The sequence below is a fragment of the Gossypium hirsutum genome, chromosome D09 (genome assembly GCF_007990345.1).
Source record: "Gossypium hirsutum isolate 1008001.06 chromosome D09, Gossypium_hirsutum_v2.1, whole genome shotgun sequence".
In the NCBI taxonomy this organism is placed as follows: Eukaryota; Viridiplantae; Streptophyta; class Magnoliopsida; order Malvales; family Malvaceae; genus Gossypium; species Gossypium hirsutum.
This window is the reverse complement of record NC_053445.1, coordinates 35190572-35262660: the sequence shown is the minus strand read 5'-3', so window position 1 is coordinate 35262660 and position 72089 is coordinate 35190572. Positions and strand designations below refer to the sequence as shown.

At 31.0% G+C, this 72089-nt stretch overlaps 2 protein-coding genes and 2 non-coding genes across 4 annotated transcripts; 2 read left to right on the top strand and 2 right to left on the bottom strand.

Annotated features, from left to right (window-relative positions):
- Positions 1–4451: 4451 nt before the first annotated feature.
- TRNAS-GCU (transfer RNA serine (anticodon GCU)) lies at positions 4452–4533 on the bottom strand. The gene has a single exon. It is a non-coding gene; the product is annotated as a tRNA-Ser (tRNA).
- A 2322-nt stretch (positions 4534–6855) lies between these two features.
- TRNAS-GCU (transfer RNA serine (anticodon GCU)) lies at positions 6856–6937 on the bottom strand. The gene has a single exon. It is a non-coding gene; the product is annotated as a tRNA-Ser (tRNA).
- Positions 6938–27842: 20905 nt separating this feature from the next.
- Positions 27843–36780, top strand: LOC107891728 (inter alpha-trypsin inhibitor, heavy chain 4). Its single transcript, XM_016816602.2, has 13 exons — positions 27843–28377; positions 29329–29490; positions 30367–30579; positions 30649–30738; positions 30863–30979; positions 31510–31782; positions 31912–32068; positions 32758–32835; positions 33298–33398; positions 33761–33931; positions 34558–34632; positions 35305–35412; positions 36285–36780. Exons 1-13 carry the CDS (start codon positions 27970–27972, stop codon positions 36621–36623), a joined length of 2292 nt encoding a protein of 763 aa, XP_016672091.1. The 5' UTR covers positions 27843–27969; the 3' UTR covers positions 36624–36780.
- Positions 36781–40210: 3430 nt separating this feature from the next.
- On the top strand, positions 40211–53729 carry LOC107891730 (nuclear pore complex protein NUP107). Its single transcript, XM_041100461.1, has 24 exons — positions 40211–40519; positions 41143–41522; positions 42089–42158; positions 42622–42737; positions 42985–43016; positions 43153–43278; positions 43814–43972; positions 44243–44335; positions 44423–44590; positions 44925–45020; positions 45180–45415; positions 45519–45576; positions 46037–46125; positions 47236–47364; positions 48136–48258; positions 49252–49350; positions 49441–49629; positions 49810–49981; positions 50078–50234; positions 50344–50546; positions 51706–51847; positions 52079–52239; positions 52694–52810; positions 53269–53729. Exons 1-24 carry the CDS (start codon positions 40440–40442, stop codon positions 53335–53337), a joined length of 3264 nt encoding a protein of 1087 aa, XP_040956395.1. The 5' UTR covers positions 40211–40439; the 3' UTR covers positions 53338–53729.
- The last annotated feature ends 18360 nt before the right edge of the window (positions 53730–72089 follow it).

Below are 72089 nucleotides of genomic sequence, written 5' to 3'. Positions count from 1 at the left end.
GACACCTAGGCCTCGATGTTACAACACCCTAGACAGTACCAAACTCATGGTTGTGGGGGGTCTCAGTGTCGCGCAATCCTACCCCTGGTGTCATGACATCACTAGTGTTAGCTCCAATTTCTTCATTTTAACACCTCCAAGTATATCATGACTTCCGAGGCTCGGTATCACGACATCCTACCCTCAGTCATCGATGCTGTGACCCTCTTGACAATAGGCTCTAAACAAATTCCGTGTTGAAGTTTTGCATCCTCAAGGTGAAAGGGTTCGGTGTCACGACATCCATATCATCAGTATTGCAACACCCACTCTGAATAATGTTTTCCTCGAGGTTGGGCAATTATCGTCGTCCTACACCAACTCGAACACCTTGTTAAGTTCCCCATGGCACCGTGTTGCCAATTTGGGTCTTATTAGGGACAAAAACTCAACTAAAAACGTTTATTAATGGTGAAAGTTAAAACTCGAAAAAAGTAAAAAAAATACACTTAAATTGCTTGAGAATAAGTTTCTCAAATGTATTGGAGAGTCTAATTTGATGTATCAAATTACGAAATATCATTGACCAATTAGGAAAGGTTGCGATAGCATATGACTACCGTGGGATGGTGTCCTCGAGGTAAATTAGAATTGGGATTGTGTCCTCATGTCCTTAAAGACTATGAATTCTCAAAAAGTACTTGGAGATCTTTAGTGACACACTACCTGCAGATGATGTTTTTCTCAATGTCGTTGTGACAATGGCTGCTTTGGAACCTTAATATAATACATATTTGAAAAGTATAAAGAAAAATTTGTTTGCCTTTGATCTTTGATCTTTACTACTTTTTTCTAACATTCATTTTGGTGGGTAATTTGTTAAATTACTTTTTATTACTATTCTAGGGAGAATATTTACACACTTTGGCATTTGAACTACTAGTACATTTGAATTTGTACTTTATGTTAATATTTGAATTTTGGAATATTTCATTTTTTGTTGTTCAAGGTTGTTAGGGTTGATTTAAACAATCTTATGTTGTTATTTTTTTTCTTTAAATTTTAGTTTCAAAATATAAATTATTGCACACTAAACTAATAAAAATTAGGGAAGAAACTAATAATAAAAATACAAAAAAAATCTACAAATTTGCGACGTTTGTTGTAATAAATGCCAAAAAACTTTGAAAATTATATTTGTCATATAGTGGCTTCTAAAAGACATCGCAAAATATAGAAACACTAGTGGCGTTTGTACAAAAAAGCCGCTAAAAGCATTACTACAATCTGACGCCTCTACAGGTACCACATGTAATGGTGCTAGGTATAAAAACGCCGCAAAAAGTATAGAATTTAGTGGTGTTTTTTCGTACAAATGTCGCTAAATACGTTGTACTTTTGCAACATTTGTGTTTATAGCAGGCAACAATTACTTTTACAAGCATTTTTTTGTGACACTTTCATTTTTGCCGCTATTTTTTTAACATTTATCAACTCCATTATAAGATTTTGTTATAGTTTTAATAGATTGAATGACTACCATTGATTAAATGCTAAAATTACATATTTTATGTAATTAAATTGGTTAATTTATGAGAGTGCACCACTGATTTTTCTATGTTGATATTGAATTTTGTGCAGGGGTGCAATTTGGGGCTAAATAGAAGAAAAATGAAACAATTGGGCTAGATTGAACTAAGGAGCAAAGAAGGCGGGCCAAAGAAGAATTTTTCCAAGATGCAATTAGCTGAAATTCTATGTTGACTTAGTGGGAGATTATGTAGGGATTTTTTGTATCATGGAATATTTTATTTCCTTGATTTTCTATGGTTAGTGGCTCTTAATTTGGCAAAGCCACTAGTATAAATAGGGGCTACTATGTTCATTCATTCATCAAGTTTTCAATCAAGCCATAAACCAAGCTTTCATCTTTGAATGCAATCTCTTCTTCATTCTCACGAAGCTATTTTTTTTGTTTTTGGTTACTTTTTCTTTCAATTTATTAATTTCTAGTTTGTCACCAACTTAAATCATTTACAATTTCTTTTTCAAACTTCCTTTTCTTTTCCAGTAGCTAAACCATCCCACTCTAATACACTACCAAAATTCCAGTCCCCATACTTAATCACGCCACCCATTATTTTTACCGATTTTAACCTTATTTAATTTATCTAACTCCAATATGCCCCAAACCTTAGTTAACTAAATTCATTTTCAGCTTTAGGTCGGAATTAGCCTAGTCAAGACCCATGAGTTATGAACCCGAGCAATTAAACTCCTAAACTCCAGTACTTATTATTTATCCGGATTAAGAGTATGATTTTGTCAACTCACAAAGTCAAATCAACACTAAGTCAGAAAAGACGTCGTTTGAGTTAGTGTGGTTAGACGTACAGTTGGAACTCCAAAAGGATCGATTGTCTAATCGGTTTTCTGTGAAAACATTGGCATGCCAAGTGGGGATTGCTGTTTGGTTCCGCCAAGGGAAGTAGTAACCAGATTTAAATGTCCCACACGGTTGAGGGCATTGATTCGAGCTAGAACGCAAAGCTGCCGGAGTTCTAAATCATGAACGTTTCGTTGGTTGTTCGATCGGTAAGAGTTAGTTATAGGACATTCCATAACTAATCTACACAAGGAAGAGTTGGTGTCCGAGGCGTCCTTGGTAGCTATAACTAGCTTATTGGAAAAGAGGAGTTCATCTAATTTCGAGGATCGGTTCAAAAACGAGAAAAACATGTGCCTAAAGCTGAGCTTATTTTAATTAATTTTTCTTCAGATTTATTTAACTTTTTTATTATTTTCAGCTTTTACTTTTCACGCATATTTTCCCTGTTTATTTCAGGTTCCAGGTTTTCAATTTTATCCTCCCCCAAATTTCTTAGGCACGACAACTGCCCAGACACAAATTTGGTCGAGAAAGAGAAACAATTTGCAGTAAACCCAGTCTCTGAGGGATCGACCCTACTCCCTATACTGCTTAAATTGCAAATTAAGCGTAAGTTTATATTGGTGGACTCGGCACCCATCAACCATTTTAACTCATGATTGAAATTCCAAATTACAAAAAGCATAGAGATTAAAAATGATCAACTTAGAGAAGAAAGAATAAATCCACAACTTATATGTAGTATAAAACTAATATCAGTAACTATTTAAATTATGAATAAAATTCCAAGATTCTAAAAATTCAAGAATTAAAATCGTATAATTGATTAAATCTACATCTTCCTTTTCTTTTACACTTGTTTTTAATCAACAATTCTTTTCAAACACTAGTGATTAACGTGGTAATGTATTGTCTTATTTATTATCTTGAAATTCTAATGAAGTTTGCGAGTGGAATTATGAATATAATAATAAATAACTAAAATCAAATCAATATAAATTATTTAAAAAATGATACCTTTGTGATTAAAGCTTCTATTTGCTACCTAAATCAATCAATATTTATGAGGAATTAAATTATATTTTTTTAAAGGTTAATAAAATTTAAAAATAAATATTTATATTTTTTGTGAATAAATAAACATTATATTTAAAACAGTAAAAAATTAAATTTCTATATAAAATTATCTTAAAATTTATTTGTGAAAAAGAGTTTTAAACTTTATGAATGGATGAAAATTAATATAAAACAAAAGTTTAAACCCGAAAATGGGAACAATTTGAATAATAAAATGAGATATTTGATGTAATATATATTATTTACAATCAAACTCTAAAATGAAATATAAAAGACTATCCGATATCTTGAAGTCTTTAATAAATATTAGATTATAACACGTGAGTGAAAATATGATATCAAAATTTATTTATTAAAAGTTTATTAAAAATTTAAATGAAGCTTTTGCTAAAATGGTAAATTCAATGGTTTAAAATTAATGATTCTACACGTTCAGATTTTATTATGTGTTATTTTTAATTATTTTAAATAAAATGAAAAATATAAAAGCATTCTCGTAATAATATAATTCGGTAAAAATCATTATTTTTAATTATTTTTTAACTGCGTTTGTACCTAGTTGACTTGTGACATCAACTTAATTAAAAACTTGAATAATAGGGACAAACCTCAAAATTGTATATGAACTTTGATTCAACGTGCAATTATATACTCGATATTTTTATTTTGATTTAGTTATACGCATTTGAACGAATAAATGCATCTAATTATTTTTCTATTGAATAAATATAAATGTTTGTATATATAATATATAAACATAAAAGATATTATATCAATACTTGTGTTAATAATTTGAGAAAATAGGAGCAAATCAAAATTTCATGTAATATTATGGATATGGATTCATATTTAGTAATTAAAATATTAAATAATTTTTATTTAAATATTAGAATTTCGCATCAACCCAAGGGTACGTAGTAGTAAATTCTCCGAAAGAGTGGGGACATTTTTGGTTTACTACTTGCTGAAAAGTAACAAAACGAGGCAGCAATAAATAAAATTAAAACGACGCCTGAGAGATTCGAACTCTCGCGGGGAAACCCCATGTACTTAGCAGGCACACGCCTTAACCACTCGGCCAAAGCGTCAATTTCTGAAGGCTTTAAATACACAACTTTTAATATTTTTATTTTAATTTCGAGATTCAACTTAAACTGTTTTTCTTCCTTCCCATTTGGGAACATTGATTTCTATAGAGTTGACAAAACAAGCCCAAACTCGAAAGTCCATCGTGCAATCCAATCTTGGAAAAATGCAAGCCTGATAGAACTCGAGTTTGAGATCGATCTAGCCTTAAAAAGCCCAATTTTATAACTGAACAATCATAATAGACATTAATAATTAATATAATTTTATGATATTACTTAAAATATAAATAAATGATAATTCTTTGTTTTTTTTAAATGTATTCATATGCCTTGCGTGTTTATATTAAAATTTTATTAAGAGTAAAAGTAATTAATAATAATTTTTTATGTTAAAGTATAAAGTGAGATAATTTTTTTAAAACACTAATTTAATATAAAATATTTTTAATACTATAATTATATATGTATAATAAATATATAAAATTAATTAATTATTAAAATCTATAAAATTAAACTTTAATGATAATATAATAATATATTATATAACTATTATCGAAACCGATTACCTAACTTGACATTAAACCGTTATACTAAATTAGAATATTACTATTGCATAAAATAATATTATAATATATAACTATTACTAAAAATATTAATACATACATAACTATTATTATAATATAGATCATAATAAATGATATAGTGTTACCTGATATTGTAATGTTTAGTCATCGATGCATATATGTAAACTATTAATATATATTATATGATATGATATAGTAGGAGGGCTAAGTTTTAAATGTACGGAAACTATAGGGACTTAAAGCATATTTCAATTAGTATAATAATAAACAATAATATATAATAAGTAATATATAATGTACTACTATTATTTGTAACTATTATTATAATATAGATTATAATAAATGAGATAGTATTACATGCTATTATAATATTTAATAATTTATGCGTATATATATAAACTATTAATATATGATATGATATAGCATTATATAATATAGTAGGAGGGTTAAATTTCAAATGTTCCAATAGTATAGGGACTTAGAGCATATTTCAACCAGTATAATAATAAACAATAATATATAATATATAATAATATGTAATATGTAATATATAATATATAATGTACTACTATTATATATAACTATTATTATATTATATATTATAATAAAAGATATAATATATTATATACTATATGATATGATATAGCATTATATAATATAGTAGGAGGGTTAACTTTCAAATGTACGAAAAATATAGGGACTTAAAACATATTTCAACTAATATAATAATAATTAATATATAATGTACTACTATTATATATAACTATTATTATATTATAGATTACAATAAAATATATAGTATTACATGATATTATAATGTTAATATTTGATGCATATATAAACTATTAATACATTATATAGCATTATATAATATAGTAGAAGTGCTAACTTTCAAATGTATGAAAAGTATAGGGATTTAGAGCATATTTCAACAAGTATAATAATAATTAATATATAATGTACTACTATTATTATATTATAGTTTATAATAAAAATATATAGTATTATATGATATTGTACGTTTAATCATTGATGCATATATATAAACTATTAATATATTATACATTATGTGATATGCTATAGCATTATATATATTAGGAGGGCTGAGTTTCAAATTTAGGAAAAATATAGGGACTTAGAACATATTTCAACTAGTATAATATATCATAATAATTAATATTTTATGTATTAATCTACTATTATAGTATGTGATATAGTATTAATGAAATAATACATTTTATAAGTATTAATATAATAAGTATTATTATATTATAGATTATAATAAAAGATATAGCATCAATAGTTACGTGTAATTTAGCAAATAAAGAATACATGTTTATAATTATAACCAACAATTCATGAAATATTATTAACACCTCTCCCTTAAACCATGTAGATCGTACCTTTACCCTCCATCAATTGAGACACTTTCGACTTTGTAAAGCAAGCCTCTTTAAATACTAACTCGATAACTTAAATAATAGTTTAATTATAGATTAATTATTTAATAATAAAAATATTTTTAAATAAATTATTAGAAAAATTGTAAATATGAAAATTTAGTGATATTTTACAATATTAGAATTTCGCATCAGCCCAACCCAAACATAAATATAGAAATAAAGAAAATTTAGGCTCAGGCCCAAGGGTACCTCCCCGTTAATTCTCCAAAAGAGCGGGGACATTTTTGGTTTATGATTTCAGGAAAACAAAACGGGGCGGAAATAAAATAAGATAACGACGCCTGAGAGATTCGAACTCTCGCGGGGAAACCCCATGTACTTAGCAGGCACACGCCTTAACCACTCGGCCAAAGCGTCGAATTTAATTTAATTTCAATAAAGTACGTACATATTTCTATTATTTAGGACTGTGTTATTAATTTCCCACTTTTGAGATTTAATTCAATGAATGTATTTGAAAGGTCTCTCTATTATATGGATTGGATCAAATGAGTCCCTCTACTATTAAATGGATCAATTTAGACTTTGTACTTTTTTTGTTGTTGAAACTAAGGTATTCACCTTTGTGTATGCTCTCCAAAGAGGTAATCAGCTGACCCTGAAATGTGCTCCATTCCCATGAGCAGGAATCAAACTCTCAGCCACATGGTTAAGGGATGAGATGAGTAACCACCACATCACACCTCACAGTTAGTCCTTAACTATTAAAAAAACAAATAATGTAAAAATGGAATAGAGTTAACACTTACTGTTTAAAAAAATGTCCTCACGATTTTCATTTATTGTCCAACAAAGTCAATATTTTTAGAGTTTTTTTATTTCTTGAAATGAAATTTTTTGTTTGGAATTGAACTGCAATTGAAGAAAAAAATTCAAGACATTTTTTATGCAGCAAATGTTAACTATGCTACAATTTGGACTTATTTGATCATTTTTAGTAGTATAAGGACTAGATTGGCCCATTTAATAATAGATGGACTAATTTGATCTAGTTCCTACAATATAAGGACCTCCAAGGTACTTTAACCCATCATTTCTTCATTAGCCATTTAACTGTTGATGACCAAAAAAGATAAAATCAAGTAGTTAAGTGATCATTTGTAACTTTTTTATAATTAGGTGACTACCATTATAGTTTACCTTATTTTTTATGTCGTGTCCAATAAAGATTTAAAAATTGGAAATTGGATTCATTTGGATATATAATTTTTATAAATAATTTAGTTGAATTTCAATATAATATATATTTAAAAATTATTAAAAAAATATGAATTTTTAAAATTCTAATGAGTTTACAAAATTGACAAACTCATTGTTGAATAGGCATTATACAAATCTCAAAATTTTAAAAATGATAATGAGTGTTACATTTGTTGGCATTTTGTGATTTAATTCGTATTGTTTTTAAAAGGTTTGTAAGAAAAATAGGTGCTCAAATTCTGCAACTTTTATAGTGTAGGTAAAAGTGTTTTTTTTGTCAAAGCACGTACCTAAAGTTTTATTCCTTACTACTTTAGGTATCAACTCTTAACTCCGATGAAAAAGAAAAACTCTGAACGGGACTTAACATTTTAAATATTTTTAATTGAATTTGATATTTTAAATATTTAATTAAAATTGACATGTGTCACAATTTGATTGGTTCAAAGATTTTTTTAAATTGAAGCTAATGGGTGATAGCTTAAGTGGTAATGAAATAAAATTAGGTACATACTTTGATAAATAAATAAAAAAACTCTAGATACCTAAATGATAAAAGTTGCACAGTTTGAGTATCTATTTTACATATAAACCTTTTTAAAATTAAAATAAGGTCTAATTATGAAATTTCATGGCTTCAAAGTTAGTCGCCCAACTTTAATTTATTAGAATTTGATTATTGTATTTTATGAAAATTTAAGAAATTGCTCTAATTGGTTAATAGTATTAAACAATCCTTCAACCTTATTTTCAGTGCAATGAAATAGCAAAAACCAACAAACCAACACTTTATATGCAACAAATTAACAATAAACAACAATTAAGTGCACGCATTTTACCAGCAACTAAACTAATTTCTTAATTTTCATAAAGTACACAAATCAAATTCTGATAAACTAAAGTAGAGAGACTAACTTTTCAATCATCATAAAATAGAGGGATGGAATTCAGAATTAAAAATTATAAATGTAAGTCGAAATCACCAATTACGCCACTAATTCAATGGTAACACTTATACGAGTTTCAAGTTATTGGCATAAGATCTAAGATTTGATCCTCGTGTTTGTAACCCCCTTTCTTTCTTTTTTCTGATGTAATATAATTGTTTACTTGTATTAACAAATTAACGTGTTTCGACTTTTTAAGAAAAATATATATATATATATAGTTAAAAACTCATAATCCGAAATTGATATATTCTGAATAAAATAAAATAAAAATCAACATATTTTTACAATAATTTTTAAAAAATGATAAATGACAAAACAAATTTTAATATATTTCTATTAAAAGGGCCTACAAAAGAATGTGAACCCACATGATGAAACAAAAGGCAGACAAAAAGCTACCCAACAAAAATCAAATTGAAAAAGTAATGTCTTAAATGGTAGCAATTGAAGGGTCAAAACTATTCATAAATGTGAAAAAGTAATATTTTCTATCATTACATTAATAGAATAAGATTTGTCCAAATTAAATAATAATAATTTGTTTGTTTAATTTTAAATTATCACTAAAAATATTATTTTAATTATGAGTAAACTACTAACATAGTCATTTTTATTTACCTCAGGTTATATTTTAGTCACTTATGTTTGAAATGTTACGTTTTAGTCACTTACGTTATCACATTGTAACATTTTAGTCACTGAGCCGTTAATTGTCGTTAATGGTGTAACGGTAAGCTAACGTGACACGTTAAATCATCATTTCAAACAAAAAATTTAGGTTAATTTATACAATCGGTCCCCATATTTTTTCATTTTGAGCATTTTAATTTTTTTTATGTTCTTTTAACTTTTCTTCTTCTTTTCCTCTCTTTATTTTCCATTCTCTTTCGCTTCTCCCTCTGTTTTCCTCCATTCTCCATTACTTTTAATGTAGTTTTTCTATGTTTTTCATTTGTTAAAACTAGTCCTTATACTTTTATTTTTTTAAAACAATTTAATTTTTTTGAGTGAGGCGAGCTTGTAGACTAGTTTTAACAAATGAAAAACGTAGAAAAACTATGTTAAAATAAATGAAAAATGGAGGAAAACAAAGGGAGAAGCAAAAGATAATTGAAAATAAAGAGAAAAAAAAAAGAAGAATAAAAGTTAAAAGAATATAAAAGAAAAAAATTAAATTGCTCAAAATGAAATAATATAAGGACCAATTGTAGAATTTAACCTAAAATTTTCGTTTGAAATGATGATTTAACGTGCCGCGACAGCATACCGTTACACTGTTAATGGTAATTAACGGCTCGGTGACTAAAATGTTACAATATGATAATGTAAGTGATTAAAATGTAATATTTCAAACATAAGTGACTAAAATGTAACATGGGGCAAACAAAAGTAATTATTTTAATAGTTTACCCTTTAATTATTAAATAATATTTTATGAATATGAAATACAAATAATCCAATCTTTAAACAAATTATATCAAAATCTTGAATAGCTCAAACTCATCCTTTCTATTAAAACCTTATCCCACTTTTTTGTACCCTATATATGTATATGGGTCAAATTGTGTTATTAGTCATTGTATCATGCGTAAATTATTGATTTAATCATTTTACTATGATTTAGTTTTTTTTTTAATTTCAATCTTAACTCAAATAGAAGTAGTTAAATTTGTTAAGCTAAATTTTGATATTTCCAAAATCTTATATGACAAACATATTATCACATGTGTAAAGTTATATATATTCACATAGTACTAAAAAAGTTACGTTATTCTAGTTAACGGATTTAACAACTACCATTTGAATCAAGATTAAACTTCAAAATTTGAAAAGTACAAAGACTGAAAATGATCAAATTGGAGAACATAAAACTAAATCCACAACTTCCACGTAGTACAAAACTAATAACATAAATTGAGTTAAAGTATGCTATTTGTCCTTGTACCATTCCCCAATTCGGAATTTAATCACTATACTTTTATTTTCAATAAATTTGTCCCTTTACTTCCAGATATCAAAATTCAAGTTTAATAGTTAATATAATTAAAATTTTCCGTTAAATTTGTTGGTGTGACATTTTGAAAAAAAAATACTCACTTGGTAGCTATGTAATTAAAAGAATAATGTTGTAATGAACCTAAATTTAACAAAATAATTTTAACTGTATTAACAATTGAACCTAAATTTTGATATATGAAAAGTATAGGAATTAGGGACTGAATTCCTAGAAATAAAAGTATAATGACTAAATTTTAAATTTACGAAGAGTATAGGAACTTATGGCATGTTTTAACCCATAATTTGGCGTAACATATTTAATTTCTCCTATTTGTGTCTGGACTAATTTTTCAAAAATTGAAAAACACTTGAATTAAAATTAATGAAAGTAGAGTATAATGACAAAATCCACAACTTATACATAATATAAAGATTAATAGCAAAATTTGACCATGTCGTTGTGTCAACTTCCTTCTATATTGCACATGTTCTTTTAGGGATAAAGTAATTTTTAATCCCTAAACTTTGTAACTTTTCTCAACTTGGTCCCTATTTTTTTTTGTCCACATTAGCCATGGATCTTGATAATTTTTCCCTATTTGGTTCTTGTGCTTAGATTCCATTGAGGTGTGATGATATAATGCTACGCGATTACACTTTGTGATCACTTAAAATTATAAAACTATATAATCTAAAAAATGCAAAGAGAAAAAAATAAATTCTAAAAATTTTCAAGTGGTGACGTGACACACTCTTAGAGTGTCATATTATCATACTTTAGTGGAAACCAAAATTATAGACCAAATTGGAAAAAGTTGTCAAGTTCAAGGATTAATGTTGACAAAAAAATTAGAGACCAATGTGGGAAAAGTTATCAAGTTCAAAAACTAATGATTGTTTTATCCATTTTCTTTATTCTATAATTATTTTCAATAGTAAACTACATAATCGGTCACTCAACTTTTATAAATTTCTATTTTGGGTATTAAAAATAAAAATTGCAAATTAAGCACTATTGTTAAAAATAGTTTTCATTTTTGTCATCTAACTTCAATAAGTTTTCATTTTGGTCACCCGTTATTAATTCAATGTTATTGTACACTCATTTTAGTCACCCAACTTTAATAAGTTACTATTTTGGTAACTCATTTTATCTTTTCAAAAAATAAATTTACTTTTTTATAATTAATTTTAATTTTTCAAAAAGGAAACTTGAATTTTTATACGAAAACTCATTTTATCTTTTTGATTCCCTTTATATTTTTAGAATTAATTTTTGTTTTTTTAGTAAAAGGGAGAATTTCACATTGAATTATCTGGGTTTTTATAAGAAAAATTAATTTAACTCTTTAATTTCATTTATTTTGTCTTTTCAATATTATTAATTTTAGTTTTTACCAAGGAAAAACATTATGTTTTTCGAGGGAAAAATCAATTTATCCTTTTTAATTTATTTTATTTCTATCATTTTATCCTTTTTAATTTCTTTTATTTTTATCATTTTTAAAATTGCTTTTAGTCTCTTCTAATGATAAGGGGAAACCTTGGGTTTATTCGGGGAAACCTTGGGTTTTCTTGGGGAAAAATTAACTTGGATTTTTACAAAAGTGTTTCATATTTGCATTCATATTTCATTTGACCAATCAGATTTATTGATTCGTTTCGTAACATCATTAACCCAAAAGCCTTGTGATACTCAATTTGCATGGTGTTTCACATGCTATTGTTCATCATGTATACATTTGCATTCAATTAATCAAACCAACATTATTTATCCATTTTCATATCAATTAACATAATCAATCACATATTTAGTGGTTTGTGGCCTTTATTAACTGGACACAAACTCAAGACCAGGTACACAGATTAAAACCCTAACACTCTAATATAGTTGTACTCAGTGCTCATTTGTACATCCGAAGTCATATGTGCTCAACACTCACCAATGTTTCACTGAAGTAGCATGTCATTCGTGCCTCATCGGAACGTGACCGAATTAATATACGTCTGGTTTTTAGTTACAAGAAAAAACTTAGTTTCGTCTCCATAGTTGAATAACTCAATTTCTTGTAAAAATCCATTTATTTTGAAAAAATAATTCTAAAAAGTAAATGAGTGACCAACATAAATACTTATTAAAGATGGATGACAATATTAGTGTGCAATAACATTGAATTTACAGGGTAATTGAAAGAAAATTTACTAAAATTTAGCGACTAAAATGAAAAGGGCTATTAATAACAATGCCAAATTTATAATTTTTTTTATTTTTTGTACCTGAAATGAAAACTTACGAAAAACAAATGACGAATTGAACAATTTACCCTACTTTCAAATACTAATGACGGAAGTGATAAAATATTATTTTAAAATTTTTAAAGAATTTATGAGCACCTACAAACTTTTAAAGAAGGGATTAATCATTACCGTCCACGGTTTCTACTTCGACTTTAAAAATTATTTAAAAACATTAAAATAGGAATATTTTAAAGATTATTTTGGCACTTATACAAATAAGATTCTTGATTCATCAACACTTCTGTAAACATCATGGTTACTGTTTTTTAATTAAATAAATGAGATAATCTACTTTTATTTCACAGTAGAAAACAAAACGTTGATGTCACTCAATTTTATTTTGACATGTTGAAAAAAGTCGTGTCCACATGAATAACTTCACATTAAACACATTTCGTTCCATCCAAAGCAAAACTGATTTCCTCTTTCCGGTTTTGCTTTCAATCCTATCATCAAAGCCAAATCTTAGGATTTTTATTTATTTATATGGTACTTATAATTTTTATAAGTATATTTAAAATATTTTATATTTATTTTAAGTTTTAATATGCTGATATTTATATTATGTAAGATGGTAATAAATTCGGGGATAATTCAGTTTAATTCAATTTTATTTATTTTAATAAAATGGATTTTATATCATGACTTTGGACGGTGTTTGGTAAAGTTTCAAGATTAGGACAGCTGTTAATTTAGTTTATTTTGGAGTTTTGGTTATTTACATTTCATTTTTAAATCAAACTTTATCCTATTTGAATTCATGTTGATTGGATCAAATTTTTTAGTTGGAATAAAAAAAAGGTAATGTATATTTTAGCACTTGAATTTGGGACTTGTATATATTCGATATCTAAACTTAGATTCTATAAGCTAAATTAGTATCTTTTATTGATACTTAACTAACACGGCTAGTTTTTTGCTTAACAACCAACAGAATGTTAGCACGTGCATAACATATTTAAAAATATATATTTTTGAAATTTTAAAATTTAAAATTTTAAAAAAATTGTTTTTTATTTATTAATTTTCCACGCAAAATGAACTTGGACAATCCTTATTAGACCTGTTCATGGGTCAATCCTTGTTAGCCCGTTTAAAAAATGATTTGGGCCTCGGGTAATGTATTTTTGGCCCGAACTAGCCTGAATTCACTAAATGACAAAAAAATCTATTTTTTTAAATATTATTTTCTTGTTGTTTTCTCCATATTTTGCTACCATTTTACTATTATGTTGCTACTATTTTGTTGTTATTGTTTGTATATTGTATAAAACTTGTCGAAACCGTTTTTTGAAAAAAAAACAAAATTTTTAAGTTTTCAACTTTTAAAATTGAAAATTGGGAGTCGCCACCAATCTTTTATTAAGGTGTGATTGGGTCACCTAAAACGACTTTGGTCTACGAATTTTAGAAAAACGGGTCCGGGAGTCGGTTACGTATGAGGAAGGATTAGCACCCCCATTACGCCCGAAAATTGGTACCTAGTTAATTAATTAATGTCTTAAGGTCGAAAATTTTAAAAATTTAATCTTTAAAAACTTAAAACGTTGCATATTAAGACCCTTTTCAATTCAGAGAAACAAAAAATGCCACACCCAATACGTTAGGGCACAACATTCTAATTTCCCCCAAAATGAATTAGGTCAGAATATTTTTGCAATAAAACTTTAAAAGAACATCCACTCATCCAAGATTTAAGAAATCACACCCAATACGTTAGGGCACGATCCCTTTAGAATCCCAAACTCGGAATATTTCCTTTACTTTAAAAGAACATCCACTTATCCAAGATTTAAGAAATCACACCCAATACGTTAGGGCACAATTCCTTTAGAATCTCAAACTCAGAATATTTCCTTTATGATTTTAAAAAATCTTCATTTTGAGAAATCAATGCGCCACATCCAATACGTTAGGATACAACGTGTTGAATTCCCAATAATGAGCTTTTATTTTAATTAAAAGAATGTCCATTTTGAAAAAGTTTGATTTTAAAAATCGAGTAAAAAAATGTAATGTGATGCTACATTAAATATATAATGCAATAATACTACGATAGCATAGAAATAATACAAATATATGAACAAATAAATAAAATAATGGCCTGCAAAATATTAAATAAACGGACAAGATATAAATATGTAAACCTAAATTAATAAACAGATGATTGAAATAAACAAAAAATATACATGTACCCAAGAAAATATATAAATTTAAAATAATTAAATAGTATCAAAATTAATAAAACATGTATTAAAAATATACAAGAAATATTAATTTTTAAGGTATAAATACATACGAAAGAAACATTTATATATATACATATAATAATAACAATAATTTCATAAAAAATATTAGAAATACTGATTTTAAGAAAAATATGAAAAATGACTAAATTGGGTAGTAGGTAAAAAAATAGGGGTGAATCAGCAAATAAATAAAGTCTGGAGGACCAAATTGAACGCGCGGATTACATAGAGGGGCTGGAAGGGCAATTTTCCCTTCTCCTCTAAAACGGTGTCGTTCAAGAAGGGTCAAGTTGAAATTTAAAATAAATTACAGGGCAAATTTAAAAAAAAATAAAAAAACTAATTATAAAGACATTTAAAGGCGGAGGGGCTAAAAGTGCAATTTTCCCTCCGCGCAAAAACACGTGGATCCTGGGTCCGGGTCGGGTCGACGCGCGAATCCTCCCCCTCCAAAACGGCGCCGTTTTCAATTGGCTATTTAAGCCAAAATTAAAGCCCAACTTTCATTTCAAACTCGTTTTTAAAACAAAAAATCTTTCAACAAAAAAACCTCTCAGCCCTTCAGCCCTCCGACCATCGGTCGGTCATCGGACCTCCGCCAGCCACCGCGCCGGCCACCGTTCTTCGGCGTCGGAACCGCCGTATGCGGTGGCCGAAAAATAAAAAAATTTGCAATCGGTCCCTCTGACCCTTTTTAAACCCCGATTTGAGTTTGAAATTTCTTGAAAACCCTCAGAAAACGCGAATGAAACACGAAACCCTTCGGTTTCTGACTGCCGATCCTCGGAGTCAATCCTCCTACGGCGTCGCTTTTAAGCAAACAGGTTGTTTCCTTCCTTTTTACTTTTCATTATTTCATAAATAAAAAAAATAAAATAGATATAGCAGAAAATAAGAATAGAAGTGCAAATATCAACCTTTAATAGACTATACTCTCTGTATTGCGAAAGTGAAAGCCTTGATTTTATTTCAATTTTTCGATCTTGTTACAGTGTATTTGATGTCCTTTTATAGTCGAATGAAAACAAATCAAAGAAAGAATAAATCTGGATATATCTCTGATTCTCAAATTTATGATTTTTTCCATATGTTGTTTGATTTCTTTCCTTGTTTTGCAGGTGAAAATCGGGGAGATTCGGCCTTGGCTCGGTTGCGGCGGGAGGCTCCCTCAGAAACCCTAGGGTTTCTGACATTGCTTTGGGCCTGGGTCTAATTTTGGGCCTCTGTTTGTTTTATTATTTGGGCCATATAGGCTTATCTGTAATGTGGATTTTTTTAAAACCCGGGCAAAATATGGTATGTACAGCTGCCCCTCTTTGTTCATTATCGTGTAACGAGAACGGAGCAAAGACTTTAAAAATGACAAATTTTGCTCGGTCGTGTTGGGTTTTGGTATTCCTTCCTACTGCATCTTCAGAGGTATAGGAACTAGTGTTTCAATCTACTTCTCTGCAACTTCAGGAAGATAAGACTTGTAGCTTCAGCTTGATCTACCAATCTGCTCTACTGCAACTTCAGGGAAATAAGTTTTGAGGTTTTAACCCGCTCCACTGTTGGCTTTAATCTGCTCCACTGCAACTTCAGGGAGATAAGATTTGCCATCTTCAGTCTGCCTCACTGCAACTTCAGGAGGATAGGACTTGCTTTGCTTAGTCTGCTCCACTGCAACTTCAGGGAGATAAGACTAGATGTGTTCTGCTCTCTACAACTTCAGAGAGGTAAGATCCAAGGTTTTAATCCGCTCCACTGCAACTTCAAGGAGATAAGATTATCGGCTTTAACCTGCTCCACTGCAACTTCAGGGAGATAAGACTTGCCAATTTCAAAATCTTGCTTTATAATCTCCAACTCAGAAGGAATGACTCGCAAATGCTCTTCTATTGACTGGCTTTCTTCCTGATTTAACTTAGGTGTATTATCATTAATCCTTCTAGCCCACCATTGATGATACTCAGGAGTTGTCATTAGACCCACAGCTAGCCTCTTCATTCGGCGAGTTTGTTTCCACGCACTAGCCATCTCTTGAATATTCTTTCTATAACTATCATCCTTGTACGAAAATTCACAATCAGCTATCCCTTGGGTCGCAGGTATAAATTGCCTTGACCTATATTGCCTTAGTACCAATAATGGGGCATATCCAGTAGCTCCCCAAACCCCTAGCAAAGGAACCCAATCAAAACTACCACACCTATACAGGATCTCATTTGGAAGTAACTAAGGAGCTCTCCACTCAATGTCCTCTTCTCGAAAATTTTGAAGAATTGCTATCCACTTCTCATTCGAAATGTTGTCTCTCCTGGGCGTAGCGACTATCTCCTTTAGTGGCGAATAATTTTCAGAGAAAACCCGATACGACACTTTATCCACCTTCCAAAAGTGACTGTGAAACCACGCAAGTAGAAGCTGTGCACATCTAATAAATCTACCTTCACCTGCCCTCCGGCATGCACTCAATGACCTGAAAGTTTCTGCCAAAATTGCTGGAATCGGTGTAACTTTCTTATCGAGCCGGTCGAATAAATCGGTGACCGTTTCATCCACATACCCCAAGGCTTTAGGGAAAACAACCAAGCCATATATACTTAAAGCAAAAACATCTAACCTTTTCCTGACATCTGGGTGTGTGAGGATTGCATCTTTCAAGCCTCTCCAAGGAACACACTTACTGTCCCCCTTTTGCTTAATTCGTGCGACAACCCATTGCTCACTCATTCCTGTTACACTCATCAACTTCTTGGAAAAGGTTGGCACATTCACCGCTCTCGAATAGACCCTGTCCCCTTGAAACTTTGAACAACAAAGTAAAGCCATATATTCCTCTATCGTAGGCACTAAATTGACCTTCTCGAACGTAAATCAACTGTAAGCAGGATTTCAGAATTGGGCGAGGACTTGAAACAAATGCTTGTCTACCTTCACATCAAGCAAATAAGGCAAATCCCCGTAATTATCATAAAAGAGTTGTCTAACCTCATCACTCCACTGACCCCAAATTTCCTTCAATTCTTGCAGATTGTTCTGAGTTGCACTGATATGCGTAAAGTCCCATAACTCTGATACATGCCCATCAGCCAAACAATCACCCTTTTCTTGCTGCGTTGTTTCAGACCAAGTTCGAACAGCCGCATTGTCCTCCATTTTATCAAGAAACCCGCTTTCCATGTTAAGCCTTCTATCTAGCAACTGAATTTGAATTGACACCTTTTATGATGAAATGAAATGTCATGTCATGCAAATAAAACACCAAAAGTCAGTATAACATAGAAACACAAGATATAATCAAGAAATAATAAAGATCCCTAATTGGATATCTACTAAGGTTTAATATGATTCTACTTAAGGTGGATTCCTAAGGTTCACTATATGTGGTTTGACTTCTAGAGTAAAGGTACCCGAACCAGCAGATTCCTCAATCATCACCCATTATAGGCTCATATGGACCGAGTTCAGTTCAGGGGAATACATTTCCCTATGGCTGCACGGAGATGAAAAATCTCACGAAGACATAGGTATGGATGTATCCCGAAAGCAACCCACTACCCTACACGGAGGTAAAAACCTCACGAAAGCATAGTTTCTCACTCCCACTTAAAAGGGTAACATTGTTCAACTAATGAAATGTATAATGCAAACAATGTTTGAACAAGAAGATAATGAATGCAAAAGGATGTCATGAGTTTTTTTTTTTTAAAATTTCTCGACCATAAGACAAAAATTAATCAACTTTACGGCTCGACTCTCCTTTTTAAAAAAATGTCCCCAGCGGAGTCGCCAAGCTGTCGAAACAGTTTTTTGAAAAAAAACAAAATTTTTAAGTTTTCGACTTTTAAAATTGAAAATTGGGAGTCGCCACCAATCTTTTATTAAGGTGTGATTGGGTCACCTAAAACGACTTTGGTCTACGAATTTTAGAAAAATGGGTCCGGGAGTCGGTTACGTATGAGGAATGATTAGCACCCCCATTACGCCCGAAAATTGGTACCTAGTTATTAATTAATGTCTTAAGGTCGAAAATTTTAAAAATTTAATCTTTAAAAACTTAAAACGTTGCATATTAAGACCCTTTTCAATTCAGAGAAACAAAAAATGCCATACCCAATACGTTAGGGCACAACATTCTAATTTCCCCCAAAATGAATTAGGTCAGAATATTTTTGCAATAAAACTTTAAAAGAACATCCACTCATCCAAGATTTAAGAAATCACACCCAATACGTTAGGGCACGATCCCTTTAGAATCCCAAACTCGAAATATTTCCTTTACTTTAAAAGAACATCCACTTATCCAAGATTTAAGAAATCACACCCAATACGTTAGGGCACAATTCCTTTAGAATCTCAAACTCGGAATATTTCCTTTATGATTTTAAAAAATCTTCATTTCGATAAATCAATGCGCCACATCCAATACGTTAGGACACAACGTGTTGAATTCCCAATAATGAGCTTTTATTTTAATTAAAAGAATATCCATTTTGAAAAAGTTTGATTTTAAAAATAGAGTAAAAAAATGTAATGTTATGCTACATTAAATATATAATGCAACAATACTACGATAGCATAGAAATAATACAAATATATGAACAAATAAATAAAATAATGGCCTGCAAAATATTAAATAAACGAACAAGATATAAATATGTAAACCTAAATTAATAAACAGATGATTGAAATAAACAAAAAATATACATGTACCCAAGAAAATATATAAATTTAAAATAATTAAATAGTATCAAAATTAATAAAACATGTATTAAAAATATACAAGAAATATTAATTTTTAAGGTATAAATACATACGAAAGAAACATTTATATATATACATATAATAATAACAATAATTTCATAAAAAAATATTAGAAATACTGATTTTAAGAAAAATATGAAAAATGACTAAATTGGGTAGTAGGTAAAAAAAATAGGGGTGAATCAGCAAATAAATAAAGTCTGGAGGACCAAATTGAACGCGCGGGTTACATAGAGGGGCTGGAAGGGCAATTTTCCCTTCTCCTCTAAAACGGTGTCGTTCAAGAAGGGTCAAATTGAAATTTAAAATAAATTACAGGGCGAATTTAAAAAAATAAAAAAACTAATTATAAAGACATTTAAAGGCGGAGGGGCTAAAAGTGCAATTTTCCCTCCACGCAAAACACGCGGATCCTGGGTCCGGGTCGGGTCGGCGCGCGGATCCTCCCCCTCCAAAACGGCACCGTTTTCAATTGGCTATTTAAGCCAAAATTAAAGCCCAACTTTCATTTCAAACTCGTTTAAAAAAAAACAAATCTTTCAACAAAAAAACCTCTCAGCCCTTCAGCCCTTCAGCCCTCCGACCATCGGTCGGTCATCGGACCTCCGCCGGCCACCGCGCCGGCCACCGTTCTCCGGCGCCGGCACCGCCGTATGCGATGGCCGAAAAATAAAAAAATTCGCAATCGGTCCCTCTGACCCTTTTTAAACCCCGATTTGAGTTTGAAATTTCTTGAAAACCCTCAGAAAACGCGAATGAAACACGAAACCCTTCGGTTTCTGACTGCCGATCCTCGGAGTCAATCCTCCTACGGTGTCACTTTTAAGCAAACAGGTTGTTTCCTTCCTTTTTACTTTTCATTATTTCATAAATAAAAAAAATAAAATAGATATAGCAGAAAATAAAAATAGAAGTGCAAATATCAACCTTTAATAGACCATACTCTCTGTATTGCGAAAGTGAAAGCCTTGATTTTATTTCAATCTTTCGATCTTGTTTACAGTGTATTTGATGTCCTTTTATAGTCGAATGAAAACAAATCAAAGAAAGAATAAATCTGGATATATCTCTGATTCTCAAATCTATGATTTTTTCCATATGTTGTTTGATTTCTTTCCTTGTTTTGCAGGTGAAGATCGGGGAGATTCGGCCTTGGCTCGGTTACGGCGGGAGGCTCCCTCAAAAACCCTAGGGTTTCTGACATTGCTTTGGGCCTGGGTCTAATTTTGGGCCTCTGTTTGTTTTATTATTTGGGCCATATAGGCCTATCTGTAATGTGGGTTTTTTTAAAACCCAGGCAAAATATGGCATGTACAAAATTTATTTTATTGTTAATTTTGTTATTATTTTAAAGACATTTGTTAACTTTGTTATTATTTTAGAGACATTTGCTTGTTAAGTTGTATCTATCTTAGTGTTATTTAAGTATACATATTTTTTAAAATTTATTTTCAATTTGTTGGGAAATATTTATTTTGATGTTTTTAGTATTTTTGATGTATTATATATATTTTTAAAATTATATAAAAAATAATATAAAAATTAATATGGGCAGGCCAGGTTAGGCTCGGATTTAAGCATTTTTATCCGGGTTAGGCTTGGGCAAAATTTTAGGCCCATTTTTTGGGCTAGACCCGAGCCTAGCAAACGGGCCTAAATTTTTATTTGAGCCCGACTCGGCCCATGCACACCTCTAAATCATTGTCCATGTTTATTCTAAATGTTCTTTTTAGTAATTTTATATTTTTTACAATTTAAAAAATAAAATATATATTTTTAAAAACAAGAAAAATTCTTAAAATGTAAAAATAAAAATTGAAAATTTCATAAAAATTGAAATTTATTTAAAAATATATTTTAATTTTGAAATTATAAAAAATATAAAATTTCTAAAATTTTAATTTGGACAACTTTTTGTCTAAGTTGATTATGCTAAAAAAATCCTAATCTTTTAATTTTTTTTTTAAATTTCAAAAAATATTTTTTATTTTTATGCCACATGTCAGCATTATATTGGTTGTTAGGCCTAAAACTAATGGTATTGGTCAAGTACCAATAAAAAGTATCAACTTGGCGTATGGAATCCAAGTTTAGGTATCAATCAGGTTCAAAAAAAAGTTTATGTACCATGTAGATACAAGTTGCCAAGTTCAGGGGCTAAAGCATACATTAACCCTAAAAAATGGCATACCCTATCTTCAATATTGTGTAGGGATAAAACAACATTTAGTCCGTTAACTTAGTATTTTTTTTAATTTGAGCCCTAAACTTTGTTGCTTCACATTAATCCCGAATCTTAGCAACTTTTCCTAATTTTTTCTCAAAACTTAGGTTCTTTTTTTTTTGGTACAAAGAGAAGGATTAAACCATAACTTAAACTATTTGTGGCCAAGTCACTCCGGAATAATCATCACGTATTGATTGTAAGACTTCATCGGCAGTTGCATGAAAAAATACTTATCCACCGATTTTAAGAATGTCATTGATGCTAACTTATCAGATATCTTGTTACCCTCTCTGAAGGTATGAGTAACTTCAACCATCTAAAGAAATTGCAACATGTTACTCTAAAATTGTATCACGTTATCATCTGAGAATTTAAAAAGTTTTATATAAAATTTAAAAGGATGAAAAAAAAAGATAAAAATAATATATATTTTAAATTTGTTAAAAAATTCAAGTAAGATAAGACACAATCTCATAGCATAATATTATTGTTCCGTTAACAAAATTTAAATGTAGAGTTCAAATTTAGAAAAATTATAAAAAAAAAATCACATTGCTAATAAGTTCTTATCTGAATATCACTCCTCACTCGATAAAGACTAAGCTCATTGTTTAGACCCTCAATTCAATCAAAGACTAATGATAAGTTTAGATAGACAATTGAGTGCGGTGCAGTGCAGTGTGTTTAGCCTACTTTTTATCTTACTTTACAGTATTGTTACAATATCTAATTTCATCTAAATTCACTCTAAATTTCGTAAAACGAAATGATTATATATATTTCTCGTCCTCTAAAAAAACGACAATAAAAAAGTCAAAACTAATCAATCACGCCGGGGTATTATTTGTGGGGTCCACCCACAGAGTCCTTGTGATTCAAATCACGATGATGATCTGACGGTTGAAATCATGGGTAGTAACATTGGACCACAATTGAAAGTGTTCTGTGGTCCAGCGTGTAGCAGATTTTCTACGTTTGTTGATTTCCTATTTTGCTGTATAATATTTATTAGATTGACCAAAAAAGCTGGGCGGTGCCAGTGATTTTGCTGTTTCACTTTTATGTCATCCTTTCGAAATCATAATTTTATAATTTTATAATAATATTATTAATTAATTCAAATAATTATTAATATTAACTATTTTAATTAAAATATTAAAATATTAAAATAATAAAAAAACACACTTTCAACACAATAAAAGTCATTGATGAGTTGGTAAATAAAAATGTCCATGAGCCAAGTAGCACACTCGATCCGCTAACTTGATTAGGGTTAAGTTTAGATAAAGATTTTTCAAACTTAAATTTGATCTAATTTGATTTTAAATTAAATTAAATTTTAAAATATCTTTATCTTAAATTTAATTATAAGATAGATAAACATTAATGTAAAAAAGTTATTCTTAATATTTATTACTTTTAAATAGCGGTATGAAAATTTTAAATCGGTCGAATCAGGTTTGAAAGTTTTTAAAATTTGAGGCTTAACTCGACTTGACTCGACAAATAGATAGTTTTTGTTTTTAAGAAAATTTTAAGTCAGTATTTAACTGAAATAATTAATTATATTAATTATTTAAACTGACTAATAATATTTTAAAAATAGATTGATTAAATTATGTTAAAATAAGTATATGAATTATGAACTAAATAAAAGATTTAAGCATAATGAAGGGACCAAAACCAAATTTGACTCTTTTAGAACTATGGTGTCAGGCGTCATTCTTGGGAAAAATCTCATGTGTATGATCTCATTCTATTCTCATGGGCCTTTTTTTTATTGAATTTGGATAATAATTGAATATTTTTATTCAATTATTCATTCACCAAAAAAAGAAGAAGCAATTATTCTTTACCAAAAAATGTAATCATTTAAATTGAATTAAATGTGTCAAATTAGTTAAAATTTTAAAATACTCTATAAAAATATTTTTATTAAAATTTTCAAATAAAATTTTTATTAAATTTTTTTATTCCAGAAATAGTTTTAAAAAATTGTCACATGTTTTTTTTTTTAAATATTTATATTTTTAATATTTTACCATACTCCTATAAAACATTAATTACCCTTTGACCTTACTTGTGGAGTCTAAAAGCTCCATTAGCAATATAACAAATATTATTTTTTGTTAAAATAGTTACTCGTATACTTTTACATATTTTTTATCAACAATTATTCTATACATGGTTAGTTTAATAAAGGAAAAATATTTGGTTTACTACTAGTAGAGTTTTTAGACTCTACAAGCAATATTAAGGGATTGACAATTGTTCTATAGGGTATAGTAAAATATTAAAAATAAATAAATATTTTAAGAAAAAGAGACGTGATAATTTTTTAATGTTGCTTGTGGAATAAATATATATATATATTGTCAATATACTAAATATTAACCCTTTAATAAAAAGCATCCACAAATAGATTTAAAATAATGTCACGTATCTTTATAAAAAAAAACATAAGTGATCATGACAATCGTCTAAATCTGAAATTTTTTATTTCTTTTAACTTATATAGAGCAATGGCTAAAACTTTTGTCACACACACGTTTTTACGCATTCGAATTATTACCTCCATCCTTACCCCCAATATGAAAAAAAATGATTTTATATTTTCAACTTATAATCTTTTTTTTATTTCAAAATAAATATAATATATGTTAAAATATACTCCAAATCTCTATACTTCTCATACATTTTGAATTTAATCCTTCTAATTTTATTTCTAGAAATTTAATCCCTATATTTTTTAGATTTCAAATTTTAGGTCTAATTCTTAATATCATAAAAATTCTTCTGTAAAATTTGTGGTTGTGACATTTCGAAATAAAAAAAAATACTTACTTGATAGTCATGTAACAAAAAAAAAACGTTGTAATGAACTTAAATTTAACAGAAGAATTTTAACAATGTTAACAATTAGACTTGTATTTTAAATCTGAAAAGTAGAGGAATTAAAATCGTTGAATAAATATAAATGGACTAAATTCCAAATATATGAAGTGTATAAGGACTTGAAGTATTTTAATGATATAATATATTTGGATAAACTACATTGTTAGTCACCTAACTATTAGTAAATTTCTTTTTTGGTCACCCAACTAATCCAGTTTGCCTTTTTTTTTGTCACCAACCATTAAATGGTTAACACGTAGATGATCTGGTAGTTCTTAAAATTAGCATAATAGCAACTTTAACACTAACAAATTACATATTGTGTCAATTTAATATTGATTTTAAAAATTTTAACCCTCAACATTGACACATTGTGTAATTTATTATTTTTTGCAGTTTTTTTGGTGACCCCTCATTTAAAAAGCTAAAAAAACATAATTATCAATTAATTTCAATCGAAAGTATACCAAAAATAGGAACACCCAAAAATCCTAGATAATAATTTTCATATTTTCTCATTCTTTTAAAAATTAACCCTCAATTTTATATATAAAAAAAGTAAGATTGCAAAAAGATCATATTACACAATGTATAAATATTAAGGGCTAAAGTTGCTATCAAGTCAATTTTAAAAACTGCCAAATTATCTTTCTATTAATAATTTAACGGTTGGTAACTAAAAAAGAAAAAATAAAATAATTAAATAACTATTTTATAACTTTATATAATTGAACGATAAAAAAAACAATAGTTAAGAGACTACCAATATAATTAATCCAATTTATTTAGACCCATTTTTTCCGCAATCATAGGAAAAATAAGAAGTTTAGAGTGGACAAATTAGCTAAGAAAATGAATGAGCAATGCCGCAATGCCCCCCCCCCCCCCCATAAATTATACTTGTACAATAAATTTTTTTCAATATTTTGTCCTTTTATAGCATTAAGAAATATATTGTATATTGTATCAATGTTCATTGGTCATAATGGTAATTCACATAGATTTTAATTACCAATTATCAATAATTTATCATTTAAAATTTTTAAAATATTTTTCATATTATTATTTATATATTTTTATAAAATTAAATAATAATATTTTATTAGTTTAATATTGATTCAATTTTTTATTTTAAAATTTGGTACTGGACAATGTATAATAAGAGATACTCATGAGTCGGGTTGGGATGAGTTTGGGTTGATCTTAAGCATGATATTAATATATTTTATGATTATCTAATCCCGGTTCAGCCCGAATTTTGAGCCTGAAATTTTGTCCAAATTCGTTCATATTTATAAAAAACTAACCCAAATTCATTTTAGGCTCTCCCATATTATTTTTTAAATTTTTAAAAATATTTATATTATATTATTATTAAATAATTGTGTACATTTTTTATTTATTGAAATTTTTTTATATAGTCATCTTAACATTATTTTGATGTTTACATTAGAGTAATATTATGTATATTTAATGTGTTCTAAATTACAAAATATAAAGTATTATAAACTTAAAACAGGTATGGTAGATAAGACTCGGGCCCTGAATGTTCAAGTCTAAGCCTGACTCATATTTTAAATGGGCCTTATTTTTTGCCTAAACTCATTTTTCGTGCTTAATATTTTTGTCCAAACCCTTTTAAAATTTGGGTGGACCTTCGAGCTTAGACAAGTAACCTAACTCATGAACAAATCTAATAATAATATACGGAAAAAATATTTAACGTTAGATTTGATGTAATTTTAATAATTTAATAAGCACGAGCAATTAATAGACCTAAATAATAATTAAATAAAAGGTCAAAGTTAGTAGAAAATAAACAATGGTCAATTAGAATGATTACAATTAATTTAACCCAATCTTTACGCATAGACAGAGCAAATGTAATTATTTGGACCGACTGTTGTATAAACTATGATTAATAAAATTGATTAAATTAAAAGTTGATTATTCTTATTTTTTAAAAATAATTAATTTATCGAATATTAGTTAAATTGTTATCCTTATTGTAAGGATATTTTTTGAAGTTGCGAGTTGAAGCTGATAATGCAGTTTTAATATATATTTTTTAAATTCTAATTAAATAAATTGAAAGATAAGCTTAAGGTTTTTTCGGTTTTTGAATTGCTTAAATAATAGCTATTCTTACTAAGTAATAGAGATGAAACAAAATTTAGTCTTTAAATTTAGTGATTTTTTTAATTTGATCTTTAATTTTTTATTAAAATTAGTCTCGAAATTCGGTAACTTTAATAAAATATTAACTTGAAAAAAATAAAAAAATATTAAAAAAATACAGAAAATATTAATAAAACATTTTTAAAGAAGTTAAAAAATTATAAAGTGATGATGTGGTGCAATATCAAAGTCTTACATCATCATACCTTAACATAATCCAAGTTTAGGGACTAAATTGAGAAAATTTATCAAATTTCAACACTAATGTGAACTAAAAGAATTAAAGGACCAAAGTAGAAAAGATGCCAAATTCAGGGGCTAAAATGTTACTTTATCCCTAGCTAATATTCAATAGATAATGTTTCTGGGATTGAGTTTTAAGAACCAAAAATAAAATTAATCCACCCTTACGTGGCACGACGTTATTGGGTTTTATAAAAACTTAGAGTACTTCTTACTGTAGAGGTGCATTACTACACCTCATAAACAGCCCGCCACTTCCCACGTGGCAATATATACTTAGGTTCCATAAAGCTCCTTCTTCCATCTTCACTTCTTCTATCTTCACTTCTTATAATAAATAACTGCATTTCAAAAAAAAAAAAAATCTGTTACTGAACTAGCATATTCATTTCATTCACTATAATGGCCGAAAAAAGCGCAATCGCCGACGAGTTCTCGTCGTCGGTGTCATGCGGACTTATGCTATCAAAGCGAATATACTACGGCAAAGGAGCTTCGCCGACGCCGGCGTTAATGTCGAGGTCTTTATCGTCGACGGAGAGTTGTTATCTTCCGACAGCGGTTATGGCGTATGCGGTGGTTTCCGAGCCTTCTGTGGTGGACAATCCGGACGTACCTAGCTACCAGCCGTACGTGCACGGTAGGTGCGAACCGCCGGCGTTAATTCCGTTACACATGCACGAGGTTTCCATGGAGGTGGACTGTTGGATGGATACTGCGTTCGTTACAGCTAGCGGCGCGTGGCGCGTGCACTGTATAATGGCCGGTCGGAGATGTGATTGCCGAGTTGCTGTTCCAATGGGAGAGCAGGTAGCTAAGCTAATTAGTACTTTTTTCAAAAAAAAAAGAAAATAAATAATTTAGTTCAATTCAAATAAATTGTCTCCTTCACCGTGACCGGAGTTTTTAAGTTCTTCAGGATCAAAAAAAGAACATATAGTAGCAATTCTTTAAGCCACTTGAATTTTTTTAATTATAAAAAGGAGCTGTTTTCTTTTTGAAGGAAAACGAGCTGATTATTAGTAATATTTTGAATAGTAACAAAAAAAGTTTTTAGCGTGAAATGGTGAGATTAGACAATGATATAAAAGAAGAATTAAAGTTGAACAATGTGATTTTTGCTTTTGAATAGCTTAATATTTATGTTTACAAGTGGAGAGTTTGTTAGGGGAAAAATATTAAAAAAGCAAAAGCAAAAAGTATAATCTTTCATTTTAATTATTTTTATACAAAAAATTATTGTTTCGAATTTGAGATTTATATTAAAGATCGTATTATTTAATTAAATAAGTATTTTATTAAGTATTTAGTTTATTATTTATTTATTATTTAAATGTTTTAGTGCAATTGATCGGTTGAACCCTTTTTAATTTGACATCGGATCCCATTTTTTAAAAATATTTTAATATTTGTTTAGTATTAAAAAATGTTTATTAGTTGTCAATTGTAAAAGGAATGGCAAAACTGAAAATTCAACTATTTTTTAACACTAAATTCAACTTTTTTATTCTTCATGTGGACCGATTTAGGATTTTATTATCTACTTTTAAAGCAATTGCCTTTTTAACTATTCACAGATCTTTCATGTCTACAAATTATATGATGACTGAAGATTCATGCATTTTCTACAGGGGACCATGAGATATTAGATAATGCCAAATTTGGGGTTCTTGCTTTTCTTTTTCTTTTAATTTCTTTTTTAATTTGATATAACATTTCACCGTTTCTTGGTTCTCAAGATAAACATGATGTGGCTAACAGGGTTCGATTCTAGGTGTTGAGGTTGACATCTCGGAGACTGAGAAGTCGTCCTATAATTCAAAATGGGTCACATTAGCTGATTCTAAAGATATGGAAAAAGTTGCCAAATCTGGAGATGGTTTCTTCTTGACCCCTCATATATATACTTTCAGAATTCCACAAGTAATTACTCTCTTTTTTTGTTCTCGTTATTTTTCTTATTAGTATTTATCATGTTAGCTAAAGTTGTTTTTAACATATTCAGGTATAAGAATATGGTATGATCATTTAATTATATGAAAAAATTTGAAAAAGAAAATTATACTCATACAGTATATATTAAGGTTATGCAACACTTTGGATCTTCAATCCAAAAAATAGAAAATCGATTACCAAAGCAAAATTAACTGAGACCGATCTTGGCTTCATAACCAACTATTTCGGTTAATTGGTTGAGTGAGCATGGGTAATTGGGTATTGTGTTGGTCTAGGCTAATGAGCTTATTAAATTTATTGTGTAATGAGTGGGGGTTGGTTTAATTGGGTAGTTAAATAATTGGGTTAGGTTTGGATAGGAATATTTATATATTTATTATAATTATATATTTGAAAATGAGGTGAGAAACACTTTATATAGGTGTAAAATTCAAGTAATTTTATACACCTTGATAAATTTTTTTGTATGATTAATATTTTAACCTTCCAGTTGTCATATTCCATTCATGTAAATCATATATGTCAAGTTTTGAGTAAAATAAAAATGTCTAACTATTTGTTTTTTATATTGTTAAATATATTAATAAAGACATTATTATGGATCGATATGATAAGGATATACATGACATATAATTATATTGATAAATTTAATAGACAGATAACCAATTCGGTTTAACTCATCAACATGAGTTTTGTAAATTAAGTTACAACCTACTGCACGAGCACGGTCCTAGTACATATATATTTGTATGATTGTATCCTATATTCATCTGAATCTGGGTGATATAGCGTATCTATTATCATTATCTTCACAAACAGTTATACGTTTTAAATATGTGTTAGGTTGAGGGAGGATCTTATTTTTCAATTAAAGTCTGTTGGTCACAAAAGTTACCCTACAAGGATGGTCAGTTTTGCCTCACTGTACCTTTTAGTTTTCCGACATATGTCATTCCGGTTGGAAAGAAGATCCCTAAGAGAGAAAAGATTCAATTGAATGTTAATTCTGGCTCTGGAACGGAACTTATGATCCAATGTAGTAGCCACCCTCTGAAGGTATGACAATTTCATAACAATGTCTGGCTTCTGAAATACAAAAGATGACATTTTATTATAACTTTGTAGGAACTAAGTCGGGAGGTTCGTAAACTAAGTTTTGTATATGAAGCAGAAGTGCCAGCATGGTCAACTTCCGACCTTGATTTTGCTTATACTGTAAGATCTTTTGACAACTGATTAGTCTTCAATTGACTGTTAAGTTGAAGTTATTTTGGATTTTTTAGGGTCATATAACATTGCAAGGATGCATATGTGATGTTAATTGCTTCAATTTTTATAGGTTACTTCAAGTGACCTTTATGGTGGGGTTCTCCTGCAATCTCCAGCCTTGCGTGATTTTGATGAAAGGGAGATGTTCTGCCTGTATCTTTTCCCTGGAAATAAGCAGATCAGGAGGGTTAGTTAAAAAAAAATTACTTTCACTTATCAACGGTTTAAAGTTCTTTATTTTCCATTTTCTTAAAGCAGTCATGAAAACATCATTTTCTCGGAGTTTTATCCCCTTTTAGATGGGCCTAGAGATGTGGTTTTTCTGGAGATCCATCTCTGAAGGTTGCATTCTGTTTCAGCCTAACATATATAGAGCAATATTGAAAAAAATTTAATTCAAGCAATACTGATTTTTATTATGGTAGATTCTTTTCCTTTCTCTCTCTTTTGTTTGGAGGTTCGCAGCCTAGGGATAGTGGAAGGAGTTGTAGATGCTGAGATTCGAATCCTAGGCCTACAGGATACCACGTGATTGCATGATCTAACTAAGCTAAACTACGGTTCTTTTCATTTTAATCTCTGAGGTTGCTTTAAACTGGAGTATCCTTAACATACTTGTTTAAGATTCCTTCCTTCTTCTTCTTTTTTATTTTTTTTATTTTTTTATTTTGTATTTTGGATCGTGGCTATTCTTATACCATGAGGTGTATCTGATAGGTATTCAGAAGAGAAGTGGTTTTTGTGGTTGACATAAGTCAAAGCATGCAAGGACTTCCAATTGAGAATGTAAAGAATGCATTGTTGGCATCACTCTCTAAGCTCAATCCACAAGATTCTTTTAACATTATTACTTTTAATAGTGAGAGTAACTTATTCTCACCAACAATGGTGCTGGCTACTCATGGATCAATTTTAAAAGCAACTCAGTGGCTTAGTAGTAATATTTTAACTACAGATGGTGGTACAAATATCATGCAGCCCCTTAAACAGGTATCAATTATCAGCATTTAAGCGACTGATCAATTCTATGAGTTAATGCTTTAAGCTTCTAGCTTTCTGATCACTGGATCATTTACTATTTACTGAAACATGGAAGGGTTTTATCATTTGTTATTGCAGGCAATGAAGTTATTGTCTGATACTAGTGAGTCCATTCCTCTTGTTTTCCTTATAACTGATGGGTCTGTTGAAGATGAAAGGGAGATTTGCAATGTTGTGAAAGGTTGTTTGACAAGTGGAGGGTCAGTTTCTCCTCGTATATTTACTTTTGGCATTGGTGAGGTTTTAGGTGTTTGGGACATATTTCCCTCTTTGTCTTTCTGCTTTCGCTGCAATTGTTTTTATCAGTTGATTTGGTTTCTCATTTACAAATGAATCTTTTCTGAAAACTGGAGTCGTGTTTCTATAAAAATGTACAAGAACACTGTATGTCCTCCTCCAAGCACTGAATATGTCATACATATATATATTTATGTATATTCATGCCCTTTTGATGCATTTCTGCAGCTGTAGTCTGCATCCTTGGTGTGGCCAACATATCGTGTAGTAACCATAGACACCAATGTCATTTTTTTTTCTTCGAAATATTGGTGCCAACCCATATTCAGACATAAGGTGTGACTTTCAAAGAACTTTATAAATACAAGGAAAAAACTCGAAAAAAGAATTGAATATGATAACCCTATCTAACGCCCACAGTTGAGTCTGAGTAATATTGCTCAGTAGTTCCATTCTGCTTGTTTAGTCTACACCAAGTGACACCCTCTTTTATACCTTTGTCAGCCATTGGGCTAAGGTCAATTGGTAAACCTAAAATCTGAACTTTTGATGTCAATACCAGCTGATGATCTTCACTAACTCTTTCATGTTCATCGACCAACACAATCTATCGACACATCTGAGCAACATTTGTTTGTCTGTTTCATTCTTGCGTCATTGCTACTTTTTGTGTTTAAACTTTTCTAGGTTTGTACTGTAACCATTACTTCTTGCAAATGTTGGCTCAAATTGGGAGAGGCCATTATGATTGCACTTACAATGCAGGTTAGGTTTCTTCTAATTCTTCCTTTTCCTTTTTAGATCTTTTATATTTGTACTTATTTTTTCTTTTTCAATGATACCATCCTCAAGAATGACTTTGTGCTGTAATTTTATCATGATTCAAAATATTATTATTCATTGTTTTTGAATAAGCTGCTATGATCTAATTTGTAGTCTATTAGCATGAAACCATGTTTCCCTACTCATCATTTTTCTTGAAACAGGTGTTTGATATGACATATTTTCTGACATGGTCACAAAACCCTCCAAATACATGGAAATACTTTTAAAAACTTGAGTATACCCAGTGCATACCCAAATCTGACACTTACATTTAAGCTTGAGTAACATAGGAAGGAAACATGGGGAAACTCAATGCTAAACTAATACAGTACTAGGTAGTATTGTAAGCTGTTGTTGCTCAGTCCTAATAATATTTATTCTGACTTCACCATTATTGGCCAGATAACATTGAATTGCGAATGGAGAGATTATTTACTACAGCTTCTTCAGTTGTTCTAGCTGATATAACTATGAACATTCCAGAAAATCTTGATTCTCTTGAGGTACACCAGAGCTGTTTATAAAATTTTCTCATCCTTTATGTCAAGTATTTAGACGTGATATATTTGTCTCAGTATGACTGTCGATTTTACTAGGAGGCAATGTTGCTCTGACTTCATTTTTCTTGAAGTATCGATGTCTGTTATCATATCTGATGCATATATGAAAATGGGCACGAGGATATGATCCTCCTTAAACTCTTCAAATACTTGAAAGTTTTGTAAAATAGAATTGAACATATACATATTGGGTACATATGGAGTTCGACTGTTAGAGTAACATAGCTATGTGGTCTATTTTATATGCTTGTCCAAATATTATCCTCCTAGCTATATCTGTAAGAATACCATTTGTGGTATTGCAGTTGTTTCCATCTCGTATTCCAGACCTCTCGTTTGGAAGTCCTTTGATTATGTCGGGCAGATACAAAGGTGATTTTCCAGACACTATTAAAGTTAAAGGAAGGTTAGCAGATATGAGCACATTTATAATGGACTTGAAAGTGCAAAATGCAAAAGACATGTCATTTGATAGGGTAAATTTTCTACTCCTGAAGTTAATACCACTGGAAGTTTCAGAATTTATACTTGACAATTTTATTTCCACAAGGATTCAACTCATAAAGAAACATATGTAACATGTCTGCTTTGATTTCCATTTGCCTCTGCCAGTTCTTACATGTTCTATTGAGGTCTGCATGTAACAATTTTGGGCCTTGCGGTTCATTTTTTTTGATTAAGGCATTGTTTTCCCATAAGCTCTTCACTGCATGTGATTTCCCATGTTACTCCAACTTTTCATCTTTTTGTAGTAATTGTGTCCCTGAGTTTGATGCATATATGCACATAGCTATAGGAATACGGGCCTTAAATGGAAAACTCTACAATGTGAACATGCCTTGTTTAAAACTCGCATCCGAATCTGAATGATATAAGTGGCTCCACTCGTTGTTGTGTAGGGAACCTATGGTGTTAATTTTCTAATGAAAGTCCATGCTTCCCACAAAAGTTTTTATACCCTTTTAGAAAAATACCTTCAAAATTATAAGATCAACCTTTCAATTGAGACCTTATTTAGCCATTGACTTTCATCAATAAATGCAGATATACAAGTTTGGGTGCTGATGCATCTTCTTTTTCTCATTCTTATGTTTGTTAATAGATACTTACAAGGAGGCAAATAGATATCCTTACATGTCATGCATGGTTGTCCGAGAGTAAAGAGCTTGAGGATAAGGTATGCCACTTTCTGAAACTCTGCTTGTCCCTAAATAACTTACTGGCAAACATTGTTCTAACTTTTCATTTTTTAAAAATATGTGTGTTCGGGGCTCAAGTGTCTGACACTCATCTAACCATTAACATGGAGATATGACCTTCCAAGAACTTCCAAATATATGAAAAACAAAAAAACTTAGAAGAAATTGAACATACTTGTATCAGAAACTCCAAATCTGACATTCACACTTGAGTCCAAGTAACATAGCATTGCCTCCAAGTCAGAAATTATTTGGCATGTCTAAGCTTAGTTTGACATCATGGCTGGTCCCTATAACCTTTTGTTTGGACTGCAATTAATGATGAACCTAGATGGATTTTGTTGTTCTGATCTACAGTCACTCCCTGATGAATTCATGTAATTTACTTATTTAAGCTTTATTTAACTCTCATTTCTTGCATTCTGGTTGATATTTTTAGTTATCATCTAATTATTTTCGAGCTTATGTTGTTTTGAATCTTATTTTTCTTAAAGTACCCATGTCTGACATTCCTATCCGTTACATGGGTATAAGGATAACCTCCAAAGATCCTCCAAACATAAGGAATAACTTGAAAAATCTGACTATGTCCTTGAGCAAATACCCATTCCAAGTTCGAGCACCATAATTTGAAGTTATTTCTATTACAGGTCGCCAAAATAAGTCTGCAAACTAGTTTTCCATCTGAGTATACTTGCCTGATTCTGCTTCAGACTGATAGTGAGAAGAAAGTGCCAGAACCGATGCTACTACAGGAGGTATGTATTTATTTTTTAATGCAGTTTCAGCATCCCCTAATCACATGAAAGAACTTGAGAGTTTGTTTGAAACACTTGCCCTGTATCAGAATTCAGTCCGATTTCCATTAACCCGTCTTCCATCAATTATATTCTTTCGTTAAGATTTTCTTTAGATCTTACTTCGATCTCTTTTCCTTTCATTGGAATTTTCTTTTGATCTGACAAGTTAATACTTACTTCTACCATCAATCATTCTAGATGACATAAGATTTTGGAAGTTTTGGCTGTGGGTTTTCAATAATTGAAAACGTTCTAGGTTAAAATATGCGCCCCTTTACTTTTCCCATTTTTTGGAATTTAGTCCCTACTTTTAGAATTTAAAAATTCGGGTTTTATCGGTTAAATTTTTTGTGCGACATTTTGACATAAAAAAATTTCACTCGGTAGTCATGGAACAAAAAAGAGACTTTGTAATCGACCTGAATTTAACAAAAGAATTTTAATAATGTTAACAATTGAACTTGCATTTTAAAATCTTAAACGTAGAGGGACTAAATTCTTAGAAATAAAAAAAGAGGAATTAAATTTCAAATATACAAAAAATAAGGAAGAGCCATACTACTCATGCATAGATATGTTGAATATAGGTATGTGTTTAACAGGGACATTTTCAGTTCTTTTTATTTCCTGTTTCAACGTATTTAGAGGATTCTAGCAAGGTTATAATCTCTATACCATTCCCACGTCTGAATATGACTATATGAGTAAGGTATAGGCAGGATAAATGATAAAGTTGGTATTTCATTTTTTTACGTACATGCATATATATTTGAGGTGAAAAAAATGAATCCAAGTATGTTCATTAACTTAGTTTCTGTAAACTGAACTAGATATTCAACAAAATAAGCCTACTAAAAAAGGGAGATTCAAAAACCCAGAAGCTAGTTTCCCTAGGATGTCTAGGTGTGGGCTTTGGTAACTTGACTGCAACAGCTAAGAACATCCCACCCGGAGCCAATGAACCAAAGTCACCCGAAGGTGCAGAGATTTTGGTTAATGCAGCTACAAACTGTTGCAGCTTAGTGCTTGATCGATGCTGTTGCATGTGCTGCATCCAGACATTATCATACATGAATAATCAATGCTACATCGTTCTTACACAACTCTGCACTGCTCTTGCTTGCTGTGAGTGTATCAATTGCTGTTATGAACTCTGTGAATGTTTCTAGCAAATACTCTCCACTAACGGTTAGTTGAAAATGTCTTGAAAGATGAAAACACTGAGGATATGAAAATATTAATGTTATGATTATCTTATATGTATGTATGCATGTATATGTTGCAAATCATACTGTTAATAGTAAGCTTAATATTATTAGTCTTGCATATTCGACAATGGGACATTTGATACATTATGCACCGTGTTATGGTTCTAGAGAAGAGTTATGAATCCCTTTTCTTTTCAGTCTGTTAAGTACCTTTTCGAATAAAATTGTGAATTGATCGAATTAGACAATATCTAATAAGGTAGTGTGGATTATGACAATTGGTATCAAATCCTATTCTAAGGGTATTAACTAGTAACCATATGTGTGAGTGTATCAATTGCTGTTACGAACTCTGTTCTTGTTTCTAGCAATACTTTCTACTAATTGTTGGTCGAAAATGTCTTGAAAGATGAAAACACTGAGGGTATGAAAATATTAATGTTATGATTATCTTATATGTATGTGTGCATGGTATATGTTGCAAATCATACTGTTAATACTTGATAGTAAGCTTACAAACATAATCTTACATATACGACCATGTGACATTTGGTGCATTATGCTCCTGGTTATGGTTCTAGAGAGTTCTGAATTCCTTGTATTTTTAGTCTGTTAGGTACCCTTTCTGAATAAAATTGTCAACTGATTGATTTAGACGATATCTAATAAGCTTGTGGGGATCATATCCTATTCTAAGGCTAGTAACAAATGGTGTAATATTATATATATGGGTTAAATTCTAATATTATTCTCTATACTTTTGAAAATTTGTAGATTTAGTCTATGTATTTTAGTTTGGTGATTTTTAATTTCTGTGTTTTTAAAATTTAAAAATTATCATTAAAATTATAAAAAAAATTTATAAATAAAGTAATAAAAATTTTATAATTTTAAATTTTTTATTAAAAAATAACAATATCCACTCATTAAAATCTATTGGTTACAATATTTTTTTAAAAAATTGACCCTACTCTTTTACTGGGTCGGCATTATTATTATTTAATAAAAATCTTATAATTTTAAAATTTATATATTTAATAATGTTTAAATTTTAAAAGGTCTTAATTGATTCATTTTTACCCTTTAGCCTTGTTAGTTTCAAACTTTTTTAATTTATTTTCAATAAAAGAGTAGGGATCAAATTGAATAAATGTGTAAAAATTGAGGGTTAAATTTGTTAGTACACCTTATATAACATCAAAATTTAATAGAAGAGTTGTTTTGCTCACTCATCTAACGTATAATAATTTTTGTGGTACTTTTACTGTTGGCTAATGCACTAACTTGTGAGCCCAAACATGGTCTATGGGCCCTAAATTATAAATAAAATTAATAAGTATTATTATAAAATTATATATAAAATAATTATTTAAATTATTTTTATGTAAAATATGGAAACAAAATTAGATTATAAATCAATTAACTAAAATATCAATTAAGAAAATAATTTGAATATTTGTCAATTGAAACCTTAACTTAATTGACATTGTTGCTATTGCAACAACTAGAAAAAAAGTAGATTTCAACGCGCTTAAATATACATTATAAAAAAAAATTAGATATTCAGCTTCAAAAAAAATTGAATTCTCGAACAAAAAAATGAATATATTAGACCAAACAAAAGAAAATATAAGTTGAAGTGGAACAACAAGAAAAAATCTAACAAGAAATAAGATCGTACCCAAAAGTTCATTGGAATAAATAGTACAAATATCAAAACTTAAAATTGCATGAATAAAAGGAGGGTCATCCCAATAAGAATGAAGATAAAACTGCTTGAGCAAAATAATGAGTCGCTTTATTAGTATTTCGTCGTGTCCGATAGAAGTACAAATAATAAAATTGAAATTTAAAACATAAGCAACCATTAACAATATTACCAAAATTTGAAAGATATGCCTCAAGACTACTTCTCTGTAGTTGGTTTCCAAAATGATAATGTCGAGATTCAAAGAGGGTAACTACAATAATGTGATGATTTCAACTAGATGTGGCTCCATAGCAACATCAAAACCACGAACCTTCCAGTATTATCATGCACAACAACACCAATACCTGTCGAGTTTGCCTCTCTTGAAATGGCACAATCCACGTTACATTTGAGCCAATGACCATTTGGCTTCTCTCACCCTGCAAGTGCTGTTTCGGACGAAGGAGGAGCTTGCTGCACTTGGCTGAAGGTGGCTCCAGCATTAGTCTAGTCCTGTGACTTCATATATTTTTCAAATTAGTAATAACAACTTATATTTTATAAAAATATTAAAAATATATAAAATTACTCAATATATTTGGAATGAATTTGGATCCGGATTCAAATGTATTCGGACAACTATTTATTCAGATTCATTTTCTTGATGTGAAAAAAATTATACTTTCTTTTAATTTAAATGTTTTTGAAGATTTTTTATTTTTATTTATGTTTGTCATGTGACAAATTAAGAGATTGTCTCATATCACTATCAGATTGACTATCAGTGTCAAACTGTATAATAAAATATAAATTTTAATGCCAACTAAATTTAAAAAAATTAGATATCAACTAAATACTAATGAATAATATGAGGAGACAAAATATATATTAACCTTATTTTCTTTTCCATAGCTTCATGATTTTCCTCCAGCCTAAACACAACTTCCCTTCTTTCAAAGAAAAAATAAAATCAACTGGCCATTTTGGAAAAAAAATAACATAACTTTTTTTTTTCTATTTGGATCATGTAGAGTTTATAACACTATTTTCAGGATCGGATCAAATCAATTTGTAAGATCAATTGGATAAAAAATAATTAGGATAATATTTTAGAATAAAGAGTTGGATTGATCAACTCATGAAGCAGGCGATTAAACTAGTTGAATTAATTTTCTCTATTTTAAAAAAAATATTTTTATTTTAATATGAATTGGATAAAAAATAATTAGGACAATATTTTAGAATAAAGAGTTGGACTAATTAACTCATGAATCAGACCATTAAACTAGTTGAATTAATTTTCTCTATTTTTAAATATATATTTTTATTTTAATTTATTCAATTGAAGTGGCTAAACTTATTGGATTGAAAACCACATATTGACCTGAATAGTCGTATATATTTAATATTTATATTGTATACATGAAAACCTCAAATAATGATTTTTCAAATATTGTATATTAAATTTTAAATTATGTTTTAATTTTTTGTATTTCCTATTCAAGTAACATTTGAATCATATGTTTAATTATAAACATGTTAACATTCACCTAATTTTTACTATAAATTGGAGTGTAATGCGTAAAAAGTCTTTATTTAAATATTTTTATAAAATTTGATTATTATTTAACTATTTAAAAAGATTTAATATTTATTTGTCCAATTTGTAAAATGTGAGACTCTAATTTGAGTATTTAGCCTATTTTTTTTTAATTCTGCAACTGGATAGATCAATCAGGCACTAAAACATAAAACTTTTAAAATGGAGGATGAAAACGAAAAGATATACAAATTGAGCGAGCCTTTTTTGTATTTTAACATTTTAATCTTAAACCCTTAATTTTTTTTTCCGAGGTTTTGAAGTTGAACAGATTCCGCACTCAAATTATAGCTTCTTCATTAGTGTTATTCCCCCCAAATCCATTGAACTTCCGACGCTTCTTTCGATTTGAAAACCATCTTTTGAAGTTAAACAAAACGCCGCCACTGTAAAAAAAAAAAGCTCAAACCCATTGAAGTTTCAGTGTTTCTTTCGATTTGAAAACTATCTTTTGAAGTTGAATTACGCCCCCATTGTAAAATCCATTATGGACGTCGACATGGAAACGTCTCCCAGCTACTTTGACCCCCAAGATCACTCCGCTAGGGAAAAGTTTCGTCGTTATGGGTAACATTTGAAGAATCCTTTTTTTTTACATTAATATATCTTTAATTTTTGATTGTTTTGGGTTTTCTGGCTGTTATTTTAGAGTTTTTTTAAATTTTTTCGAATTGTGTGAATTTTTAGAAATTGATGGATTCGAGCTTATTCCCTAAAACCAACTTCTGGGAGTAACGTGTTAAGTTTGTTTGATGGTGGTTTTTGTTCGGTTTTTTAATCTTTAGAAGTTGGGTTTTGAGTTTAATTGGCATGTAATGGGTTATTTATTTATTTATTCGAACTTTGGATTAAAGACTTGAGAAGTGGAAAAGAGACTGAAGATGTTTAGTATCACACTGTTTCAGATTGTTCTTTACATTGTTGAATGTGAGTTATGTTACTTGGGCTCGAGTTTGAGTGTGAGTGTCAGATATGGATATGTGTCTGACACGGGTATGCTTAAATTTAAGTTTTAAAGGGTTTTCATGTACTTAGAGGGTCATATTCTACTACAGATGTCCGGATATGTGTTGGACATGGGTACTCAATGAGAAACAAATGGTGGGAACAGCATAGAATATGAATATGGGTATTGCTCCTTCCTTTTAATTCTCACTTTGTGTGAATAATGTAATATGGACTACCTGCAGGAAAAGATACTCAAATTCTAGCATATCTCCAAGGCAAGAAAGTGGCATTTCGAAGTTCAACGAAGCAAAGTTGTTGTACGAGGGACAGATTATCCACAGCCCTACTAACGCAGCACTTCTTCTTGAAAACATCAAACAAGAGGCTGAGAGCTTTGATACTGATTATTTTGAAGAAACACCTTCAAGGGAGCGGTCGGCTTCTAAGAGGAGGCCATCAAGTGATGGTCATAGAACTGCAGAGATTGATAATGGTGTTGATTCAATCCGCAGATTAGGAAGTCATGCACTAAAAGCTTGCAAGATTGAGGATGATTTATTGGCAGATAATGGAGACGCAACCTTCGCTTCGTTTGCATCTCTACTTGATTCTGCTTTTCATGGTGCTTGAAGTACTATCACTTATATTATATGCTACAGCTCAAAGTTGAAACTATTTAACTCACTTCTCTTGTTTCAACCAAACACGGTGTTACTGTGATGATTGTTTTTGATTATTATGTCTTGGGATTGTGGAGAATCCTTGATTCAGTTCAGCTATATTAATTTCTAGGAGTTAAGAAACTGATAATTTGCATACTATTAGCCTTGAATGTGTTAATGCGAGATTGATTGAAGGTCATTACTGTATGCATATCAATGAATAAAGTTTTACTTGTAAGAAGAGAAATATACAAACTCATGAAAACAGAATTAAAGCACTGGGTTAATGATGTGTGTATTGTTATGTGCATCGATTGTAGGTCGACTGATCAATATGTATATATTTCTATATTGGAGCACTAATATTTGGTTGCAATCATAGAAAAGGAAGCTAGTAGCCAGCTGGTGTGGTATTGGGAATATCATACGTTGCCTGTAATTTAGAATTATATTGTTTTTCATTCTTGTTCTCTTGAAATGGCTTCTCCATTCAAGCTACTTACGTTCACAACTTCATATTTTTCAGGGGTAATGCCGATTCCTGACCTGATTTTACAATTTGAGAGAATATGCCGGAATGTTTCAGAGTCAATTAGGTGTGTCTTGTACTAATTATATTTATAAGTTGCATAGGTGTATCTTTCAACATGTAGACACTTGTACATGAAATACTATGGATATGCTTATAATTTCAAATTCCTTTCTGTTTGATCTTCTTTTCTGATCCGGATTATGTCTTGATTTTGAGCATCTTACCATGCCATATGCCTTTATCATTGTTCTTTTTTCTGCCTCCATCCCCTCTTTTTTCTGAAAGAAAGAAGATCCAATGGCACTTATTTAATGTGCTTTACTTATGCATTATTGAGTCTTTTTTATGAGTCAAGGAAGCCAAGATGGGAATTTTTCACTTAAAATTATGAATTAGAGACAGGTTTTTGAATGTTTCTCTCTCTCTCTCTATATTTAATAGAGAACAATTTGTTCGTTTTCCTTTTAAATTAGGTAACATCAATTTCTTGGGTGGCCTTTTAATTCCTTCTTGGTTATTGTGCACAGATATGAATCCAACATACGCCATAGGGTTGTAGAGGATAAATTGAGGAGGCAGAAGGCTCAACTTCTGCTTGATGAGGCTGCTACATGGTCTCTCCTGTGGTACCTTTATGGAAAAGGAAATAAATCGCTAACCATCAAAATATTTTGGCAAAAACTGATATCTTAGAACAAAGAGTGTTTTAATTCTGAAGTTTTCCCAGTTATCCTGCATCTTTTTTTTCAGATCACACTTCTTGCAGTGCTTGCATTATCTTTGGCAATATACTTTTTTTTTTAGTTTTCTTTGTTCTACTGGCTTTAAACTTCATCCTTGAGCTTCGGATGTTTGATGAAAGTTGATGACAGTTTCCATTGTTCTTGCAGTGACCGATGAACCTCCTGAAGAGCTCATTCTGGTATATTTTTTCCTTTCCAATATTTTGCCCTTAGTACTGAGTCTTTTGCTGCAACTGGATGCTAGTATTCCTTTTGACTACCTTCTAATTTAAGTTGAAATGCTTTACTCTCATTTGAATCTATCGATTTTGACAGTCCCCTTCAACATCATATATAGAGGCTTGCCAGTTTGTTGCGAATGATCACACAGCACAATTATGCCTCCGCATTGTTCAATGGCTAGAAGAATTGGCTTCTAAAGCGCTAGATCTGGAGAACAAGGTGATCAATTTTGTTGACTAGTTTATCATTGTTGTTTGATTCATTATGCTGTTTGACGAAGAAGCAGTTAGTGGCATGCCCATACATGTTATGACTTCTTGGAAAAGCGAAGCTTTCGGTCTTTTACTATTCTCCTCCCTTCACTATCTTCTCATGTTTCTTTTCAGTTGCACTTTTAGTAAGTAGATCTGCTGAATAAGGTGAATAGTTGCATCTAAAAAAAAATTTAAGATTCATGGTATAACATGTTTAACTTTGTATGCTTCAACCATTCAAACTATGAGTTTGCTTGGCATCTGTTTGCGGTCACATGCTTGATTGGACATCTGATGTTTGATAAGGTGTCATGTCTGTCGTAAGTGCTTCTGTAACAGCTTAGTTGTGGACAGGAAAACTTGATTCTCAGTTTCTTTGGCTAAAGCATGCGTATTTTTAGTAATTTTTTATGGTTAATTTTTGCTTGTAAGGAAGCTTCATAAAAGTATCCTATATCATTAGATTTTTTTTGACATTAGTGTTTATTATTTTTCTGCAGGTGCGAGGATCTCATGTTGGTACCTATCTTCCCAACTCTGGAATTTGGTACCATACTCAGAGGTTTCTCAAAAAGGGTGCCTCTGCTGCTAACACTATTCACCACTTAGATTTTGATGCTCCAACACGGGAACATGCCCATCAGCTGCCTGATGATAAAGTACTCTCCATGAAATTGTTTTAAAAATTCTAATGACTTCCTTTATTATTTGCTTTTATCTCCCAATATGATATTTGCAGTATTAGTCAGAGGGATAGGGTGCAAAAGTACCCTTCTAATATAGAGAGGGTGAGAGGGAGAATTCTTATGTGTATATGTGAGAATCACATATCTGTATCGTTTTTTTTACCATCATGATCGAATTTCCTTTAGGAGTTTGTGATAGAGGTATATCGATATAAATATATACTGACAGTTTTTCCTTCACAGAAACAAGATGAGTCTCTACTTGAGGATGTCTGGACTCTGTTAAGGGCTGGAAGACTGGAAGAGGCATGTGAGCTTTGCCGGTCTGCTGGACAAGTATTCAGAACTTGACAACGTTAATGAATACAGATTAACTTGCTTGTGTTTTTTGCGTGCTGTCTGATAAATAACTTAATTTTGCAGCCATGGAGATCTGCAACTATTTGCCCATTCGGAGGGTTAGACCTATTTCCTTCTATTGAAGCCCTAATGAAGAATGGAAAAAATAGAAGTCTGCAAGCTATTGAACTTGAGAGTGGCATTGGTCATCAGTGGCGCCTTTGGAAATGGGCTTCCTATTGTGCATCAGAGGTTAATATAACAACCATCTTTTCTGATGATTCTATTACCACTTCGATTTTGGAGTTGGACATGTTTAATACCTAGTTGGCTATTTCATTGGTTGAGTTTATCCTTGCAAGTTTTAACCTTTTGGGTTTTATCTATATTCTCGTCAGGAGAAGAATAGTATTTGTCATGGTTTTCGGATCTTGGTGCTTTTGAAAGTCTTCCATTTCTCTCTCTCTCTCTCTCTCTTAAATGCAAGGATAGTGGTTAATGCATGAGGTCCACTGTATTATGTGGAGTTAATGGAGTATTTCCTCTCTCTTTCCCTAACATTTGCTGCCCTTTCTTTTTCATAGAGGATTTTGAGCAAAATGGTGGGAAATATGAAATAGCTGTATATGCTGCCCAATGTAGCAATTTAAAGCGCATGCTTCCGATCTGTACGGACTGGGAGGTATGCTTTTCTGAATAGATAAACATCTTAGGAGGCATTTCAAATGCTAATATGTTCATTTTACTGATGCTTTATGTTATATACATAATACCCTTGTGAAATGCTCATAATAACTTCACCAAAGATCAAGTCATTAAAATCTGATGTCTGTGTCTGCAGACTGCCTGTTGGGCAATGGCCAAATCATGGCTTGAAATTCAGGTAGATCTAGAATTAGCTCGTTCACAACCTGGCAGGATGGAACAATTAAAAAGCTATGGAGATGGTATTGATGGAAGTCCAGGAGGAATTGATGGTACCTCACAGCCTTCACCTGGACCTGAAAGTTGGCCATTGCAAGTTTTGAACCAGCAACCACGAGACCTTTCCGCTCTTCTTCAGAAACTTCATTCAGGGTATCTTTATAATGTGTCCCCCCCCTTCCTAATACTAAGTTATCTGTTGTCATACTGGTGAATTTGTTATATCCTTTCTTTGTCTTTTGTTCCCATGATTTAGTGAAATGGTGCATGAAGCAGTAACTCGGGGATGCAAGGAACAGCAACGTCAAATCGAGGTTTCTGTCAAGTAGACTTTGCACACTTTGTTTCTCTGATTCTGTTTGCATAAATATAGATCATAATGCTACAATCTTTAACAGTCATTCTGGCCTACCAAAAGAAAAAGAAAAAATAAAGGGTGGGGGTGGGAGATTAATTAACTAAAACAGAAACTAGCTTTTATAGATGAACAGAAAATTAAAAAGCTCACTCTTCAGGCACTTGGAGAAATTGGGGTGTACTCCTTGCTTTTACCTCATTGAACCCCTGATCTTAGCTACATAGGCTTCACCAGTTTCACTTCCTGGATTGAAGTGACATACAGGGAGATAATTTTTGTTTCTTAGAGCATTGGTAATTCATTCTAGATACATATACATTGAAAGTGATTTGTTAGATCTTGTTTCCTTTATTAATGGATTCCATTAAAGTCAATAAACTTTTTGGTGGCTTCTCTAACCACACATTGCTTGGCAGATGAATCTAATGTTAGGGAATATACCACTTCTCCTTGAGCTTATATGGTCGTGGATAGCACCTTCAGAAGATGATCAAAACATCTCCAGGTAGTACTTCTTGAAAGCCACATCAACCAGTATCTAATAAAGGGTCCGGTTAAGGCTGCCTATGGGCACTGGTTAAAGATTATTCTATTCCCATTTTTGGAAAGTCTTTTTTGCCTTTGATACATTTCTTTTACTGAAATCCAACATTGTCAAGGGTACCAGGCGCACTTGAGGCACTAGGACCTCTATATAGCCTGAGGTGCAAGGTGCAAAAAAAGTGCTTGCCCGAGTAAACTGAGGTGCAAGCATATAGATATAAATATATATGTAAAATGTAGATAAAATCATATGTAACTAATACATATAATTAATAAGTATTAATTGCATTGTAAAAGAAAGATAAATTTTAATATAGTTCAATTTATAAATTCAAAACATTGTTCAATAGTTTTAAGTTTAATAATTTACTTAATGTATTGTAAAATAAAACACTATAAGAACGAAACTAAATATCATCATCAGACATTAGCTCTAAATTTCCTTCATCTTCTCTTGAAAAGTTTTAACTTTTAAGAGTTAACTAGGTTTTTATATAATAAAATTAGGTCAATAATTAATTAAAAATCATTTATTATATTTTTCTTTTAAAAGTTATAAAAAAAAACCAGGAGAATGGAATGGCTCTTTAGTGAGGTGCTTTTTTATTTTTTATTTTTTTTTGCGCCTGGTTTTTCAACAAAGGCGCCTGAAAAGTATACCAGGCGCTCGCCTGATTGAAGTCGCCTCGCCTTGAGGTGGCTGAGGCGGTAATGGCCATTTACACTGCACCTTAGCACCTAGGCTCTCGCCTTGACATCACTGCTGAATCAAGAAAAAAACATAATGCATTTGATTAAGCTTTTCTTTCTAGAAATATTACATTAGCCAGTTACACTAGGCTTTGGTTAACATTTTCCCATTTAACAAAATAGAAGCAATTGCGATTGGAAGTAGCCAGTTCTATTTGTTTATTCCTATTTAAGTGAGCTCTTCTAAATGAGCTTTTCAACAAGGGTCGCAGGGCTGCTATTTTTATTGGTATTATGGTGCAGGAGAAGGTAAAATCAATGGGATTTATTCTCAGTTGTATTGAAACATTCTTTCTTATATGTGCATCTTAATTTCTTCCAGGCCTCGTGATCCTCAGATGATTCGGTTCGGCGCGCATGTAGTGCTTGTTCTTAGGTATCTACTTGCTGAAGAAATTAAAGATACCTTCAGGGAAAAGCTTATGACTGTTGGTGATCGTATTCTTCACATGTGAGTAATTTCCAAATTCTTGTTTTATTGTAGCTCTCATAGTTATGGTGTGGAGTGATTTCAACCGATAGTCATTCTGACTCTGAAATATGCAGGCATCAATTTATTCTGCATATGTTATGCTAGTTTTAGTGGATTTTTCTCATTTGTGCATTATGTTGAGACATCATGATTCAGATGAGCAAGTTGGAAGTCTATGAAACCTATGCGAAAAGCATGCATGTTAACTAAAACAACATGGAATTAAGAACATATAATCTGAATTGGTTGGAAACCATGACCTTCAGTTGATGAAATTTTTTATTTGAGGAAGGAATAGAAGTTGCGAACACATAAGTTCAGTTGATAAAAATTTTGATGTAAGAAAGGCATATAAAGGTTGTGAAGACATCAAGCTAAGAAGTGGGTCCTTTTCTTACCCACGTTTGTTTAAGCACCCAAATATTGATATTTACCAAAAAGCTTCAATTAACACTTTTCTTTATATGGAGTTCATATTTTTTCCAATAAAAAGATCCTTTTTTTGGGTAATAATAAAGCAAAAGGAGCTATCTAACATGTTCTAGCTGATTTTATTCTCTTGGGAGAATTTGTTATTGAGCATGCTCTAGTATAGGCATATTATATCTCATAATAGCTTGTTCCTTTAGGTTGTAAATTATGTTGAAAAAGTCCTGCAATATGTGTTCTATAAGAGAGAAAGCACCTTCAATTTATGGATAGGTTCACTTAGTTTGCTTTATATGCTGGATTGGAAAATCAAAATTTCAGGTATTCGTTGTTTCTATTTTCAAAGCATCATGAAGAATTGGTTGGCATTTATGCTTCTCAGCTTGCAAGTCATCGTTGCATTGACCTCTTTGTGCACATGATGGAGCTTAGGCTTAATAGCAGGTAATAGCTATATGTCGTTTTCTATCTGTTTTTCCTCTGCTGTTCTTCATTACTGAGATGGGCTACGTTTTATCATTGGGTACTTTTAATTGCCAGGTTGTTTTGCCCTCATGGACATCAGTGACTTGCATATTTGTTTTTTTTCTATAATCCATGTTAATCAACAACGAAGCATCATAACTATACTTTTTTGAGCTGCTATTCTAGAATTATGCATATTATTTAATCCGTGGAAGACAAAAGAAAGTGTTTTAGAACTTGTTGCATCTTATAAGGTGTTAGAATTATGCATATTGTATTAATCTGTGGAAGGGAAAAGAAAGTATTTTAGAACTTGTTGCATCTTAAGTTCTTATAATGTGTCTGGTGGGGCTATGTTTTGTTGCGTGACCACAGTCTAAAAAGTGTGAATGAGAAGAGATGTTTGAGGCTAATTAAGTTGTCAAAAGTAAGGTGGGGATGGGGGTGATAGGGTTTGAACCTGTCTGCTGTTTTTATTTTTCTATGCCATGTATTTTATTTAATGAAAGTCTCGGCTAGCCCAAAAAAAATAAAGGAAAGAAAGGTAGAACTGTCTTCATTTCTATGTCCGTGTTTCTTTTTCTTCTTCTTCTTCTTTTTTTCCTGATACAATATTAAGGGTGGGGGAAGGGGGTGATAGGGTTTGAACCTGTGTCAAATGGGTGTACGAAAAGAGTTTTAGCCACCGCTTTGTACAAGTCAAGACATATATCCATGTTTCTTGTCTCTTTTGTTTTTCCGCTTTAATTTGCTTTAGTATGGACCCACTGGCTCATGATTTAAATATTTAGAAACCGTACTTTCTGTCATTTATTGTTGATCTTAGTTTGAGTCTTTGAGATATCACTAAGATGATGTCAAAATGAAATGGAAAAACAGAGTTATCTGTTTAAGATATTGCAAAATTATCTGTACTATTCTTTCTCCATTTATCTCTGCTCACCACTGTTTTGTTTCTTCCCTTGGCAACAGTGTGCATGTCAAATATAAAATCTTCCTTTCTGCCATGGAGTATTTGCCATTTTCTCAAGGGGATGATTCGAAAGGAAGCTTTGAGGAAATTATTGAGAGGTATTCCTGTGTTTTCTGAAGCCTATATACTTGGCAGTTATGATCCATTGATTTCAATTAAAGTTGGAATGCTTTGTCATGATAACACAGGCTTTTGTCACGATCACGAGAAACCAAAGCTGGAAAATTTGATGAAACATCTGACGTTGTGGAGCAACATAGGCTTCAGAGTCTTCAAAAAGCTTTGGTTGTCCAATGGCTCTGCTTCACACCTCCCTCCACAATTACCGATGTTAAAGATATTAGTGCCAAACTTCTTATGCGAGCATTAATACACAGGTATTTCTTTCCTTATTATCATTGGAGATTAATTTTGGTTTTTTTTCCCTATTGTACCATTTATAAATTTTAGTTCAACTATGAAAGCTTTTTATGCATTACCCAAATCATATCAATTCTAGTTTAACCTGATTTGAAGGGTTCTCTATCAGGCATTTAACCATCATTTCTTTCCTATAGCAATATATTATTTAGGGAGTTTGCTCTGATTTCTATGTGGAGAGTACCAGCAATGCCAATAGGTGCACATGAATTGCTTAGTTTTCTTGCTGAGCCTTTGAAGCAGCTTTCTGAAACTCCTGATACTTTTGAGGATTATGTTTCTGAGAATCTGAAAGAGTTTCAAGACTGGGTATGCTTTTACTTTCATACATGCATAAATTATTGGCATTGGTAGATTATTCTTTACTTTCTTCTATATGCTTATCCTAATTTTCATTTTAAATAGAGTGAATACTACTCCTGTGATGCAACGTATCGCAACTGGCTCAAAATTGAATTAGCGAATGCAGAAGTTTCTCCCGACGAACTTTCAGTAGAGGAAAAACAAAGAGCAATAATGGCAGCCAAAGAGACATTGGATTTATCTTTTTTATTGCTACTGAGTAAGGCAATTTGGTAGCTTTGCTTCCATGGAGTGTGGATGTTTTCTATTTGTCTTTTGTCTCACCGTATTGATGCCTTTACGGTTTATGATCTTAATGCTTATAACAGGGGAAAGAAACCCATGGCTTATTTCTCGGGTGGAACATATTAGTGAATCGATGGAACCTCTATTTCTTGAATTGCATGCTACTGCAATGCTCCGCCTGCCTTCTGGTGAATCCATGTGTCCAGACGCTACTGTTTGTGCTGCATTAATGAGTGCACTTTACTCTTCTGCCACTGAGGAAGTTGTCTCAGAACGTCAGTTAACGGTATGCTTTTCTATCTTGTTATCCATTAAACGATTTTGTTGTCCATGTGCAGATATTAAATTGTTGGTCTCATGCTACAGTTATTTTGCAATTCCAAGACCTGAATGATCTAGCTGTTTATAAGAATTAGATCTATATTTTCATCATGTTGAACAATTAAATTCCTAGATATGCATCTCTCCAAAAGGAAGCCTCTGAATTTGGATATGTCAAAGCTATATTCTAGATGTCAACTCCTCTTAATCCTTGTGGTAATTTGTTATGGCTGAACCTGTGTTAGGAAGGGCCATTAATTTCAGTTCTAATTAAGGATTAGGTTGCAACATTATTTCTTGATTGTGACTGTATTTCAGTTAATTTATTTCCTTTCTAGAACTGGTTTCCTATTTATGTATGTAATATGACTGGTCATATAAAGCAGCATATGGATTAATAAACCCTAAGCAAAATTTCTAAAGAAAACCCCAAAGAGATCTGGGTCTCTCTCTTATGAGTCCTAAGGGTAGACAATTAACTTCAACTTCCCCATCATCACCCTGGGATTTGAATCTTTTCTTGTGTTCATTACATAAATTGCATATAGATTTTACAAGAGATGGGATGATATCATCAAATGAGGTAATGCTTCTCAAAATCCTTGAGAGAGTATGGGTGACAGTAGGTTTGCTTGTGAGGTTGAGTGAGGAAAATGGTCCTTCTAGTTCTATGTATTGGAAAGGAATAGCAACTCATGAACTGTGGTCTGATAGGCTATTTTACTTGAACTTGGGTTTGAGTGTTAGATATGGACATGTATCTAAATACGGATATGGGTATCTTCAATCTTTTTGTAAGTTTTCTCATGTAATAGTTATATTGCATTATCAGTCTGAAAATGTGTTGAACTCGAGTACTTGAAGATGGGTGGCACCAAGGGGGGGGGGGTACTCCCAATGGTAAGATTGTTGTATGGTTCCTCTAGAAATTTTAAGTTTATAAACTAATACAATGGTAAAATTGCATTTTGGCTCCCCAAAATTTATAATTTAATTCTCTCCCCCACCAAAGAAAATTTTCTGGCTTCACCTCTGCTTAGAAAAAAGTGAAAGAGTGGGAGCAACATTGCTGATAGGAGCCATTCTTAGTAGATAACTAATGATCTTAGTTTTTTATGGGGCAGGTAAATGTTGCCATTTCTTCAAAAGACAGCTACAGCATTGAGGTAATATTGCGCTGCTTGGCAGTGGAGGGTGATGGAATTGGTCCACACATCCTCAATGATGGTGGCCTTCTCAGTGCTGTTATGGCAGCTGGCTTCAAAGGTAAGTAAATAAGAAGATGCCGATCTGCCATGCATGTCCATAGTTGCAGACTCTCATAGTTTCTTCATGCATGTTATGCATTCATGGTACAGTTACATTTATGAAACTAATTCTTTTTGTGTCTTGTATGTTATTGTAATTAGTCAAGGCGGAAACATGCCATTTCAAGTAGTGAGGAACATGATCTGCATGATAAATTTCAGCAGTGTTGATTGAATTTGTTAAATGCAGGTGAGCTTGCGAGATTTCAAGCAGGAGTTACATTGGAGATATCCCGATTAGATGCTTGGTTTTCAAGCAAAGATGGTTCCTTGGAAGGGCCTGCAACGTATATTGTGCAGGGCCTCTGTCGTAGGTGTTGTATTCCAGAAGTCATTCTCCGATGCATGCAGGTTAACTTTCTTATGGAGTGAGGCCCTATATTAAATATAGGCACCATCTTTTAGCAACAGAAAAAGTGTCTTGTCGCTGTTTTGTCCGTTGCACATGGCTGCATTCAATTTTTCTTTGAAGTTTATCCTTTTGGAAGATTGAAATCCCATGCCCGTGCCCTTCATGTACTTATGGAAAATGTTTAGGAGTTCCATTTTCTTGGTCCAGCTGTGCTTCCCTGTTTTCTTTTCTAGTTTGTCACCGTTATTTTGCAAAAATTAAGAGAAATGAGGTCTAGAAACAAGGAACAAAAATTTACGTCATTGTGGAATTCTTATTTTGCAAATTCAATCGAAGCAACGACGAGAAATGAGTGAAAAAGACAGCAGCTGTGGTGGAATTGCATTATTTCATAACTTTTACCTTTTCAATAGATTTTTTCTTACTTCTTACCATATCTCAACTCCTTGGCAGGTTTCTGTTTCACTTATGGAGTCTGGTAATCCTTTTGAAAGCCATGACCAGTTGATTGAGCTAGTCTCGAGTTCGGAGACAGGGTTCATCAATCTCTTCAGTCAGCAACAATTGCAGGTAAGTGGATATCTTTTTATCGGTTAAGTGGTAAAAGAGGCTCATATTGTTCATTCCTTATATGAGCATGTGATATACATGGGTATGCCCTTTATTTTTCCCAAGTATTTTCACGCACTTAGAGGATCCTTGGAGGGTAATGACTCGTACTCATGTCGTGATATGCATTGGACACCGGTACTAAAAGAAAAATGAAGAGTCAGACTAACATAGTCTCTATCTATTGTAGACATGAAGGCTAAATTTAGGTTTTTTTACATTATAATGGACCTTAAAAGGTATACCATAACCTCTGAAAAGAAAATTAATATGTTACTATGAGAATGTTGATGAATTCTTCATTTTTGCTATTATTTTGATGATATAAATGCGGTATAAAACGATTTCTTCATTGTTCAAACTTTTTGTTGCGGACTATCAGAATTTCATTCAAACAACATTTTTTGTCTCATGAGCAGGAATTTTTATTGTTCGAGAGGGAATATTCCATATGCAAAATGGAGCTTCAAGAGGAGCCTTCCTCATGATTTTAGCCAGCTGGGGATGAAATTCGGGTTATATGTCATTGTACTTTATGCGGCAGGAAATCAACAGCGTCAAAAAGGTTTGAGATCTCCCTCCCATCCTTCACCACAGTTTTTACTTATTAAGGGGAAAAACAGAATTAAATGTTGTAAATTAGATTAACATGAAATGGTATTTTGCCTGGATTAGCTGGATCTTCATTACTTGATAATTTGAGGTTCTAAACACACTTAAACTCGATTTTTTTTTCCGTGTATTTGAGAAATCTTTGAATATCATCGTACCAATGTCTGGATATGCAATGAAGAGTCGACATAACGAGTATGTATCATGACTTGGATCTTTAACAAAATTTAAAGTTGCAAGTAGAGAGAAACAGTAGAAGTTTTCCATATGCATGGAACAATCATTTATCATTAGTAATTTATCGTAAAGGAGTTTATACTAAGATGGTCAATATTTTGTAGCAGTGGATGCATTGTTTTGTATTATTTATTTCCGTCTATAGTTTCGGGATTTATAAATATTTTTAAACGATATTTAGTATATTTATAAATATCAAATGGGTAAGCTAAATAAATTTTAAATATGAAATATTCATTAATTATATAAAATACTTCATACATTGAAAAATAAGGATGATTGTTGACTACCTAGGTTTATTTATGCAAGTCACATCTTATATTTTATGGTTTTAACTAATAATAAATAGCTTAAATAAAAAAATTGTTAAGGTAGAATTTGATATTTTTATCTTCATTTTCAATTTTTTTTTGTTCACATTAATTTATTAAAGTATGACTGATCATGATATCTGAAAATCTTAAAATTTTAATATATTTTTGGTTTTTTGTAGTTTTTTAAAATTTATATAATTTTGTAAAAGTGAAATGGTATCATTACATTTTAATCGAATTCAAGTTCAGTAATCTAATTGAAGAAAAGTTTCTAAGCTCTAGAATTAATCTGAACAAATAAAAAAATTTCATAGATTAAGTTGAAAAAAATTATTAAGTTCAAAGATTAAATTAAAGATTACTTTATCTTTAAAAAATGGGGTAAACTATTTAGTTAGTTACTCAACTTTTAAGGGGTTTTCATTTTGGTTACTAAAAATGAAATCCTTGTAATTTTGTCATTCAATTTTTAAGGCGTTTTTATTTTAGTCACTTAAGTGTTAAATCTTTAACAGGTTAATTGCACACATTATATCATGTTTACACTTTCATTTTTGTCATTCAACTTCCAAGTCAATTTCATTTTGGTTACCCAAATAATATCATTAGAGAAAAAAAAAACATTTAAAATTTGTCAAATTGTACTTGCTTATCTCCTTACCAAAAGTTCTAAATTTCTTTTTTCAATATTGAAATTTTAAATTTCAAAACATCAAAATTAATAAGGTGAATTATTGAGATTTTTTTTCTTTTGATAGTGTTAGCCGATTTGTTACTATAATATTGGTATTAATTAATTTAATCCCCTTTTAAAATTTAAAATTTTATTTTATGTTTCCAAATTAAAATAAACTTAAATAACTATCTTTAATAATTGTCTACGAAATACAAATTTTTTTTGATTATATAATCTTGAATTTTTCATGCAAAGCTAAAAGTAAAGAAAAATTCTTGCAATTAATTTTATCTTCCATGTCAAACAAATTTCATAATTTTTTTCATCACTTCTTTATCGTTGCAAGGATTTTTCCATTGCTTTTAGCTTAGCATGGAATATTCGAGATTATGTAATCAAAACAAAATTAAGTTTTGTAGGAAATTATTAAATATAAATTATTTGAGTTGATTTTGTTAAACTAGCTTTATTTGATAAATTGTTTTGATATAAAAAACAAAAATATTTTTTAATAAGTTTGTTTTTGAACAAAGAAATTATCAAGTTCAAAATTGTTTTGAACACTTAGAAAAATTTTGGACAAACTTTAAAACGGTTTAAACTTTTTAACTCAATTGAAACATTTTTAAATCGATTAAAAAACGACTCCCTACAAAAAGTATCGATACCTTTCATAAAATATCAATACCCATACAATTTTTATCGATACCTTTTTCAAGATCGATACTAAACTTGCTTGTTGGCTTGAAACAAAAATTGAACAAAAGCAAAAAGTATCAATACTTTTCAAAAAGTATCGATACCTATTGTACTTTTATCGATACCATCTTTGATATCGATACTGTTTTTGCATTCTAACTTGATGATTTTTCAAACAATCACAAAAAGTATCAATACCTTTTACCAAGTATTCATAAATGTCTTTGGTATCATTGCAAACTAAATTTAATGGTCACTGAATTAGACATTAAATGATAATAGTATCGATACTTGTAGAAAAAGTATCGATACCTTTTGTTGCAGGTAAATTTAATGATCTGGTATTTTTATCCCCAACGGCTCTGTTCAATTTCTCAACAACCACAACGGTTGGAAACCAATTAGAGGGTATAAATACCATATTCTAAAGGTTCTACAATAATAAGTAAGGTTACAATAGATAAAGTGCTTCAAGATACATCAAAAATCTACTACCAATCACTTTGTGCTTCAATTCTTTACTTCTTCTTGTAAACACTTGTGAGCATTCATTGTATTTTCTATCAGCTCAAGTGTTTTCTTTGTATTTGTGCTTAATTGGCAAACATCCTAATATTGTGAGGATTATTTCTTTGTTTGCTTATTTGTTTCTCTTTGAGAGGGTTTGTGTCTTAAGATTTGGGTAGAAATCTTAAAGGAGTTGTAAGGTTAAACCTTGTCCTCAAATGTTGATCAAATTAGTGAATTTGAGAACATCCTTAATTGTGGAAAGCTAAGGTAGTGGAGTAGGCAATTGAAACTGAATCACTATAAATTATTGTATTCAATTTTTCTATCATTTCATTCAAGCTTCCACAAAATTTTTAAAAGGCCAATTCACCCTTCTTAGCTATTTTTGGTGACCAATCTAGCTAACACAATGGAAATATGAGAACTTTTAGTCTTGTCCGATCGAACGCAAATAATGGAAGAAATTTGTAATAAAAAGAAATAGAATGAGATGAGAGCTCGGGATTTTGGCAAGCGAAGTACATCCAGACCATTCTCAGCTCCTCCATCAAAGAAGTCAAGGGAAACTTTCAGTCATCAAACCACTCCATCAAGGTTTACAGGAGGAAATAGGGCAAGACTAGGTGATTTGATATTCCAGTCTGTTCCTGCTGCTAGTGTTGGCAATGTTTGCAATGCCAGAAAACTTATTTGTGATCATTGTGGTAATTATCACAATGGTGAATGTCGATTGATAATGAATGCTTGTTTCTGATATGGTTCAACATATCCTTTTCTAAAGGATTGCTCGATGATACCTGATGTTTCAGTAGATCAAAATGTTGGACCTGATGTAACTCTGCAGAGAGGAAGACGACTCAAAAATTGGTAAAGTTGTTGATGCTTCAGCGCAATCAGAAGCTAGGGCACCTGCCAGGACTTATGCTATTTGAGCTTGTAAAGAGGGTTCTACTCTTGACGTTATTGCTAGTACTTTCTCCCTTTTTAATGTTAATGTATATGTATTAATTGACCTTGGGTCAACCCACTCTTATATATGCACTGCATTAATAAACAAGAAGAATATATTGGTAGAATCCACTGATTACACAATTAGAGCAACAAATCCATTGGGTCAGTGTGGTTTAATTAACTGGATATGTAATCAATGTCCACTAAAAATTCGAGGTTGTGATTTTCTCGTTGATTTAATGTTGTTACCGTTTGATGAGTTTGATCTTATTCTGGATTCTGGGTATGGATTGGTTAACTATTGGAAAAATGAGTTTGGAAAACGCAACGAAAAATAAGTTTAAGGGAAAAACCCGAGTTTTAAATTTTTTTTCAAAATAAGAACTTGGTTGTGATATCTAAAGTAATAAACACTTAATCAAAATTGTACATTTTCGATTCTTATAGGATGAACACTTCGATCGAGTAGTGTTCTCCGCTATCGTCAAGCTCATGTCTGTCGAGTGTGGGCTTGCTTCGAATTAGAAAATTTCCACAAAATTACCAGTGGGGTAATTTCGTAATTTTTATAAACTTCCGGGTCAAGTTGTAAATAAGAAAATATCTCTAGAAATCTTCTGAAATAAGTTCTTCAAAAAAATTTCTCTCTACAACTTTCTCTTATGTGAAAAAAAATGACCCAAGACTCTTTTTATATAGGGAGAGATTAGAGAGTTCAATTATGATTAAACTTAATCAATTTAATATTAAATTAATATAATACTTATCAAGATAAATATTAGATTTAATATTAAATCTATTAAATTAATAGAATACTTATCTACAAGATAATCACTTTAATATTAAATTAATAAAATACTATCAAGATAAGTATTAATTTTAATTTAATATTAAATCTATTAAAATAATATTATTTTTGAAATAGTTAATCTGAAATCAAATTATCTGATAGAATCCTAGTAGGAGTATAATTTTTCCACTGCTCAATCATCGAAGGACCACCTGTTGGCCACTAGAATGCTGTCATCGTCGTCGCCGGCACCGTTGTGTCCAGTGGTGCCATCGCAGGTGCGACACCCTCACGACACCCTGAGTTGGTTCGACTATTGCCGATTCGATCCGATCCTAGTGACGGCCCGACCGGTTTGGTCCAACCGCATTGGCCTAGTTTCACATACTAGACTTGATTCGACTAGTTTTTAGGTCTCAATGTCAGTTTTGGGTTCTTGGGCCCAAATTTCGATATCAGGTCCAATTTTCAAGGTCAATTACCCATTGGGCCTATTGTTTGACTTGAAAATTAATTTCCAAAATATCATATTAATTTTAATTAATTTGATTGATTTAATTTTACTTGATCAATATTAATTTCCCCAAAAATTACTTAGATTTTCCAAATTAATTTTTCAAGAAAGTTCTTTAATCAAATTCTCTAGTTGAACAATTCTCACGACCGCCTAATTTAATTCCACATCAAATAAATCAGCTTAATTAAATTATTTCCAAAGTAGTAGAATTTTCTTTTGATTCAAATGCAATCTAATCGAGCTTTTGTTGAACTAGCAGAGGGACCAATCAGACATATACAATTAGACTCGGGTAATTACAATTATGTCCAGAAGCATTGTTTTGATAATTTGCAATTTACTTAATTATGGAGTCAGTACACAAGAAGTACCATAATTGAAAACTCCTTATTTATACTCTTTACCAAAACAATTCATTCAACCGCTCTGTCCAATGACCTCGTCATATGTGTGTTATCCTTGATTCCTTTGAGTTAAATCTGTTCACTCAATACAATTCTATTTTATCTCGTTGTCACCAATATGTTTTCTTAATGATTAATATGATCACTGTTAACAAATGATTGTGATAAATTGCTTGTTCAAGAACAAGCGACCCGTGGCCACGTTTTGTAATAGCCCATCCGGTGAAATCCTAGTGTCTAGTTACTGTTCATTGAAATTTGGTGTTTAGAGTATAGTCTGAATGGGTAAGGCATTAGTTTTGATTAAGTATAAGATTCTGTGAATGCGCCAATGGAGAATCTTGTGTTTGGCGAGCTCGGTAGTTTGGCGGACTCTCTTTTGGGGTATAAATCACCGCAGTTGTTTAGGTGTTTAAGTTAAGTTTGTAATTTGATAGAATTATATATTATTCTGGTAGGACGATTTAGTTAGTCTAATGTGAACTGGTTAGAATGGAACTAAGTTATTGTAGTTGATAAGACTAAAATTATGGTGAGAGTATTTAGTCACGATTATCGAGGGAGGGTTAGTAAGATAATTTGACTTTTCCACTAAACCTTGCTTCCGTGTTTAGTTGCATAAAGTTAGTAGTGATTTCTTGGGCAAGTTTTATGTCTTCTTCCTTCTAGATTTTTCTTTGCTCTCACTCTTTGAAATTTACGACCAGAAACCTGCTTGAAGTTGAGTTCGCTGTACTCAGCCAACTCCTTCATTGTTTTAGCACCTGGTAAATATCGATGGACCTTAGGTTATTTTCATGGTTATTTATGTGATCTTAGCGTTGCATGTTTTAGTGTCAGATTTGTATGTAAGGAAGGAAATTTCCTAATTCTGGGTTTTATGATAATGCTTCTTGCAAGCATGTTTAGTTTTTGATATAACGATCTAATAAGTTTAACTATCTATATTATAGCTCAAGACACTCTTGAAGGTTCCCATGATAACGAAAAATGCCCTGTTGTTTAAACTTGCTGCACTTTCTGGTGAGTTCCTTCTTACTTCCATATGTGTACTATATTTGTTTATATTTTGCTTAAGGTAAGTATTCATACCTGTAAAGATGAAATGTCTGTATATGAATGATGGTTGTTTAGAGTTTTTAGTCTAGTTTTGGTTTGTCTGTGTTAAAGAGTAAGAACTATTTTTCATGTTTAAACCACTACATTCTACTCTGGAAAGAACAACATGAACTGAATCATGGAAATGATGATTAAGGAATATATATTCATGATGTTTCCTTCAGTGCAATGTATATTGAACTGGTAGATCGTGAGACATGAAAATGCTTGTGTAGCCTCTAGTAGGGAAATTATACGTTGCAAACTAGATTGGCAAATCACAATAAAGGAAATGAATGATATGGCTCTGACTAAAGGATCTAGGTACGTGGTTAACATGAAAAAATTTGTCTGTATGGTGTTATGGGCGTACTGTATATGCCAAAGGGAATGTAACAGATGTACAGACTGGCTTTGTGTGGTACTTGCCATCTGGCGTATTGTGTGATTGTTTGACTCTTTAAAATGATCTGTTTGAGTGTAATAGTAAATATTTCATATGTTTTCCGGGAACTCATTAAGTTATTTGACCTTACTTAGTTACCTCTCCATCTCAGGTTTGCTGTAGAAGTTGAAGACGTGTTGTTGGACTACGCTAGAGGAAAATTACTATTGTGAGATTTCTAGTGGTTTGTATTATGCATGACATGGGGGTGATGTCGAGATGTTTAATTTTTAAGAATGAATCTTGTATTTAACTTATGTTCTTGAAAGTGTGATTCTAATGAATTTACAGTGAAGTATTTATGGTAATACAACGTGTAACACTATAGCTTAAGTTAGTTGCGCTAGAAATAATTTTAAAGAGTATGGTTTTAAAGTAGTGACACGACATTCTTGGATCATCCTTAAGGATCATGTTTGGAGTGTTACACGTTCCATAATTATTAATCCACACAATGCAAATGAGAGGATATCGTTAACTCTTTAATCGAGCTATGAATTTTATTATTGCTAGTAAAGTCATGCCATACACAAGTCATGTACCAAACATACCGGCTATGGGCTCAATCATCTTTAGAGCATAAACCTTCATTTATATCAAAGAACATGAGTTACATACGCATGGTCAGTGACTAACTTCATTGAAATGTCTGAAAGGTGAAGTAGTTACTGTTGAATCTGATAGATTTAATTGTTCTGTTACTATTATATCAACAATCTCTGCTTAGAAATTAGTTAGAAATGGTTGTGAGACATTTTTGGCATACATTCTCGTATGAAAAAAAATCTAAGATTGACCGGGTACCAATAGTTAATAAGTTTACTTATTGTATTCCCGAAAAAATTGCCAAGATTGCCGCTAGATGGAGAAGATGAATTTGTAATTGAAGTTATTCCTGGAACAACTCTGATTTTGATTGCTCCATGTAGAATGACTCCTACTGAGTTGAAAGAGTTGAAAGTACACTTGCAAGAACTACTAGATCGCGATTTTATTCAGCCGAGTATACCATTGTGGGGTGCACCAGTGTTATTCGTGAGAAAGAAAGATGGCTCAATGAGATTGTGTATAGATTATCGGTTGTTGAACATAATTACTGTAAAGAATAAATATCTGTTGCCCTGAATTGACGATTTGTTCGATCAGTTGAAAGGAGCCACCATGTTCTCGAAGATATACTTGAGATCAAGTTGCTATTAGTTGAAAGTCAAAGAGCCTAATGTACCGAAAACATCTATCAAAATTTGATATGGTTATTATGAGTTTCTTGCGATGCTATTTGGTTTGACCAATGCCCCTGTTGCGTTTATGGATTTGATTAATCGAATATTCCAGTCGTATTTAGATAAGTTTGTTGTTGTGTTTATCGATGATATGTTGATATATCCAATGAAAGAGTCCGAACATGCTAAACATCTGAAAACTGTGTTATAGAATTTGCGCAAAAAATAGTTATACATGAAGTTTAGTAAATGTGAGTTTTGGCTTCGAAAAGTCGATTTTCTTGGACATGTGATTTCTACCGATGGAATTCGAGTTGATCCTGATAAAATATTTGCAATCGTGAATTGAAAAGCTCCGAGAAATGTTTATGAGATACGTAGTTTTCTGGGTTTAGTGGTTATTACTGATGTTCTGTTAAAAACTTCTCAATGATTACACTGCCATTGACTAAGTTATTGTGGAAAATGTTGAATGTCTGGTTAGAAAAGTGTCAACAAATATTTGGTCAGCTGAAAGTTTTGTTGATAGAAGCTCTAGTTTTGACACAGCCTGAGTCTAGAAAAGAGTTTATTGTATACAACGATGCTTCACTATGTGGTTTAGGTTGTGTGCTAATGCAAGAGGGTAAAGTCATAGCTTATACCTTAAAAAAGAATTATTTGACTCACGATCTTGAGTTAGCAATTGTTGTGTTTGCCTTGAAAATTTGGCGTTACTATTTGTACGGTGAGAAATTTTATGTTTATATTGATTATAAAAGTTTGAAATACTTGGTGACTAAAAAATATTGAATTTACGACAATGAAGATGGTTCAAGTTGCTAAAAGATTACGATCCAGTAATTGACTACCATCCGAGGAAAGCTAACGTAGTTGCTGATGCTTTAAGTTGAAAATCTCTATTTGCTTTGAAACCTATGAATGCGAATTTGACTTTAGAACGGGATGGTTCTATTTTGGCGAAACTAAAAGTTAAACCGTTATTTCTACAAAGAATTCGTGATATGATTCAATGTTTTAATGAAAACGAAGTCCAGTTGAGAATTCACAAACTATTGAGTTAGTATTGATGATGATGACAACTTGTGTTTTTGTGACCGAATATGTGTACCTGATAATTCAGAGTTGAAACAAGACATTTTGAGTAAAGCTCATAACAGTGTTTATATTATACATCTAGGTAGTAATAAAATGCAGTGTGATTTGAGACAAAATGGGCGATCTGAGATAGTAATTCAGATACTCGAAGACATGTTACACTGTTGTGTAATAGATTTTGAAGGTAGCTGGAAAAATTATTTGTCGTTGGCCAAATTTGCTTACAATAATAGCTACTAGTCGAGTATAAAAACGGCATCGTTTGAGGCTTTGTATGGTCAGAAATGTAAAACTCCATTGTACCGGTTTGAATTAAGTGAAAGAAAACTTGTTAGAACTGATCTGATCCAGGAAGCAGAGGATAAAGTCAGAGTTATTCTAGATTGTTTAAAAGCTACCTTACACCGTAAAAAATCATACACTGATTTAAAAAAGAAAAGATATTAAGTTTAATGTCAGTGAAAAGTATTTCTAAAAGTTTCACATTGGAAAAATGTATTACGGTTTGGCAAAAATGGAAAGCTAAGTCCCAAATTCATTTGGCCGTATGAAATTCTGGAAAGAGAATCGAAACAGTAGCTTATAGATTAGCTTTGCATCCAGAACTTGAGAAAAATCATAATGTTTTCCATGTGTCTATGTTGTGACGTTACCGTTCTGATTCCTCGCATGTGATATCACCTAAAGAGGTTAGATACAACCTGATTTATCATATTCCATGGAGCCGGTTAAGATTTTAGCTTGAGAGGTTATAGAACTTCGTAATAAGTCTATACCGTTACTGAAAAATCGGTGGTACAAACACAATGTACAAGAAGCTACTGGGGAAACGAAAGAATCGATGAAATCTTAATGGTTGAACCTGTTCTCATGTAAGAAATTTCGAGGACGAAATTTTTTTAAGGGGGAAGGTTGTAACAGCTTGTTTTTCAGTGGTGTCGAAAATAGTGATTTCGGGACCACAATTTCGACAAATGAGTTCGTAAATATTATTATTTATGATTTATAAGTCAGTTAGGTGTGTTAGTGAATTTTGATCCGGTAAATGTTACTAATAGAATGATTAATTAAAGTACAAGTGGTTTGCATCGAAAGTCAATGATTTTTGAAAATAAGGTATTGAGACCTCGTTTCTGTAAATCGAGCTTGTAAATATTTTAATTGAATATTTACGAAGCTATTTTATAGGTGAATTGAGGTTTGGTCCAAAAATTTTAGTGTTTAGATAGTTAATTAAGGAAAAATGACTAAATTGTAAAAACTGTAAAAGTTAATGGGTATTGAATTTTATTAACTAAATTGCATGATTAAGGATTGTTTGAGGTTTTAAAAGGTAATTTGATCATCTTTACTTATAATGGACGGTTATAGTGACCATCTTCCTCCTTCCAACCGATTTCTCTATGGATGGAAACTTTTCTTAGGTTTTGAAGCTTTCGGCCATTGCATGGTATATAAATTAAGCCCATTTTTTTTTGTAAATTTTATGTTTTTGAGATCATTGCAACTTAATCTAGCTAAATTATACCTCTTTTTTCAAAACTGTTAAAGAATTTAAATGTTACCATTTCTATTTTTGAAGCTTTTTGAAGGATTAATGGTAGATTTTCAAGCTTAGTAATGAAATATGACTATTTTGTTAAATGATTTTTATTAGTTTTGCATTTAGGGACTAAAATATACTTTTGACAAAAGTGACATTAAATTTTTTTAAATTTGGATTTTAGAGGGTTGTAGTAGGACATAATTGAAATTGGAATGAAAAACGAAATTCAATTGTAAAAGTTATACTTGTTTCAGTTTTAGGGATTAAATTGAATAAAATGTAAAATTTTAAGAAAATTGCATAAAATATAATTAAAAGGTCATATGCATGTATTTTTAATGTTATAATATATTTGGAATTGATATTCTGAATTTTTAACTATTAAATAGATCAAGTTGTTGATAACCGGAAAAAAGGAAAACTGTAGAATAGTCTCTACATTTCTGTTCGTTAGCTGTTTTTCTTAGGTAATTTCAAACAGTTTATAATTATTAAAAATTTTGATTAACTGTGTTATAAATACTTGTATGTACTTAATGAATTTTGGATGAAATGGCATTGTTATGAAAATTGAGTTTGGACTCAATTGAAAGGTATATAGACATGTATGTGATAAATACACTCTGTGTAGAGTAACGGATGATATTGGGATGATTTTAATATATACTTTGGTACATGTAAATGTTTTGATAACAGGAACGTTTTGAATCATGAATAAATGCCTGTTTGAACTTAATAAATGTTTAGGATATGATTGACATGCCAATAGGGTAGATACGTGCTTATCCTGTTAGCACTATAATGCTCCTGATAGTACTTTCGTACTCTTGTTAGCACTACGGTGCTTCTGGTGCATATTCATTCTCTTGTTTGCACTACGATGTCCTGATTACACATTCATGCTCCTGTTAAGCACTCCAGTGCCTTGTTTGCACTTCGGTGTTCCTGTATGCACATTTGTGCCTTATTTAGCACCTCGGTGCTCCCTAATACTGTAACCCGTATATTTGAATCCTTTTACTATTGTTCATCGGGTTGTCTTGATTAAATAAATGAAATGAATGATTTGTTGACTTGGAAAGTATTAAATCCTTGGATTGGAATGATTGAAATGTACATTGGTGATCTTGTTACATGTTTATATGAAAGTCTCACCTATTTCGTGTGATATGAAATATTAGGATTGAAAATTCCATGAAAACATAGTTTTATAATTGTATTTTTTGTTGATAAGGTAAGTTAATGTATATGTTTTTGTATGAATTTACTAAGCTTTTGTAAAGCTTATTTGGTCTTGTTTCATGTTTCTTGTTGTTGACATTTTGCGGAACACGACTATTGAATCTCTTCAAGGCTTACACTATCCAGCATCAGACTCGATAGTTCTTTTGAATGATCTTTTACGATTATGTGGCATGTATATAGGTTAAATGTTTAAATATTGTCTTAGAAAGAAAAGATTTGGGACATATGATTTATTGTTTTGTTTTAAGGTTTTGTGAATGTATATGTAACAACTCGGTTTGACTCTAATCGGAATAGTGGTTTTGGGACCACAAATCCGAATTAGAAAAATATTTTAATATTATTTTGTGTGTTTATTTTGTATGCAATTAATTGTGTGAAATTTTCGTGTTTTAATTTCGTCGTTTAAGTGTCCGATTTAATAAAAGGGCTTAATCGCGTAAAATGAAAATTTAGGGGTTAATTATTAAAACACCTAATTGTTGTTGTCTTTATAATTTAGAGGTTTTATTATGCAATTAGCCCACTATGTAAGTTAATGGGTGGCAAAGGACTAATGTAACCTTATTATATATGTTTTATATATATATTAATAAAGGTTAATATAGTAAAATAATAATAAGGTTAATATATGTTTAATATAACAAATCAAAATGCCATGTTCTTCATCTTTTGGCTGAATTGGAGAGAAAATAAAAGGGGTTTAAAGCTTGTTTCATTCGGCACTTTCAAGCTTTGATTAAGGTAGGGATTTTGTTCGGTTTTTGATGATTTTTATGTTTTTGAAATCGTTGCTTCGATTACTCTTTGACCCATGCTTGAATTTTTGATTTTGATGAATATTTTGAGCTATGCCATTGATGAATGCTTGAGTTTTATAATGTTAGTAGGTGAAATATGAAATATATTTGTTAGATTAATATATTTTGTATTGGAATTTTTAGTGAAATTGAGTAAATAGGGCTAAATTGTGAAATTAAATTTTTGGGGGACTAAAGTGTGAAATAAATGCAATGTGTGGACTTGTATGAAAACCATGAATATTCAGCCCTTGTGTGGTATGGGCAAATTTTGTGTAAATTGTGTTTTATGCAATAAGGAGTAAATTGCAAAAAGTGTAAATATTAGGGGCAAAATAGTAATTTGCCAAATTATGTGTTTTTGGATTAAAATTGAATGTGTTAATAAATAAATTATCTTATTTTGAATATATTTAGATCGAGAACCAAAGAAATCGAGTTAGATCGGGGAAAAGCTAAATTAGTCGAGTAATCGTCCGACTTCGATTTTCCATCGTCCGAGGTAAGTCTGTTAGCAATTTAATGTTATTAACTCAACATATATATATGTGTGTATATTTATTATATAATTGATGAGCTATAATTAAAAGTATATAAATTGAATTTAGTTAATATAAGCATTTATATATGTAAATAAGAAGTTCGAATAAGTATGTATATATAATTATAAGTTTTTGGAGTTAAGTGAAAGTACGGATGTCATATTTGTATTTATAATGTTCGAATATATATATGTATATATATATAAATAAGTTTTTGAATTTAGTTGAATTGTGAATGTTAGAAAAATATTAATAGGGTTCGAATAAGCATGTATAAGTTATTGTATTGAAATTAGATATGAAGTTATATATATGAGCAGGAGGTTCGATTGTGTATGAATATATATATATATATAAGTTCATGAGTTGAATTATAAGTATAAACTATATATAAATGTATATGAGGTGCAAATATGTATGTATACATATGTATAATTTTTGTATTGAATTGAAGGTATGAAATTATTAGCTTAGATTATTTATAATATATTTGAATGTATGATATGTTTTCTTTGAAGTGAATTTAATGCCATAAAATGTGTATGTATCCAAGTAATTCAAATGTTAAATGTATATTACTTCGGGTATATTATAAATTTAATAGTATGATATTAGTAGTAGGATTCAAGTTATAAAGTTATATACATAAATTTGTTAGGTTGAATCATGAAGATATTGAGCTGGATTTGGTGTTTGAATTTCATGTACCTATGTGGTTCAAAGATATAGGTTATAAATTTTGAGCTGAATTTTTATGTATGGATTTATATGCATATATAGTTCGAATATGAATTATAGCTTCTTTGAACTGAAATTATTGTTGTGAATTATACAAGTATGTTTTAAGTGCATGATTGTTACGTAGAATTGAATATAATTCAATTCCAACGGAGAAACGACTATCGGATTTATTGTCGGTGAATTGAATCGGACTATACGTCCAGCAGGCTAAGTGCCGGTGAGTTGAATCAGGCTACAAGCCTAGCAGGCTAAGTGCCGGTGAACTGAATCAGGCTATAGGCCTAGCAGGCTAAGTGCCGGTGAACGGAATTAAACTATAAGCCTATCAGGTGAAGTGCCGGTGAATCTGTTTAAATTAAGTGATTCTATGCATTGGGTATAAATATATATGATTTTGTTTATATGAAATGGATAAATTTATGAACATTATTTCAAGGTGGTTGATGAGTATATAATCATTCGAATCCTTGTGAATAGTGAGTATGTATATATATATTGGTTATCATGAATTTGTTGGATATAAATATATGTGTGTATATCTGTATGCATTCGGCATAGGTGGGTATAAGTGTATATGTGCATTCGGCACTTATAGTTGATAAGTATAAAAATTTTGCTCTTGATATATGTAATTGAACAATTATATATAAATGGATCCGATGAAGTACGAACAATAAGTACTCTAGTAATCAGTATATGCAGTTAATGATTATGTTAGTAACTTGATTATATGCATATAATGTATATACCCTTGTCCATTTATGTATATTAGTTAAATATACATTCTTTTAGATTTAAACAAAATGACTTAATATAGCAATGATTGGTTAGTAAATATATTTGATATTTGTGATTTCAATAAATTTATTTAAAGAATTATGTGATTCTTTTATATGTATTTTTAGATATGCTATAGACTTACTAAGCTATAAAAGCTTACTTTGATTGTTTTTGTCCATTTGATTTTATAGATTTTGGAGACGCGTTACGAGCTCGGGGATCATCAGCATAGTCTATCACACTATCGACTTCTTTTGGTATTTTGTTAAATATTTAAACTTGATCTTATGGCATGTATAGGTTTGAGTACGATGTTGGTTAGATTTTGATTGTAAATTATAAATAGCTATGCGAAAATGATTTAATTTTCATGTTTGGGATCAGTTTGGTTTTTAAAATGGTTGTGTTTGTTCGTAATGCCTCGTAACCCTGATTCGGCGACGGATACGGGTTAGGGATGTTACAGTATATATGTGTGTTTTCGACATGTATGAACATGTTTAGATGAAGAATTATTATTGACCACTTGTGTTAGTGTGATTTTGGAAGTTGGTAAGTTTAATCAAGGTTGAGATGAATGTTTTGGAATGTATGCATATTTATAATGAATTTCTTGGATAGAATATGTTATATGTATATCATTTTGTTGTGGAAAGGTGTTATTGAGGCATATCGGTTAGAAGATTAGGGAAATGTATATATGGTACAGTTTGAGTTGAATTAAAAAGCATATAATGAAGTATGTGAATTGTTGTGTAGATATTGATTGTATAAATTGTTAAGCTTAGAAATGGATAAAATTTTATAAGATATGGATGAATGGTCATATGAATGATTTGTTACATGATTTGGTATGTGTATTAGTAGATTCTTGTGCAAGTTTTGGCCATTTAGGTATTATTTGAAGCATGAGCTTGTTTGATTCATGACAACTCTTAAATTGGCACATAATTGTCCCATACGACCTAGCATATTGGCGTGTGCCTTACACAGGATAGGCACATGCCCATATAGGTATTGTAGGTTTTGTAATTATTGGACCACATAGCCACTGTTAGTTACACAGTTTGGGTACACGGCCGTGTGACTTATGCATACACGGGCACAGTTTTTAACACGGCCGTGTGACCCCTGTTTTCATATTTCCCTTCTTTGTTGCAAAAGTTTTAATTTGGTCCTTATTTAATCCCGAACTTATTTTAGAGCTTCCGTAAGCTCGATTAGGGCTCAAATTAGTTTGTTAATTATGTTTTGCATGGATTATGAAATGGAAAACTTATTTATAAGCCAGAATTGTATGTGATAATCTCTGTTTACTATAGTGATATCCCGTGGCTCGGGTCTAGTGACTGGACCGAGTATAGGGCGTTACAATAATGCTAGCTTGTAAGCCACAAGATTAATTCTTTTGATTATTTCATATGGCCAAACAAATCTCGGGATAAGTTTCCCTTTTTTTTGAACTGTAGTACTTTCTTCCACAGGGAGACTTTCAGATATACTCTATTACCAATCTAGAACTCAGTATCTTTTCTTTTTCGATCAACATACAATTTCTGACAATCAGAGACAACTTTCTAACAATCACGGATAATATGAACTTTATCTTTAGTTTCACGAAATAATCAACCCAACTAGCTTCTTTTCACTCAATTTTGACCAGTATAACAGAGTTCTACATTTACATCCGTGCAAATTTTCGAACGGTACCATTTTAATACTGGATTGGTAGTTATTATTATAAGAAAATTCAGTGAACGATAAATATTTCTCTCAATTGCCTTCAAACTCAACAATACAACAACGAAGCATATCTTTCAAAATTGAATAACTTGTTCTAACTGGTTGTCCATCTGCGGATGGAAAGCATTACTGAAATTCAATCTAGTACCTAAGGCTTTGATCACAACCAGGAATAATTATTAATGGCACGTCGTGCAAACTAACAATCTCAGAAACATATAACTCAGCTAATTTCTCAAATGAATAACCTGTTCACTGATTTCATTAATCTGTCAACAATTTCCCAGATTAAATCTTTCTTTTTCGGTGATAGCGATAAGCCTAATACAAAATCCATAATAACATACTGTTATTTTCATCCCGAAATCATCATATGTAGTATTAAATCTGACAGAACTACACATTTCACTATAAACTCTGAGATTTCTCGTTCATTTCAGACTACCGATATAACTGTTTTAAGTCTAATTTTCTCATTACACATCAATAATTTAAAAAATACAAATCCCTGTAGTTATCCACAATGAACATTATTGTAACAACTTGTTTTTCGGTGATGTCAAAAATTGTAGTTTCGGGATCATAATTCTAATGTGTGAGTCCGTAAATATTAATTATTTAATATTTACGAGGTCATCAGTGCCATATTGAAATTTGGTCCAGTAATTTTAAGGTTTATCTAGTTAATTAATGAAAAATGATTAAATCGTAAAAGCTGTAAAAGTTTCTTGCCATTGATTTTTCTTAATTGAATGGCTTAAATAATGAAAGTGGGAGGTTTTATGTTGCAATTCGTCCATAGTTAAATATTATGGATGGTTGGTGTTGTTTATCTTAAATTTTATTAATTAAAATATAAATTTATAAAAATAAAGTAATTAAAAACATAAAAAAAATGAATACCATCATCATCCACTTAGCCATTTTCACGAATTGAGGAAAAAAAAGGCTTGGGGGAAGCCATTTTTAAACCTCTAAGGTTCTTCCAAGTTAAATCCTTTGCATGTAAGTCCATTTTCACACGTTTTTCATGAATTTTGTGTTTCTGAAATCGTTGTAGCTTTATCTAGCTAGTCCAGAGACTATTTTGTGAAACTGTAAAAGTTTTCAAAACTTATCATTGATGTTCTTGAAACTTTCTTGATGTTTATGCTTGATTTTAATACTTGATGTTGAAATTTGATTGTTGTAAAATGATTTTTGTATAGTTTTTAAGTTAAAGGACTAAATTGAAAGTATGTTAAATTTGGCATGATTTTCTAGTAAAATTTCAAAATTAGAGGGATGATTTGGGATGAAATGAATTCGGCACAATGGGTATAGGGGTTAACTATGAAAATAAGCTTGTTTTAGTTTTAGAGACTAAATTGAATAAAATGAAAAAGTTTAGGGCAATTGTAAAAATTTTCAATAAAGAAGTCATGTGCATTAAATAGATTATTATAAACTGTTTAGAATAGATAATTGAAATAAATTACTATTTAGACCAAGAGTCGGTAAATAATTGTGGAAAAGAGAAACTTGTTGTTAGTCCCTGACATTGTAACTTTGTTGTTTAGCCCTGTTAAGTTCATACGGTTTAATTTAGTATAATTTGTAATGATATATTGACTTGTGAATTATGGTTTGTTGAATATGTGTATATATAATTAAATTGTCACAAACTGATAAAAGGTGAGAAATTGATTGAGTTGTAAAGTGTTATATGATTTTGTGTATCGAGCTTGGATAAAAATAGGCATGGATAGGATACAAATGACATGCCAATAGGTTATTTTGCGCACTGTACGGGATTGACTTGTGATGAGATGACGATTCTTGACTTATTATTATACACTGAATATACTGGAGCCTAACATTTGTTACGGATTACTGAGTTATATTTATAGTGATTTTGGCGTATTTCTTGGAGCGGATGTAAAACCTACAAGCTTGGCACTTGGTGCCCAAGCATGTTTCGAGAGGGATGTTAGCCTACGGGATAGGCAGTTAGTGCCTAGGTGTGTTCTTGGTTGGATTGACTCGGTTGAAGATTTTGACATGTTTTTGGTGGATAATCACGTATCATTATCTGTTCATATAGTTCATCGAGCTGAATTTCAATGGTTAAATGACATGATGATATGTATTTGATATTTGGTTATGATGCCATGTGGATGACTTGTATATATGTGATGTCCACGAAACTAACTAAAAGTTTGACAAAGGCAAGTGCACCTATCAATTAATAGTATAGCTATGGTGAGAAAAGATATCGTTCCCACGAAGA

What these genes read in the sequence shown, in the direction of transcription:
- LOC107891728 (XM_016816602.2), top strand. Translation starts at nt 27,970, where the DNA reads ATGGCCGAAAAAAGCGCAATCGCCGACGAGTTCTCGTCGTCGGTGTCA. An exon ending in TCATGCAGCCCCTTAAACAG is followed by an intron (nt 31,783 to 31,911) that starts GTATCAATTATC and finishes TTGTTATTGCAG; the next exon opens with GCAATGAAGTTATTGTCTGA. An exon ending in AAAATCTTGATTCTCTTGAG is followed by an intron (nt 33,399 to 33,760) that starts GTACACCAGAGC and finishes GTGGTATTGCAG; the next exon opens with TTGTTTCCATCTCGTATTCC.
- LOC107891730 (XM_041100461.1), top strand. Translation starts at nt 40,440, where the DNA reads ATGGACGTCGACATGGAAACGTCTCCCAGCTACTTTGACCCCCAAGAT. An exon ending in CTTCCTATTGTGCATCAGAG is followed by an intron (nt 44,591 to 44,924) that starts GTTAATATAACA and finishes TTTTTCATAGAG; the next exon opens with GATTTTGAGCAAAATGGTGG. An exon ending in GAGCTTAGGCTTAATAGCAG is followed by an intron (nt 48,259 to 49,251) that starts GTAATAGCTATA and finishes CCTTGGCAACAG; the next exon opens with TGTGCATGTCAAATATAAAA.